Source organism: Equus quagga, chromosome 12 (assembly GCF_021613505.1).
Source record: "Equus quagga isolate Etosha38 chromosome 12, UCLA_HA_Equagga_1.0, whole genome shotgun sequence".
In the NCBI taxonomy this organism is placed as follows: domain Eukaryota; kingdom Metazoa; phylum Chordata; class Mammalia; order Perissodactyla; family Equidae; genus Equus; species Equus quagga.
In genome coordinates, this window is record NC_060278.1 from 50,548,044 (window position 1) to 50,620,132 (window position 72,089).

Below are 72,089 nucleotides of genomic sequence, written 5' to 3' on the forward strand. Positions count from 1 at the left end.
AGTCTCAGTGAGCTTGGGCTCTATATCAAATTACCATAGACTGGCTTAAACCAGAAACATTTATTTCTCACAGTTCTAGAGGATGGGAAGTGTAAGATGAAGGTGCTGGCAGATTTGGTTCCTGGTTTCTAGACGACTATTTTCTTGCTACATCTTCACATTTCTTCTTTTTTTAAAAAAACTGAATTATTTAATAGAGGTATTAGAAAGTACTTGAAACATAAATGTCCAGAGAATTATTATAATTTCCAAGGTACAGAAGCCTCTCTATGCCCACCCCCTTCACAAAAGCTTAGGGATAATCAATGTCGTTTCACTTAAACTTATCTATGCTGTTGCCTATTACTGTAGTTTATTCGTTTTCTTTGTTGTCAAGTATCTCACTCTGTGAACATAGTACCATTTAATTATCCCCTCAGCTTTTAATGGACCTGTGAGATGACTCGATTTTTGCCTAAAATTAATAATGCTACCATGTAAGTCCTCAGGACCCGTATGCATTTCTCTAGGTTATATATCTGGGGTAAGATTGCTTTATCATAAATTATCAGCATTTTAACCCCACTACAAAATGTCAAACTGCTTTCTAAAGTTGTTCTGTTTCTAAATTTTGCATTCTTCACATTGTAAATCTACCTTAAAACAAAGTCTCTCCTATCCCGGCATGCCTGTGATAATGATTTCTCCACCAATGGGGTTTAACTGCTGGCAGATGATAATCTTCCGCTTGTTAATGACAATCACCTGTTGAGAATTTATTTCTCATCACGCTTTTGCAACTTGTTTGTCTTGGCTGGTCTAGTCTGGGCACAGAGGCACTTGGCTCCAACCTGCGTATTGAGTTCAGATCTCTCATAGCTGTCTCTCAGATCTGAGACAGGGTCTTCTCAGAGGTCAAGAAGACAATCCAACTACATAAGTGCGTTTGAAGCCTCTGTTTGTTTCACATCCATCAATATTAAATTGACCAAAACAAGTAATACAGTCAAACTGAAAGTCAAGAGGTAAGGAAGTGCACTCTGCCACCATGAAGCCATGGCAAGTCTTTAGATGTATAATCCTTCCTATGGAGTGAAAAATCAGGATCAATAATTCAGTCAACCACATCTGGAACATAAGCTAGAAAGAAAACATTGCCATTCATTTATTTCTAACCAATTATTGTACTTTCACAATCATAATTTTTTAATTCATTTTTTAAAATCTTGGAACTCACACCCAGCAAATCAATCTGCTTATTGAACAATGAATTGGGAAGCACAACTACAAGCTTTCACTTACACAAACAAAATTTTCTCTCCAGTTGAACCAAGCAAGACTTTTAGACAATGCAAATTTAATTTGGAAACTTTAGAAAACACATTTATCTAAATTGGACAGTGACAAATTTCAAGATTCATGGAAAAAAATCAAGCGACTTGCATTATTACCCAACTTATAAATATTCTATTTACAGTTCCTAAAAACATAAATGTATTATTTTGACATGTGTAGTTTTAGCATAATTACCATATTCCAACTTAGATATACAAAAAGTCATTTGTATAAAACCACAAAATACACTAATATATAATATTAATACTTTTCTTTAATCTCTCTTCCAATTTCTCAATTATTTTGCAATTGTTAAAATTTACTCTTCTTTGAAAAAAAGTTATTTATTTCAGCAACGATACCTCATATGTAATTTGGATGAATATAGGTAAAATATTCAAATAATATTAACATGAACTTTAGCAAATTAATTATACCAATGATCTATGGTTGCATAAAACTTAGAAATGAGATGAGGAAATTAATTGTACAGACAGGCACATTGAATAGTTGATTGTCTTAATATTAGCCACCTACCTTACTCTGGCACTCATTAATTTATAGAAGAATTTTGTAGATTCCAATTGTTTTTCTCTACTGATTATAGGGTTATATAGTGGTTAGTTAGGCTTGTTTGAGTATTTTTTTAATAAAGATTGGTTTCAAGACAGAACTAACTAAAGAATCTCAAATAGAATGTCAAGTCTCTAGTAACTATTTTTTTAAGAAAAGCTAAAAAAGTTATCTATTGTATCTGTACCAAAGCCGTTTTTTTAGCTATGACACTTCCATAAAAATTGTGTGACTTTAACAATATCCATCTTCTTAAGAACATATTGGATTATTATTATAACTTTTGTTGTTGTTGATGCTCTGACTGGGTCTGTCTGGTATACTATAATTATTTGTAGGAATATATTTGCTGAATATAGAAATGTTTAAACCGTTTTGCCTTCCTGAATGAAGGCAAAAAAGCACCTTTGAAAATATATGGCCTGAAGATTTACACACACACTTACAAACCTAAACATACATATTTACACAAATATATATAAGCAGAGAGGAAAGAAAAAGGGAACATTCGATTTTTCACAATTTCCTATGAGCTTTGCATGAAACTAAGATAATATGGATACAATTTTTTGTATTCATCCACAAAATAGAATGAATCAAAAGGTCACAATTTTTTATTTTATTAACCAAAAACCAAGATGAAATCTTGAATAAAATAGCTGGCGAATAAAACTCATAAGATCATTTCAAAAAAGTACAGTTGAAAAAAGTCACATAAGTAAAACAAGCACAAGACAACAAATGCATGAATAAATACCAAGTAAAATTATTATTTGAGATATATATTTTAGAGTATGATTATGTATATAGAAAACTCTTTTTAGAAAGATTTTAATTAATGAGTCAACTTTTTTTATTAAGACAATTTTTTTTAGAAAAGTTTTTGGTTGATGTCAAATTTGAGGAGAAAGTGTAGAGCTTTCCCATATATTTCCTGCCTTCACATATGCATCAACTTTCCTCTTATCAATATCCCCCACCACAGTGGTAAGTTTCTTACAGTTGATGAAGCTACATTGACACATTATAATCACTCAGAGTCCACAGTTTACACTATGTTTCACTTTAGGTATGGTATGTTCCAAATGGATGAGGATATGTAACCATCATTATGGTAGCATACAGAGTATTTTCATTGCATTAAAAATGTTCTGTGCTCCTCCTATTCATTCCACCAATCCCCCAACCCATGGGAACCACCAGTCTTTTTACTGTCTCCATAGTTTTGCCTTTTCCAGAATGTCATATAGTTGGAATCATCCAGTATGTAGCATTTTCAGATTGGCTTCTTTCACTTGGTCATATGCATTGAAGTTTCCTCTGTGTTTTTTCATGGTTTGATAGCTCTTTTATTTTTAGCACTGATTAACATTCCACTGTGTGGATGTACCACGATTTACTTATCTATTCACCTACTCAGGGCATATTGGTTGCTTCCAAATTTTGTCAGTTATGAACAAAGCCACTATAAACATTCATGCGCAGGTTTTTCCATGAACTTACATTTTCGGCTCCTTTGGGAAATTACCAAGGACCACAATTTCTGGAACTTATGGTGAGAGTACGTTTAATTGTGTAAAGAACTGCCGACCTGTCTTGGTTATACCATTTGTGCAATCCTATCAGCAACACAAGTGAGTCCCTGTTGCTCTATATCCTCGCCAGCATTTGGTATTGTCAATGTTCTGGGTGTCTTTTTTCTCTCAACAATTTAAATATTTCACCTCATTCCATTCTTATTTGCATAGTTTCTGAGGAGAAGTCAAGTGTAATTCCTACCTTTGCTCCTCTATCACTGGTACAAAGTCGAGTTTTGGGGTTTATTTTGATATGCCGTCTTTCAGGATTTTTTCCTTTATCTTTGATTTTCTGTAGTTTGAAAACAGTATGGCTTGGTGTGGGGGTTTTGGCGTTCATTCTGCTTGGTGTTCTCTGATCCCACTGGATCTGTGGTTTGGTATCTGAAACTCATTTGGGGAAATTCTCAGTCATTATTCTTTCAAATATTTCTCGTTTTTTCTCTTTGTTCTCCTTCTGGTATTCCCATTGCGTGTATGTTATACTTTCATAGATGTCTCACAGGCTTTGGATATTTTGTTTGATTATTTCAGTTTGTTCTCTTTACTTTTTGATTTTTGAGGATTCTTGATACATCCTCTAGCTGAGAGTGTCTTTCCTCAGCCATGGAAAATTGACTCATAAGCCAATCAAAGGTATTCTTCACTTCTGTTACAGTATTTTTTATCCCTAGCATTTCTTTTTGAGTCTTTCTCCGAATTTCCATCTGTCTGCTTATGTTGCCCATCTGTTCTTGTATGCTGTCTACTTTATCCATTAGAACCCTTAGCATATTAATTGCAGTTATTTTAAATTCTCAGTCTGTTAATCCAGCACCCTTGCTATGTCTGGTTCTGTTACTTTCTCTGTTCCTTCAAATGTTGGGTTTTTGCCTTGTAATTTTTTCTTGTTAGTCAGACATGACGTACTGGGTAAAAGGAACTTTCGTAAACAGGCTTTAGTAATGTGGTGATGAGATGTGGGGATGAGGAAGAATTTTGTAGTCCTATGATGAAGTGTCAATCTTTTAGTGAGCCTATGCCCCTGCACCGTGTACCTCACAAGAGTTTCTCAGTTTCTTGCTCTCCCTTAGAGGGTGGCTAAAGTGGGCTGAATTTGGGTATTTCCCTGTTCCCATGTGATACGCTATTGCTGACTGGAGTTGTGTATTTCCATCCCCCAGGTCAGTTAGGCTCTGATAATACTTCAGCAGGTCAGGCCCTGTTTAACTAGTTCTTCCTAAGAGGGGGCCTTTTTAAGAAGAACAGAGTGCTTTGGCATATTTAAAAAATGTCCTTTTTCCCCTCTCCCTGCCAAAAACACAAGGGGACTTTTCTCAGATGTTTATTGTGAGAAACTATTTGAGCTCCTGGAAGCAAATCTCACAAAACTCTTGGGAGCTATCCTCTAACAGGTCCCCCTGGGCTTTTTAACTCTCAGCCTTATCTGCATTGAGCTTCCAGCACTTTGTCAATTACGTTTCAGGTTTTCCTACCGTGAACCTGGTTCCAGTGGTAGTTTCTGCTCTGGTGAACTGTGACTCCCTGTATTTGTCTGTCTGTCTCTCCAATCCTGGGGACAGCAGTTTGCCATGTGTCTTTCCCTCTCTTACAGATCCTAGAAGAGTTGTTGATTTTTCTGTCTGTTCAGCTTTTTACTTGTTGTCAGGATAGAGTGGTGACTTCCAAGCTCCTTATACGTGGAACCATAAAGAAAGAGTTTTATTTGTGAAAGTATTTTATGACTAGAACCATTTCATAAATCCAACTTTTAAAAAGAAGCAAATTAATCACTTGGGAAAAGATAAATATTTCAAAATCACATCAAGATATACAAGAAATTATATGTATGACATTTTTTGCCTTCCTGGAAAGAAATGAATTACATCATGCTGGGTTATATTTCTTAATACTTAATTGGTGGATATTCATCTTTATCCTACAGTGAAATTGATCTTCCCGGTGCTGTATTTGTCATAGTAGATTCAGAAAAGTAAGTCTCAATTTTTTACTATTTTCTTGAACAAACAAGCATATGCATGTATTTTCTGTTTGAAGGACTGAAAGATTTCACATGAAATTAACAGGTCCTGGTGTATTTTCGAGGGGTAAGTCTTTGTTATGTTTCTCAATCTTTTCCAACAAATATTCCCTATAGTAAGTTTAGGTCCTTTACAAAAAAATAGTTTAATAATTAAGTAGTTTAAAAAACGGAAATGTTTCATTCCTACCTATGTCTGAAGCGAGTATTGGTCTGAGAGTAAGTCTGACGTCCTTAATAGCTTTTTGCCAGGCTTCCTCTGGTCATTATCCCAGTCAGTAGGTAACAGTGTCCTCGCTACAACTCTAGTATCATGATTGAGGAAGAAATTGCACACATAGTTATCAATCTATTTAAGTTGTATGGCCATTCTTGAACCAAATATGATGTATGATGTTGTAGTTGTAAAGATATATCCACCAATTCTCTATTTCTTCCCTGAAGAGACAGTGCTTAATTTTGCTTCCCTTGTGGGTTACACTTAGTGAGTGACTATTGACTAGAATGCAGCAGAAGTCATGGGATATCAGTTGCGAAATCAGGTTATGAAATGACTGAAGCTTCCATGCTGAGAACACTATTTTGTTATCTCTCTCTAATTACTTGCTCTGGAGAAAGTCCACTGTCATGTCAAGACAGCACTGGGGAATGGGAAGCCACCAGGGGAATAAGCTTCTATCTAATTGATCCCCTGTTGAACTTTGAGTTGATAGCAGCCCCATGCAATAGCTTGAGTACAGCTTTATGACAGACCCTGAGCCAGAACCACCCAGTTAAGCAGCTCCCATATTTCTGAACCCCCCAAAATGTGGAATAACATTTTTTTTTTATCTTAAGCTGCTAAATTCAGGGTCATTTGTTACACAGCAATAGGCAATTGATGCCTGTTTAATTAGGGGTTTTGTGCTACTTAACAAAAGCCTAAAAAATGTGAGTGGCTTAGGAAACGGAGAGTGGACTTCGAGGAGAGTGTTAGTGAATATTTAAAGTGCCTTCAATACACTGTTCATAGAATCTTGGATTTTGAGGATGCTACAGGTGAAACTTGTAAGAAAATGTAGAAAATTTTCTTGAAATACTAAAGCTGAGGATGTGACTGTAAATATTTCAGTATTATCTAAAAAAGAATAAAGATGGTACCTCAGAGTACCATTCAGTAACAAAAGTACCCACCAAAGAGATTTAGGGTGTGCCTCTCAGATTCTCTCCATAACACAATGGGGCTTCTAGGAAGATCAAGGGCATGTCCCCTCACTCATGTTAGCAGGAATCCAAGGTCCAGAAGGGTATATCTCTAGAAGGGGCTTATCTCACTGTGCTCATAGAGTGAAACTCAATTAGATTTTTAAGACTCACAAATTTCATAAAATAATTATCTCTGTAGAAACATTGCCAGCTTGAACTAAGACATACAAAGATCATATAAAATAAAAAAAAACAAGAATCACAGAGAAATATTTCCAGGCTTTGAAAACTAATCAAAGGACTTCCAACATTGTTGGGGATCAGTGACCCCTTTTTGTCTCCCATCTTCTCGCTGTTTGAACTGGAATGTCTTCTCAACCATTGTGTGCTGGGTGTAATGGGGGGCAGATAAATTGCGTCTTTGCTTTCAAAGATCAGCAGAGGTACTTAAAGAATCTTGTCTAAACCTGACTTGATTTAAATGATGAGATCCTAGACTTTGAAAAGGTTTTATACTGAGATGAGAATTTTGTGGCGTTTGGGGAAAAAAATGAATGCATTTTGCCTGTGAGAGAAATGTAAAAAATTTATGACCGAAGAAAAGACTCAAGTCATTTTATTTTAATTTTTTTTATTGTGGTCAAAATAGTTTATAACACTGTGAAATTTCAGTTGTACATTAATATTTGTCAAACACCATACAAATGTGCCCCTGCACACCTTGTGCCCACCCTCCGCCACTTCCTCCTGTTAACCACTAAGTTTTTCTCTTTGTCCATAAATTTGTTTATAGTCCACACAGGAGTGAAATCATATGGTGTTTGTCCTTCTCTGCCTGGCTTGTTTTGCTTAACATGATGCCCTCAAGGTCCATTCATGTGGCTGCGAATGGGATGAATATGTCCTTTTTGTGGCTGAGTAGCATATACATATCCCACATCTTCTTTATCCAATCATCAATTGGTGGGGATGGGTACTTGGGTTGCTTCCACATCTTGGCTATTGAGAATAATGCTGCAATGAACATAGGGGTGCATAAGTCTCTTTGTATTGTTGATTTCAAATTCTTTGGATAAATACCCAGTAGTGGGATAGCTGGGTCATATGGTAAATCTGTTTTTAACTTTTTGAGAAATCTCTATACTGTTTTCCAAAGTGGCTGCACCAGTTTGCATTCCCATCAGCAGTGGATGAGGGCTGCCTTTTCTCCACAACCTCTCCAACATTTATTATTTTTCGTCTTGGTGACTATAGCCATTCAAACAGGCATAGGATGATATCTAAGTGTAGTTTTGATCTGCATTTCCCTGATGATTAGCGATGTTGAGCATCTTTTCATGTGGCTATTGGCTATCTGTATATCTTCTTTGGAAAAAATGTCTTTTCATATCCTCTGCCCACTTTTTCATTGGGTTGTTTATTTTTTTTGTAGTTCAGTTGTGTGAGTTCTTTATGTATTACGAAGATTAACCCCTTGTCAGATATATGATTTACAGATATTTTCTCCCAGTTGGCGGGTTGTTTTTTCATTTTGATCTTGGTTTCCTTTGCCTTCCAGAAGCTCTTTAGTCTGATGAAGTCTCAATTGTTTATTTTTTCTTTTGTTTCCCTTGTCTGAGTGGACATCATATTTATAAAGATCCTTTTAAGGCTGATGTCAAAGAGTGTACTGCCTATATTTTCTTCCCGAAGTTTTATGGTTTCAAGTCTTACCTTCAAGTCTTTGACCCATTTTGAGTCTATTTTTGTGTATGGAGAAAGATAATGATCTACTTTCATTCTCTTGCATGTGGCTCTCCAGTTTTCCCAGCACCATTTATTGAAGAGGCTTTCCTTTCTCCATTCTATGTTCTTGATTCCTTTGTTGAAGATTAGCTGTCAGTAGATGTGCGGTTTTATTTCTGGGCTTTCAATTCTGTTCCATTGATTTGTGTGTCTGTTTTTGTAGCAGTAGCATGCTGTTTTGATTACCATAGCTTTGTAATATGTTTTAAAGTCAGAGACTGCAATGCCACCAGCTTTGTTCTTGTTTCTCAGAATTGCTTTGGCTGTTCGGGGCCTTTTGTTGTCCCACATGAATTTTAGTATTCTTTGTTCTATTTCTGTAAAGAATGTCATTGGGATTCTTATTGGGATTGCATTGAATCTGTAGATTACTTTAGATAGTATGGACATTTTAACCATGTTTATTCTTCTAATCCATGTACATGGAATATCTTTCCATTTCTGTATGTCTTTATTGATTTCTTTCAGTAATGTCTTATAGTTTGCCTTGTACAGGTCTTTCACCTCCTTGGTTAAATTTATTCCTAGATATTTTACTCTTTCTGTTGCGATTGTAAGTGGGATTGTATTCTTGAGTTTTTGTTCTGTTACTTCATTATTAGAATATAGAAATGCGATTGATTTTTGTAAGTTCACTTTGTATCCTGCAACTTTGCTGTAGATGTTGATTATTTCTAATAGCTTTCTGATGGGCCCTTTAGGGTTTTCTATATACAAAATCATGTCATCTGCAAAGAGCAAGAGTTTCACTTCTTCAGTGTCTATTTGGATTCCTTCAGTGCCTATTTGGATTCCTTTTATTTCTTTTTCCTGCCTAATTGCTCTGGCCAAAACCTCCAGTACTATGTTGCATAAGAGTGGTGAGAGTTGGCATCCTTGTCTTGTTCCTGTTCTCAGCAGGATGGCTTTCACTTTTTCCCCATTGAACATGATGTTGGCAGTGGGTTTGTCATATATGGCCTTTATTATGTTGATGTATTTTTCTTCTATACCCACTTTATTGAGAGTTTTTATCATGAATGGATGTTAGATCTTGTCAAATGCTTTCTCTGCATCCATGGAGATGATCATGTAGTTTTTCTTCCTCCTTTTGTTAATGTGGCATATCACACTGACTCATTTGTGGATGTTGAACCATCCATGTGCCCCTGGTATAAATCCCTCTTGATCACGGTGTATGATCTTTTTAATGTATTGCTGTATTTGGTTTGCCAATATTTTGTTGAGGATTTTTGCATCTATGTTCATCAGCAACATTGGCCTGTAATTTTCCTTCCTTGTGCTGTCCTTATCTGGTTTTGGGATCAGGGTGATGTTGGCCTTTTAGAATGTGTTAGAAATATTTCTGTCTTCTACAATTTTTTGGAATAGTTTGAGAAGAATATGTAATACATTGTGTTTGAATGTTTGGTAGAATTTTCCAGAGAAGCAATCTGGTCCTGGACTTTCATTTTTGTGGAGTTTTTGATAACTGTTTCAATCTCTTCACTTGTGATTGGTCTATTCAGATTCTGTATTTCTTCTTGATTCAGTTTTGGGAGATTGTAAGAGTCTAAGAATTTATCCATTTCTTCTAGATTGTCCAGTTTGTTGCTGTATAGATTTTCATAATATTCTCTTATAATCTTTTTATTTTTACAGTATCCATTGTAATTTCTCCTCTTTCATTTCTAATTTTATTTATTTGAGCCTTCTCTCTTTTCTTCTGAGTGAGTCTGGCTAAGGATTTGTCAATTTTGTTTATCCTCTGAAAGAACCAGCTCTGTATTTCATTGATCCTTTTTACAGTCTTTTTTGTTTCACTTTCACTTATTTCTTCTCTAACTTTTATTATTTCCCTCCTTCTGCTGAGTTTGGCCTTTGTTTGTTCTTCTTTTTCTAATTTTACCAGGTGTAGTTTAAGATTGTTTATTTGAGCATTTTCTTGTTTGTTAACGTGGGCCTGTATTGCTATAAATTTCCCACTTAGGATCACTTTTGCTGCATCCCAGAAGAGTTGGTATGGTGTCTTTTCATTCTCGTTTGTCTCCAAATATTTTTGTGATTTCTCCTTTTGTTTCTTGGATAATCCATTTGTTGTTCAGTAGCATGTAGTTTGGTCTCCACATTTTTGTTCCTTTTCCAGCTTTTCTATTGTAGTTGATTTCTAGTTTCATGGCAATATGGTTGGAAACGATAGTAGATGTGATTTCAATCTTCTTAAATTTATTAAGATTTGCCTTATTTCCCAATATAGGTCTACCCTTAGGAATGTTTCATTGAGATTGTTGCCTGAGAAGAATGTGTATTCTGCTATTTTTGGATGGAGTGCTATATACATATCTATTAAGTTCATCTGCTCGAGATTTTCTTTTAAGTCCACTATCTCCTTGTTGACTTTTTGTCTGGATGATCTATCCATTGGTGTAAGTGGGGTGTTGAGGTTCTCCACTATTAGTATGTTGTCGTTGATAGCTCCTTTTCAGTTTGTTAATAGTTGCTTTATGGACTTTGATACCCCTGTGTTGGACGCATACATGTTTATAAGTGTTACGTCTTCTTGATAGAGAGTCCCTTTTATCATTATATACTGCACCTCCATATCTCTGTTTACCAGTTTTATCTTGAAGTCTACTTTGTCTGATATAAGTATGGCAATACCTGCTTTGTTTTGTTTGCCATGAGCTTGGAGTATTGTCTTCCATCCCTACACTCTGAGCCTATGTTTGTCTCTAGAGCTGAGATGTGTTTCATGAAGGCAGCATATTGTTGAGTCTTGTTCTTAATCCATCTTGACACTCTATGTCTTTTGATTGAAGAATTCAATCTATTTACATGTAGAGTGATTATTGCTATATGAGGGCTTAATACTGCCATATTATTGAATGCTTCCGGTTCTCCTGCATGTCCTTTGTTTCTCATCCTGTGTATTTCAGACTACCAATTGATTAGGTAGTTTTCTCTGTTGGTTTTCTTCATTTTCTCCTTGTTTATCATAAATATCTCTGTTCTAATTATTAGTGGTTACCCTTAGGTTCATAGAAAAAATCTTATAGCTGAGATAGTCCATTTTCTGATAGCCTCTTATGTACTTAGATTAAAATAATTCCATCCCTTTCTTCTTCCCCTTATAAGTTATTTTTGTCATATCTTTTTCCATCTTGTGTTGTGAGTTTGTGATTAAAATGATGAGATTGTTGTTTTGCTGTTTTCCTTTTCTTTATCCTTGATGTTAAAGTTAAGTGTTTACTAACCTGATCTGATAGTGATCTACCATTTTCTGATTATTGCCTACCTATTCATCTCCTTGCCAAGGGCTTTGTAGCCCATTTCCTATTTTTTTTCCTGGTATGAGGGCCTTCTTAGGATTTCTTGAGGTCTTGTGGCAATGAAATCACTTAGCTTTTATTTATCTGGGAAAGTTGTTATTTCTCTGTCATACATGAAGGAGATTTTCTCTCAGTAGAGCATTATTGGCTGAAAGATTTTGTCTTCAGGATTTTGAATATGTCATCCCGCTCTCTCCTAGCCTGTAAGGTTTCTGCTGAGAAATCTGCTAAAAGCTTGATAGGGGTTTATTTGTAAGTTATTTTCTTCTGCCTTGCTGCCCTTAGCATATTTTCTTTGTCCTTGACTTTTGCCAGTTTCACTACTATATGCCTTGGATGGGTCGTTTTACATTGACAAAGTTAGGAGATCTGGAGGCCTCTTTCACATGGATTTCCAGCTTCCTCCCCAGGTTTGGGAAGTTCTCAGTTATTATTTCTTTGAACAAACTTTCTGCTCCATTCTCCTTCTCTTCCCTCTCTTAAATACCTGTAATCCTTATGTTGCATTTCCTGATTGAGTCAGATATTTCTCTGAGAGCTTCGTCATTTCTTTTTAGTCTTAGTTCTTTCTTCTCCTCCTTCTGAAGCATTTCTGTAGTACTATCCTCTAACTGGCTGATTCTCTCTTCCATATTGTCAGCTCTGTTGTTTAGGGAATCCAGATTTTTCTTTATTTCATCCATTGTGGTTTTCATCTCCAGCAATTCTGATTGATTCTTCTTTATGGTTTCAATGTCCTTTCTGAAGGAGCTCCTGAATTCATTAATTTGTCTTTCTGTGTTTTGTTGTAACTCGTTGAGGTTTTTTATGATAGCTGGTTTGAATTCTTTGTTATTTATTATGGATTTCTCTGGCTTTAGGGTTGCTTCTAGGTACTTCTCACTGTCCTTCTTGTCTGGAGCTTTAATATACCTACTCATACCACTGATGGAATGGATTTTTGCTTCTTCACAGTGCTTTTATCTGGTCACAGCTGCCATGTACTGCCACTCCGTGAGGATCAGGCACTGTGTATTCTGGGCCCCGCAAAAGAAGTGGCTCCTCAGCTCCAGCCACTGACTTCTTTTTCCTCTGAGCAACTGATCGATGGCAGATCTGGAGCACTGGGCAGGAGGAAGGGTACTCTCCTTCCCCAGTGCTTTCCCAAGCCCAAGCTTGTCTCTCTGTATGGAGCTCTGGATGATTCTTGGCTGTGCACTTTCCCTTTCTTTGCTGCTGCTTCCAAGCTCTCTGTACCTTCCTCAAGGCAATCCTGGGGCTGAGGTACTTGGTGGGGAGAGGGCACCTCCCTCCCCTGCACACTTTCCTTGTCACCATTGCCATACTCTCCATACCATGCTCCAAACGACTCTGGGGCTGGGGTGCTGAGTGTGGACTGGGCATCTCTCCTCACCTGCACCCTTTCTCTGCTGCCACTACCATGCTCACCACAGCATGCTCTGGCTGATTCTGGAGCTGGAGTACCAGGTGGGAATGGGGCACCCTTTTCACCTGCGCACTTCCCACTGCTGCAGCCTGTCTCTCTCCACGCAGCTCCTGCAGATCAGCTTCCACTTCCTCTGGAGGGTCCAGCCCCACCACCACCTCCAGGTGTATGACTGCATGGGTCTCTCAGATGTCTTTTGTGATGTGTATATGTCCTATCTTGGTGTATAAAAATGTTTTTGGTTGTGTCTTAGAGAGGAGAGTCCAAGGGAATAGCTCACTCCACCATGAAGCTGACGTCACTCCTCTAGTGGTTTTAAGCATGTGTCTAGATATTATTTTATAGCTCTCTTTTCAACTTAATTTCACTCCCCAAGAGTATAGGCTGAACTTAGTGATTTGGTTCTAACGAATGGAATATAGAATAATGAAAAAGATTCATTTCAGATATTGGACACATCACTAGCTCTTGTGAAGCCATCTGCTGTGTTGTGAGGCAGCTTTGGAGAGAGAGCAGCAGCTGTCTGGTGAGGGGAAAACTGAGGCAGCCTATGGAGGGTCTCACGTGGTAAGTAACCAATGCCTCCTTATAACAATCATATGGGTGAATTTTGAAGGAAATCTTTTGAAGTCTTCCAACAGCCCTGTGAGTCTGCAAGTGGATTCACCTCCAGCCAAGCTTTGATTTGCCTGCATGATCAGCCAACAGAGTGATGTGGGGACTTTGATCCAGAATCACCTAGATACAATCATTCTTTCATTCCTCATGAGGGGGAAAATTTATTATTTTAAGCCACACATTTGGAATAATTTGTTACACAGCTATAGATAACAAACGTGTGTGATATTTGTTTTCAAAAATTATATAGTCAACGTATTTCCCCAGTCAATATATTTCCAAAACCCAATAAGCAATTCTTAACATTAAAGTCTCTCTCCTAAAATGCCTCATGTGGTTTCTGTTTTCAAAGTGGATCCTGACTACTATAGTGCATTGTTTCTCCCATATGGCTCAAGGTCAAAGCATCTCAGAGTGACAGTGTTGAGTTGAAATGTAAGCACTACGGCCAAAGAGCCTTTGTACTTAACGAGTAATCTCTTTTGTTATGAGTTGTTATAGGTGATTTTCAAAAAATTATAATTTTTAGATATTCTGTATTTAAAAAATAATCTCTTTTAGATTTGAGAGAAATCAGATTCATAAGAAGCAGAAATTGTACCCAATATCTTGTGTTCCTAATAATTTTGAAGATACAAGCACTTGTGAGTTAAAGGTAAAATAGGAATAAATCAGGAATAGCCAGCTCAGCCTCCCCACTCCTCTCTGGCCACATTAATGTGTGCTGTGACCTAGCATTTACATATGAGGTTGACAAATGATATTTTACCCAAAAGGGAAACATTTCATTTGAGAAACCTCTCCCAATTTATACTCTGATAGTTATGTTATTTAATGATATTTTGCAAAAAGTCAACATGTAAATCTATAGATCCCAAATTTGTTTATCATAAGAGTTCTAGAGAGAATTGGCACATTCCATTAAAAATATTCCATAGTTAAGGAACTCCTTCACTTTTAAGTATCACTAATGTGTTTATTGTGAGGTCTGTCAGTAGCAAGTCATTAAGAGAGTTTTACTGGATCACTTTTTCCTTGGTCTGTCTCCAAGCAAAAGGAAAAAATATACTTCAGGTCCAGTGTTAACCCTTTCCTTCTCTAACTGATAGTTGCTTAGAAGTTTTGTTGTTTTTGTGGTAGGTATACTTTTATAATTTCAATTACAATTTCAAATTCAATGGAATTTGGAGTTATTAGACTTTCATTACAAATTCACTCTTGTTTTGTTCAATTATAGTCTGAGAATTTAATCTGTGTTCATTCAAACTGTTGCTTTAAATTGTTGATATTTTCGAGTCTTTCCTCATTAACCATTGCAAGATATTTTTAATTTTGAAATAAGTATAATACACACATATATGTGTGTATATATGTGTGTGTATACATACGTAACATATACACACATAATATATACAGTTAGTGGTAAGAAAATAAGGAACTCAGATGGATTTAGACAGAATATTGATCATGGCACAGAAGAAAACATGCAATTCATGTTTTTTATGTTCACATTAGATTCCTTTGTCCCCTACTCCTCATGGAAATAATGCAGACTGTGTGTAGGCAGATGCTGAGCACATGGTGACCTGTGTCTAGCTGAGGAACACTCAGCTTAGGAACCCCAATCTTACCAGGGACTGCTGAAAAACCTGTACACACTTTGCCCATGAAAAATTCTTTCATCTTCTTTTTTGAAGAAGACTAGCCTTGAGCTAACATCCATGGTCAATCCTCCTATTTTTGCTGAGGAAGATTGGCCCTGAGCTAATATCTGTGCCCATCTTCCTCTACTTTATCTATGGGACTCCTGCCACAGCATGGCTTGCCAAGTGGTGAATTGGTCTGCACTCAGGATCTGAACTAACAAACCACAGGCCACTGAAGCAGAGTGCTTGAACTTAACTGCTATGCCACAAGGCCAGCCCCAAAAACATTTTATCTTTTTTCCATGGAATACAAGCAAACTTCCTCTAGGAGAAGGATGGAGAATTGATCTGGAATATCTCCATGTATAAATAAGTCTGTTCACTGATCCACACGGAGGCATTATCTCTAGCTTTTAAGAGTATCAACGCCTAGAATTCAAGCGTCAAAGAAGAGGAGAATGATCTCCCAGCAGAGATACAGGATTATGATATACATCGTGGAAAAGTGATATGAGGCATTTCCTGTCTTCTTCTGGACCATCCCTTACCTGAACATTTCCCTGATAATACAGCAGTGTGCTTTATATAATAATCAAAGTAAATTTTCCTTTCTTTTAAGAGCATATGTTGGGCATCAGTTTCATCCTAGACTTCATATTAAATAATATTAGAATCATAGAAAGAATAATAAGGTTTCTCAGTCAAAGGATAGTAAAAAGAAAATCTTCATGTGTATCTACTTATCTCCTTGCTTAAGCAATTTGTTAAATAAAACCACTCGGTGAATGGCTAGCTTTGATATAGAGAGGAAGTACTTCACTGTTGAAAATGATAATTGGAAATCAACTTGCTGGCTTCCTAGGAATTTACTTATGTAGCTTCTGTGTTTTACCAGTGAAATTTCATTATCTCTGTTATAGAATAACCCAGATAACAACATAATTTATGTTGGACACATAATATCTGTGGTCCAGACTTTATAATTCTAGCATTTTCTTCCAAAGGCAATAAAATATTAAAGTAAAATATGCAAATATATGCAGAGTGCTACACATCTATGACATCCTCTAGCTACAGTGTACTCTTGTACTTCCTGAAACACAAATCCCATATGTGACTAAATACCAGCCACATTTCTGACTTGGTTAAGAGAAATCTGAATTGCATGATCTAGCGCACACATGACATAGTTGATATTCCCTGAATAAAAAATCAAAAGCATAGTGAATTAAAGTGTAATGTAACTGAGGGAAATCACATTAAGAACGCATTGGACTAACAACAGCATTAGGACATTTACTAAAAAATACAAAACTAAAGCACACATTCACATCTTGTGTTCCCTTCTGTACATTTTTTTTCCCCTTTCCTTTGCCATTAAATTTCTGGAAAGAAACTAAAAATGTTTCTGCTTTACTTGAATAAATTTGGAAATTTCTTAATTCTAAAATTCTTAATTCTAAAACTATTCTTGAATGATGCATTACCTGTTTGATTATTAACTATTTTCAAATTATGTAAGACATTTACTTGTACTAGCTTAGAAAATTAAATCATTGAGAGCAGTGATGGAGCCTAAAAAGGAGGCACTGCGCACATTCTTCTTTTCCTTTTCTCTCTAAGGTCTGTGGCAGATACTAGCTACTGCTAGTAAACTCTAGTAAATTTTCCCTGTCCCATGTTGAATAAGGTCATTTCTATAAGTGTTGGCGTAATGTCTGGCATATACTAAAAACGTTAATATCAATATTAATTTATTTTCTCCTCGTTGCCTCTGCTGCCTCTCAAGAATGTGGAATCTAGTGGGGTTTTTTTCCATGTATGCATAAACTATAATGGATTAGAGATGTCCATATGCAAATATTATTCGACTTCTTTTGTATGGGACTTGTGACTCTTCAGATAGCGTTAAGTACTTTTTCCAAACACCTTTGAAAATATATCATAAAATGTATAATTTTATTCTTGCAAACACTGTTTCATCATTGTCGTATGAGTTTTAACAGAAATATGTATTTAAAAAGTGAAAATACTTTTAGCAAGAAATATCAGAGATTTTGAATACTATTAAAAATATTTCAATTCCTCTGAGAATGAGCAGATTTTAAAAATTAGAATTATGATCCTTATTCTTTTAATAATAATCCATCAAGACCAGAGTTGAGCAATAGATTTGCATGTCATAACTTAATACATTGCCTGATTTTTATTATGATAAACTCCTGGCTGTGGTTTCCACTGCTTTGCCTCTGAGGTAAGATTTTATGTGCATATTTGTTTACATAATCCTATGCCTGTCTCCTGGCTAATGTGAAATGTCCTGGAAGCTTTGGGTAGACATGAGGGGTGGCGTGTTTTTCTCTTGTGTTCTTAGCAAAACTTGGGGGAGGAATGTTCCATAGTCAAAAAGGAACAGCTCCAGAAGTTGTTTTTCGAAATGGATACACACTGAAATTCTAGGAGTAATTGAGGTACATCCATGAAATAGGCATCTCTTGTTGTATTAGTGACCCCACATTGTGTAAATTTTGAATTTAGCAAAGACAACTCCTTAGTCTCCCTAGTATTGTTCTACTTTCCAGCTCCCTCCCAGTGTCTCCACAATCTCTAGAAATAAAAAATATGAAATCATAAGCAAAATTGCCTTCCTGCATGTATTACGATAAAGTTCTCAGAGGCTCTTCTTGCAAAGAATCACTGGACTGGAATCTACTTCCCAATGCAGTCCCCTACAGAAGGATTGTTATCCTCACTGAAGGCTGATACGAGAGAAATATAATTGACAACAACCACCGAAGACTGCATTTAATATCAGGCAGAATTCTTGGTTACGAGAACTGGAAACTGACTCTAGATATCTAAAGCAAGATAATGTAGTTTATTAACAAGGATATTGAGACATCCTGGAATTTATCATGACTAATGAGGCCAAGTTTTTAAATCAGAATCTGTAGTTCCAAAAATCACAACAGCTTTTAAGTAGGATCAGAGTGATCCAAACCCTGTCACCACTGCTGTAGGACACAGCTGCTACTTGACCCAGCTACCAGTACCACTGAACACCCTTTGAGCTTTAAAAATGAATTACTGGTTCCTTTTTTTATTTCACACCTTTATTAAAGTACAGCTGACATTAAAAACACGGCACATATTTAATGTATAGAGTTTGATGAGTTTGGGCATGTGCATAGACCTGTGATACCACCACTGAAGTTGAGATATTAAACACACTCATCATGTCCAAAAGTTTGTTTATGTCTCTTTGTGTTTGTTTTGTGAAAAGACCACTTGACGTGAGATCCACCCTCTTAAATTTTTAAGTGTACAATACCACATTGCTGTACAGCTGACTTCGAGAACCTATTCATCTTGTGTAACAGTAACTTCATTCCCATTGAACAACTCCTCGCCTCCCTTCTTCCATCCCAACAACCACCATTCTATTATGTCTTTGATTATTTTAGATAACTCTTTCTTTATTTTTGTGTCACTCATTTCAAACATAAGCTCAATGCTCCTCAGTTCTATTTTATAGATGAGGAACTTAGGAAACAAGACATAAAGGTACTTTCTGAATTCACACAGCTAAAAGTGTAAGGGCAAGAGTTGCAAGGCGAGATTCTGGTTCCAGAATTCACCTTCCTAAAAACTGCATGGTAAGTATTGAATTGCACTGAACATTAAATGTTCTGTTATCAGTAAAAAATGTTTTCAATGTGTGACTTTTACTAATTGGATATGAATAGGCATTGCACACATCAAAAAGTAAAAATTTTCTCTTTGTAAAATATATCCCAAGGACTGACTGCAACAAATTGTCTAGAGATCAGTAACCTCCGGATTCCAATGATCCACTCAAGATTACTTAAAAATTTTGGGATTGAGATGCAAGAAATAGTTTAGCAAGTATTTCAAGAGGTAGCAACAAATATAAATCTTGAAAACATAAAATTTCCTTTTGTTACTTAGCAGGTCAAAATTGAAATAAAAACAAAAATTACTTTTATTACTCTAAAATAAACTGACAGCAAAGTTGCTAAGATAGTTTATGATAATTCATCAATAATAGCTTTGTTTAAAAATTGTTTTAGAAAACTATTTTGATAAAATCTGCTTGTCTTGCTTCCAATAATTTATATGTAATATACATTATAAGATTAGAGTATTAACATGCAAGATCATTCAAGTAGCCTGAGTAATCTCCTTAACTACCCATTTTCAAATTCATGTGATCATAATTGGCAACTTTGTCTTTCTTTTGCTTATCTTATTATTTTTCTTGAAAAGAGCAATACAGATTCAGAAGAATGAACTCACATACACAGGCACAGAAAGATTTACGACAGATAAGACCTTGGAGACAAACCTACAGGTGTGAGTGTGTAATTTTTTCTTCAACACCATATGTGCTAAAGAGTCTCCTGCAGGAACCAAACCTCCCAGTTTGTTAAAAACATATTTTTTCTTGGAGAGGTAACATTTGGGCAAAGTGACACCTTGTATTTAGAAAACTGGAACAAAATAACATAAATATCAAGATCTCTGTAATGTAGGTTAAGAAAAACCTTTGAACAAAGGTTTTCTTGTAGGTATTTCAATAGATTCGATTTCACATATGTTCACAACTGGTATTGTAGTCATTGTAATAGTATAGTGCCTGCACCCTCAAGATTTTGAACTTCTCAAAATGCAAAAATTGTCAATTTTATATCTTTTACCAGACTATCTGAAGCATCAGAAAGACAGAGTGGCAAAGATGGTATGGTTTTTAATGCAATTATTGCTATATATATTTAACTGATCAAATGATGCATTAGTGCAATTTTGTAAAACTGATCTCTCTTTTTCTCTGTCCATCTCTCTCTCCAGTTCCATCTCCATTTCTTGTCCTTTTTAAAAATTATTACCCCTAAGTCTACTTCCTGGAATAGGACAAGGATTCTTTTTGTTATGGAAGTTTCCCTTCATTGAACAAATTTCATGTAAAAATCTGGAATATATTCAGCAGCTATTGAAATTATTAAAGTTAATGGAAAATTTTTGTACCCTAGCTATAAATTTGTCTCAATCTTAGAAAGTTTTTTCTCCTTGCCTTTCCAAAGCCTTATCAATACTTTCTTCAACCGCAGTTCTGTCCTTTTCCAATTTTCCATGGACTTGACTCAGGGAGAGCCACAGACAGTGTTCAAGAGTGGCTCTCCAGGGAAAGTTTGCCATTTCTACCACCAAAATGTATCTTGAATTTGACCAATTTTGTCCATGAGTACTCATCTAATCTTAATTAAAACAGTATTATTGCTTAGCTTACCAATACTAAATTTTCCAGTATCTGGAGTCATATTTCTAAAATCTAAAACAAAAGAAGTCAACAGCCAACTTAAAACATTCTATTATTGCCCTCCTTACCGTGGCCTAAGAGGTCCTGTAGGATTTGGCAGTTGTCCGCGGTCTCAATCTTACTTTATAGCGCTCAGTTCTTTACTCATTATAATATAGGCACACTGAGATTATTTTTGAACCCTGAAACTGCTGAGTTTTTCCTCTTCAAGTGCCTTTAAACTTCTGTTCTTTATTCTTTCAATTCCCTTCTGTTCATCAATGATTGTATGTTTCACCTTAAATTCATGTTCTCAGAAAGGGTTTCCCTGATAACTCTATCTGTTGGCTTTTGTCTTAATATCCACCATATAAACATATTTGACAAGAATTATTCAGCTCTTCTTATTTGTGTATTGGCACGTATATTTTTTGACTCCTCTTACTGGAAATAAGTATCTTGAGAGTGAGACTGCTGTCTCATTCACAAATATATTTCATTGTTTAAACGTTCTTGGCATATACAACATTGTTAATAAACTTTTTGACTGATTGTTGAGAAACACAAAGAGAGTTTAGGATCATTAATTAGTTCACAACTAAGGGAACAAGATTAGGAAGATATGTGACTTGGCCGGGGTCACAGAGTTAGAAAGGTGAACATTAATTGCAAACCCCATTTGTTGTAATTCTAGAGGTCAAAGGTATGACTAAAAAGTCACAGATTCCATCACCTGAAAATACAATGACTCTTATAAGAATTACAAAAGAATACTATGGGATTTAGTTACTGATCTGATCATGAATACTTAATAAATAAATTTAAAATAATATGAGAAAATATTTTAAAAATTAAAAGTTTATACATATAAATCTTGATAGTATGACAAATAAGACAAATACATTTGAGGGGAATAAATATCACGTCCTCTATGTAAAAGAAACTGCATGAGTGTAGAGGACCGTACAGTATGACAAAAAGTTCATTTATTCATTTGTGAGAATAAAGAATTAGGAATTTTAATTGATAGTGTAGTAATTTTAATATGCTTGATTTATATCATTGCTTATTTTCGCTGCTTAAACAATTTTTCATTAACGCTTGCTCATATAACCATTTTTCTCTCTACTCCTTGTTCTTTTAATTTTTCCTTTATATATTTTGAGACTAGGTTGCTAGAGTACATGTGCTTATGAGCAATGCATTTTGATTTGTTGTTAGTTTGTGTTTTTTTCAATCTGTATAATGTTTTTCATTTCTGTTTACCTGATGTCTGTTTTTACTATTTTATTTAAAAAAATTTGGACAATTTTCTTTGAATTTTACCCTGTTTACACATGCATACAGCATATTAAAGGATTTATTTCTTGTTTTGCACAAAGTGAGAGACTTTAATTTTTTTTCCTTAGGATGATTTTCCTTGAGCTAATATTTGTGCCAATCGTCCTCTATTTTGTATGTGGATCACCTCCACAACATGGCTGCTGACGAGTGGTGTATATCTGTACCCAGGAACTGAACCTGGGCCACTGAAGTGGAGCACACTGAACTTAACCACTAGACCACAGGACTTGCCCCCAACACACACCAATTATAAGTGTACATAGTCTAGTTGCCTATTACTAACATATAGAAATACACTTAATATTTCCGTAATGCCCTTGCATCTGGAGACCTTGCTAAACTCATTGATCTTCCTGTAATCTCATTGTAGATTCGGAAGGATCCTTTTTAGATAGACCATCATCATAACTGCAAAAAATATATTTCTTTTGTTTTCCAATCTGCGTGCAACTTTTTTCCTTTTCTTGACCTTACCACACTGCTGCAATTCGGACTAAACATGCTAAAAGCAGACATCCATGGCATGTTCCAGACTAAAGGGGAAAAACTTTCAATTAAGTATGAATGTTGACTACTTTTGCTTTTGTTTTATTTTTGCCAGTACACTCAAATGCTTTTTCTGTATTTATTAAGAAAAAAATTTTCTTAGTCTGTTAATGTGGTTTCCTATTATTGCTGTAACAAATTACCTCAAACCAATGTTAAGACAAAAATTTTGTGTTAAAAAAACACAAATTTGTTTTCCTACAGTCCTGGAGGTTAGAATCTGAACTGGACCTCACTGGGCTAAAATCGATGTGTTGGCAGGCCTTTGTTCCTGCTGGAGGCCCTAGGGGTGAATCTGTTTCTATCTTTCCAGTTTCTAAAGACTGCCTTCATCACCATGGCTCATGGCCCCTTCCTCCGTCTTCAAAGCCAGCAAAGACTGGTTGAGTCTTTCTCACGCTGTGTTACTCTGACACTCCTGTTCTGTAATCAAATCTCCCTTACCTCCCTCTTATAGGGACACTTGTAATTAAATTTAGAGACCACTTGGATAATTCAGGATTATCTTCCCATTTCATGATGCTTAACTTAATCACATCTCAAAGTCTGTTTGACCACGGAAGTTAACATATGCCCAGGTTCCAGGGATTCAGACACTGACATTTTGGTGGGAAATTATTCAGCCTATGAGATATGGTTAAACAGTTGTTCTTTTGTTTTGTTTTTTCCTCATATGATAAACCAACCTTGAATTCCTGGGAAAAATACAATTTGGTCATTATACATTATACATCTTGCATGTTGCTGGATTTGATATGCTGTAAAATCAAATGAAGGGCATTTGCATCTCTGTTCATGGAGGATATTAGTCTACAGTTTCTTGTATTTTAATGACTCTCTGTGGTTTTGGTATTAGGATGATGCTATCCTTGTAAAATGAGGTAGGAAATACTCCATATTCTTCTAATTTCTCGAGTAGCTTATGTAGAAGAGGTATTATTTCTTTATGTGCATTTGCCAGAATTCAGCACCATATAAAAAGTATAAGACAACATGACCAAGTATGATTTATAGCAGGAATGCAGAATTCAGTCAATATTCAAAATTAAGTCAATCAATGACATTCACTTTATTAGACAGAAAGAGAAAAACCTTTAGACGCAGTAAAATCACTTGAAAAATTCAACACCTGTTTATAATAACCATAGACATAGCAAATTCGAAATAAAAAAGAACATTCTCAACAGGCGAATGGGTAAATATATTGCTGTATATTATACAACAGAATAAATCTATTGCTTCTTACAACCTTGATTATTCTCAAAAGCACTATGTTGAGCGTGAAAAGATTGACATATAAAGAACATACGCTGCATAATTTTATCTATGTGAAGTTGATGGGTAAGCAAGATCTAATAGAAATAAGAAACGTGTTTGCCTCTGAAACTCACTTTAAGGGAGAACAAGGAAACTTTCTGAGAGGAAGCACATGCTCTATATCTCTATCATATCTTTGGTCGCAGACTTGTTTAAATTTGTCGAAATATCGAATTTTACACTTACAGTCTGTACCTTTGTACACAAATTTACCTTAATAAAACAGATAAACACAGAAATGAGTTAACAAATAAAAAATAACACCAATTATCTGTGTGAAATGGTTTCCTATTTACCCGCATGTTGGGAATAATGCAGATTAAATTTTGAACAGTTTTTGTAACATGACTTGATATTTCTCATGTGTATGCATTTGTAAGTTAGCTTCTTAAAATATAATTAAAGGATGAAATAAATCTATTTTGTATAGATCACCGATAACCCTTTTTGTTTTAGAGATATTAAGAAGGGAAAGTAGATCTAATAAGAACATTTTATTCCCATTTTCTCAAATACACAGCTCTGCTATAAATAGGTTTCCACAGAAACACCTACTGCATATCAAAGTTTGAGCCAAGAAAATCTCAGATGTACTTTTTTTATCCAACTGAAACTTTGTGATTGAAGAGTTTTCTTTCATCATCTTTTTAATATTCCTTTAATTTACCCAATTCCTCTGAATCTTCACCAAAAGTCTCTGTCTCTGAGAAGACTTCTCAGTGTTCAGTTCTCTCTTTTTTTTTTTTTTTTTAAAGGAGCTGATGCTTTTTTTTTTTTTTATTTTTTTAAAGACTTTATATTTTTCCTTTTTCTCCCCAAAGCCCCCCGGTACATAGTTGTGTATTCTTCGTTGTGGGTTCCTCTAGTTGTGGCATGTGGGACGCTGCCTCAGCGTGGTCTGACGAGCAGTGCCATGTCCGCGCCCAGGATTCGAACCGTCGAAACACTGGGCCGCCTGCAGCGGAGCGCGCGAACTTAACCACTCGGCCACGGGGCCAGCCCCCAGTGTTCAGTTCTCTTAAACCTTAGTTTCCAGTCTCTTAACTTCTGACCTCGACTAAATCTTTAAAAAAGACTTTTAACTACAGTGTCAATTAATCCTGTAGTATATTACCGTAAAAGTATTGTAAGCCGAAACTGAATTGTACTAAAAGTATTTCTATATAAGTTGATGCTTCCTGTTGCTATTTCAAACATTTGGATATTGTTGTTAATTTGTTGAAGGAGAACATAGTTATGTTTATGACTTCTTATCTAAGTTTTACTTTTTTATTCATAAGCTATTATATGGGTTAATGACAAGTAATTCAATATGTTCTACCTGACAATATAAAATGGAATAAAGATTACTAACCACACAATTTTACCAATTAGAAACTTGAAAATAACATAAGCATCTTCCCCACTAGTTCCCAAAACCAGTTTGCCACAAAAATTGCCTAATTCTTTTTTTTAATTTTTTTTTAAATTTTTATTTTTTTCGGATGTACATCATATTTCAAATTCTGTATACATTACATCCTGTTCACCACCCGAACACTAATTACAGTGCATCCCCTCACATGTGACCCTAATCACCCCTTTTGCCCACCCCCTCCCCCCCTTCCCCAATGGTAACCACCAGTCCAATCTCTAATGCTATGTGGGTTTTTTTTGTCGTTTATATCTTCTACTTATGAGTGAGATAATATGGTATTTTACTTTCTCCCTCTGACTTATTTCACTCAGCATAATACCCTCAAGGTCCATCCATGTTGTCACAAATTGCCAGATTTCATTCTTTCTTATGGTTGAGTAGTAGTCCATTGTGTATGAATACCACATCTTCTTTATCCATTCGTCCCTTGATGGGCACCTAGTTGCTTCCAAGTCTTGGCTGTTGTGTATAATGCCGCAATGAACATAGGGGTGCAAGTATCTTTATGCCTTTGTGTTTTCAAGTTCTTTGGATAAATACCCAGCAGTGGAATAGCTGGATCATATGGTAGGTCTATCCTTAATTTTCTGAGGATACTCCAAACTGCTTTCCATAGTGGCTGCACCAGTTTGCCCTGCCACCAGCAGTGAACAAGGGTTCCCTTCTCTCCACACCCTCTCCAAAATTTGTTGTTTCCTGTCTTGTTAATTATAGCCATTCTGACTGGAGTGAGGTGATACCTCATTGTAGTTTTGATTTGCATTTCCCTGATAGCTAATGATGTTGAGCATCGTTTCATATGCCTGTTGGCCATCTGTATATCTTCTTGGGAGAAATCTCTGTTCAGATCTTTTGCCCATTTTCTAATTGGATTGTTGGTTTTGTTGTTGTTGAGCTGTATTAGTTCTTTGCATATTTTGGATATTAACCCCTTATCTGATGTGTGGTTTGCAAATATCTTCTCCCAATATAAATAATAAAGGATTACAGTCAAGTTGCGGGATACAAAATCAATGTACAAAAATCGGTTGCGTTTCTATACACTAACAATGAAATAGCAGAAAGAGAAATTAAGAATACAATCCCATTTACAATTGCAACAAAAAGAATAAAATACCTAGGAATATACTTAACAAAAGAGGTGAAAGACCTGTACACTGAAAACTATAAGACACTGTTGAAAGAAATCGAAGACACAAAGAAATGGAAAGATATTCCATGCTCTTGGGTTGGAAGAATTAACATTGTTAAAATGTCGATACTTCCTAAAGCAATCTATAGATTCAACACAATCCCTATCAAAGTTCCAACAACATTTTTTACAGAAATAGAACAAAGAATCCTAAAATTTATATGGAACAACAAAAGACCCTGAATAGTCAAAGGATTCCTGAGAAAAAAGAACAAAGCTGGAGGTGTCACACTCCCCGATTTCAAATTATACTACAAAGCCATAGTAACCAAAACAGCATGGTACTGGCACAAAAACAGACACACAGAACAATGGAACAAAATTGAGAGCCCAGAAGTAAACCCACACGTTTATGGACTGCTAATATTTGACAAGGGAGCCAAGAGCATACGATGGAGAAAGGAGAGTCTCTTCAATAAATGGTGTTGGGTAAGCCACATGCAAAAGAATGAAAGTAGACCATTCCCTTACACCATGCACAAAAATCAACTCAAAATGGATTAAAGACTTGAATGTAAGACCCGAAACCGTGAGACTTCTAGAAGAAAACATAGGCAGTACGCTCTATGACATTGATCTGAGCAGCATATTTTCAAGTCCCATGTCTGACCGGGCAAGGGAAACAAAAGAAAAAATGAACAAATGGCACTACATCAAACTAAAAAGCTTCTGCACAGCAAAGGAAATCATCAACAAAATGAAAAATTGCCTAATTCTATTTCCCATATCTTTCTAATAGTCATCGTCTCATTTAGATACAGTCTGTATCCAGCGATGTCTTTCTTTGGGTTTGCTCTTTTCTGATCAAACCCTCAGTTTTTATATTTCTCTCATAGTCTTCCACTGTACAACAGATTTCCCTACATCCTCAAAGTCTTCAGTGATTCTTTCTTATTTTTCTCTCCTTAACTTAATCACTTTCCTCCTAATTTTCTCAAATGATAACTAGGAACTAATAATCTTGTAGAGCTAGAACACACTGTAACATGCCTTACTGTTATAACAACAGTAGGTATGGAAATAGTCTGCTGGCAACTAGTAGATGCTGATAACAGAAATGAAGGCCTAACAAGTCAGGTTTTTCAGGCTGTAATTGTTTGCTACTGTGAAAGTGTCAGACTGATAACTTGATAATTGAAGAAAAGAAATTAACCCAGTGATTTGTGTGCTATGTCAAAAGTTTAAAAATATAATTTATGTATAGCTGGCTTTGCCTGGAAAACATCAAACATAGAACTTTAAAATATGTATGTATATAATTTATATTGTTTATAGTCTTTATTTAGAAATTAATAGACTATCTAACTAGTACTGTTGTGCTACTCTATCTACAGCACTCCATTTTGACTACTTTATACTTAATAGCAAACATAGTACCTTGAATTGCAATGAAATAATTGCTATTGCGCATTCTCATAGCTATAATCTTGTGTAGTCATTTATTAGTTGGATAAGTACAAAAATTATAAAATAGGTATTTCCAACTCTGTTTAGTCTATCAATATAATCCAACTGTATAAAGCAATTCAGAAAAGAGGGAGGGAGAGAGAGAGAGTACACCAGATGTATGTTCTAGAGAGGAAATAAAAATGATGCACTTACCTACCCCATAGTACCCGCCATCTCCCATCCTTGGCCCTTTTTTTGGTTATTGCTCCATGGAAGACAGTGGGAGTAGTGGCAGTCAGTCCAAACAGCATCTAAAAGAGAAGTAGAGTCCACCAGTCTCTGGATGAAAGTTCCATCTTGCTTTCTCTAAGCCATTGTTCTCAAACTGAGCCTCCCCTTGAAGTTGCTTAGTAAGCAAACAAACAAAAAAATACGGTTGTCCAGTCCAGTTCCAGAACCATGAAATCACCAATATTACTGGTGATGATATATTGATCATTTTAAAGCTCGCAAATTATTCTACTGTGCATCCAGGATGAGACCACTGGTCTCAAACATCCTTCTCTCTCTCCTCCTACCCTTCAGGACACCTGCTGCTGAGGGCCCCTCTTCACTGATGCATGTACATCTGAAGCAGGCTCACCTCAAATGCATTGATTCTTTTTTCTTCAAAGGCCTAATCATTAGACTAGAAGTTTAATTACCCTTAGCTCAGTTACTACATCCATCTTATGCAGATAGAGTTTGATAATTGTGAGGAAACAAACGTTCTTTTAGCCAAGTCATGATGGCCTGTAGGAAACTGTTTCTGATCTATTGCATATTTTAAAACAAAACATGCACACTATTTAATATTACTCATATCATTGCTTTCTCTTCCAAGCCCTCAAGGGAAGGAAATCATAATATAGTCTGTCAAAACTCCTTTCGGTAAGACTGATAATGGTGTTAACTTTTCCTCATCTTTCAGGGTGAAATAACCACAAATAAATCATTAAGAAGTTTACATAAAACCATTTCTCATTTAGAATAGGAATGGTATTAATCATAATCACCAATATAGTAAATCCACACTAAATTATAGAATATTTTAAGAATATTTTTAATAAGCAAAATAGCACCATTCTGTTAATATTGCCTGTTAAAATAATATATCTGATATCTTACTTTATCAAGTAATTGAAGTTACCAAATGCATTCGTGTGGTGATATTAAGATTATTACAAACCTTGTTTATTCCTCACAATTATGTTTTCATTATAATTATTTTCTGTATAATTTTTTTCTCATAATTCCAATTAATTTCTCCATATTCTTCCAGATATTAAGGAAACACATTTGACAGCCTTCTCTATGCTAGGCTCTGCAGTATAAGAGTGCTTTTCCCATGAGGATAGTGGTGGGTTCAGCCAGGTAAGGTAAAATGCTATTTTGTAATTTGGTAAGTGTATTAAAAGAGAAAATGGTTAATGTGTTATGACAAGACAGGGTGAGAGTTCTTAGAAAGGCTGAGGATGTTGAGAAGGCTGACCTGCTGGGCTGACCTTGAGCCAACTCTGAAAGGATGAGTAGGCATTTGGGCTAGCAGTTTATAATGTGGACTGTTTTTTACAATCTGAGAAAGCAACTATTATGGAAATATCTATTAGGATTATAGCAAAGAGAAGAGTCTTTGCTATAAACTTAATAAATTTATAAATTTAATAACATTAATTATTTATATTAATTTGCATTTTATATGATTTATATAATTTATAAATTAATAATTTATAGATTTATTAATGTAAATGTAATTAATTTACAGAAAACATTAATACATTTCTTATATAGAATAGAGTATTTAGAAATGAATCTACACTAAAATGTTTTAGCTTAATTCTAGTACAATAAGCTTTTAATGAGTATCAACTACGTATCAGAGACTGTAATTAAAATTTGGGGATTCAGAAAATGACCTTTGAAGATCACAAATTGAAGGAGATAGAAAGGAAATAGTATTTTTGAACTCCTAGTATCTACCATACACTTTAAAAATAACATCTTTTATATTCATAACAATTTTCTAATGTGGGCGATTAAATCAGTTTTACGGACATGGCAGTAGAGCATACGTAAGTTAGACGTCGACCAAACAACAGGGTATGTGTGAAACCTTAATTTAAGACAAAATCTTTCAACTCCAAAGCAGATTTTGCTCTTCCTTATTTCTAAATTCACTAAGGATGCTGAAAATAACAGACCCTTTCACACAACCTGTGACTTTCAGTTAAGAATAGACATTTCTCTTACATGCTTTGCACTTTTAAATGGTACTTACTAGAAAAAAGGATAGATGCTATGTTGCCTGTGAAATTTCATTTTCACTTTTGTCCAGGCTGAAAGAAGACAGAGGAGGGTCTAATCGCAAGAGTGACAGAGCAGAGGCGGGAGAAACGTGATGAGAATTAATTTCATCAAGAGATTGTAAGTGGTATAATATTTTGACGATTATCATAGCAATTTCCAAAGCAGCCCTAAGTGCCCTTTTATGAAAACATATTTGAGTGACAGATTAGAGAGGATCTTCACCTCCAAGAGAGGATGCCAGAGGAAATTGCATTAGGAGACAACTTCTAGGTGGACATATGCAGAACTAAGTAAGCCTCAGACTGAAATTGTCTTTCGTAAGTCTACCATTACATAAAATTTGCACACACGCAAACTAAAGAAGACTGTGGCTTTTTAGGATTCACTCTCTTTGGTAAAATTTAAGAGCTAGAGTTCCTAGGGGCTAATGGATACCTCTATAGAAGTGATCCTTATTGTGTAAAATGATATCTTCTCACACAAGTAGAAAACCAATGAAAGGAAACATTAAAATGCTGAATGTACACAGCTCTGATTGGTGGAATGAAAGATGATTTTAATTTCTTTTTAAAATTTTTCTGTACTGCTCAGAACCTTGTCTGCTCATTTTTTTGTTGTTGGTAATACAATTCACCACTATAATAACAGCTGCAAAGAAGTCTCAAGCTGCACTCCTCCGGACTGTAACAAGCTAGAGCAGACCACATGGATATTCTAGGAGAGATGTTTCATTCCCACATGAATTTGAACATGTTTTTCTTTATCTTTAGAAACCTGTTTTCCTCCACTAAGCTAACTCCTCTTTGTCCATCAAAATATGTGTATTGGTACTTTGCACTTTTCTGTAGAAGTTTTCCCAGAAACATTTTTCCCCAAGTCTTCCCTCTCTCCTTATCATGCGCTATCCTGCAGCACTAATCATCCCTCGTCTTAGTGCATCATGCCAGCTCTGATCTTCGCACCTTCAACTTTGTCTAGAACAATGTGCCATCTCTTATTCCTTAGCTAGACAAACTGTTCCAATCACACAAATCTCAGTGTAGATATTACTGTACTTCCCTTGCTGACTCACCACTTCTGTCTTAGTTGCTTCTGCCATGTGTCCCCTCATTATATTGCCCTTCTGGTCAGAGCACTTACTATATTTTGATAAAATTGACTTTTTTAAAGTAAATGTCTCCCCTACTAGATTTGAATTCCGTGAGACATTGTATATAATATAATTTTGGAAGGAAATTTATTGGTAATAATCATTAAGAAGCAAATGGGATAATTAAGAGACTGGAAGGTCCCATTCTATCAATACAGATAAAGTAAAATATCAAATTGATAAAATACTTATTGCTCAATTCAATGTCTTCCAATATCCTCAACTTTCTTGCCTCACTTGACCTGCTTCCCCAATTGCCCTCCAAAATTCAAGCTCTGAATCATCCAACACTCTTCTCCATTTCTATTCCTAGAATTCAGTGAACTTCTAGTGTAAAACTACATATTCAGGTACTTTATACAATTACTTTTGTGAGTTCCACCTCAGTTGATATACCAAGACTGCACAACAACCTTCTATATGTTTCCAGTCTTTTCAATGATCTCTGGAAATATTCAAAGATTTCACCAGCCCAGCTCTCATATCAATGTCAGCAAATGATCTTGATTTGTGCTTCAGAGGAAAATGTAAATCAGCAAATTTTCTCAAATTATTTTTACTACTCTTAGAAAGAAATGAACCTCCCTGTCGTAGCTTCCTTTCACACTCTATCAAAGGAGAGATCCTCTTCCCTCCATCCCATGGTAATCCTCATATTACCTCATGTATCCTTGAGACCAGATCCTATCAAGTAGGCTCCCTCTGTCTCCCAGATCTTACTTTTTTTTGAGGAAGATTAACCCTGAGCTAACATCGACCACAATCCTTCTCTTTTTGATGAAGAAGATTGGCCCTGAGCTACCACCTGTTCTCATCTTCCTCTACATTATATGTGGGATGCCTGCCACAGCATGGCATGATAAGTGGTGCACAGGTCCATGCCTGGGATCCAAACTGGCGAACCCTGGGTCACCAAAGCGGAGTGCAAGAACTTAACCGCTGTGCCACTGGGCCAACCAGATCTCTCAGATCTTAATCTCATTTTCTTCTGTATATTTCTGATAAACATTGAATCTCATATCTTCAGTCTGAAACATTAAAATTCTTAAAACAAAACAACCTCTTTGCTCTAACTTTCTCCTTTTATCATCTTATACTGCTTCTCTTGATGTGTTAGTACTGCTTGCAGTCTTTACTTACAAGCTATTTTTTTCTCATTTTATGCTTATGCCTCAACTTCTCAAATAAATTCTCTGCACCCATCTCTCCAATGAAGGAGCTAAGGTCATCGGTAACAACCTAGCTATCAAAAGGAATGGTTTTGTTTGTTGTGACATCATCTCGTCATGTTGACCATGTATTTATCTAATAAAATGTCATCCTATGGCTTCTTTGAGCATTCTCCTTGTGTACCCCTTACTTCTATGAAAATGTTTTCCCATTTGCTTTCATGGCTTCACCTTTCTCCGCTCACCTTAAATATTGGTGATGACTCTCCATTGTTTGTTCCTGTCTTTGTACTCCATGTTGGTCCATGGCTAATTAAGAATCTGAATATGCCCTTTTTTATCTGTTTTTCATTGTTAGTAACAACAATTTCAGGTGATAGAACTTTTTTAAATGATGAAAAAGAAAACTGAAGTCTGGCAATTTTGAGAGAAAGAGAGAGACTCTCCAAGTGATAGTTCCCAAGAAAAGATTAAAAGGCATTTGTCGGTAGATTAACACAGATCTTGGTTCTAAAAGCGAACCAGCTCAGCTACTTATTAGCAATAGAAATGGGGGTAAGTCATTTAAGTTTGGTAAACAAGTTTGTTTTTTAAAATGAGAACAATGCTTACATTATAGAATAAGAATGTCATAAATGGAACAAAATATATGGGACAATTTACTCAGGGCATGGAATGTAGAGAGTGCTTGATAAAATACAGCGATTACTATTACAATTATATTTGTTGTTCTTGTTTTTATGTCTATCGTTTATCTGAAGGCGTATATGTTCTTAACTGGATAAGAGGGAGATTCAACCTTAAACTTCAGAGAGGCAGGGATAAAAAAGAATGAATGAATGAGATGAATTAATTTATTCAAAAATATATATTGAGCCTACACGATACATTACATCAAGTACTATTATTGAGTTAAAGGATAAAACTTTATAATATATGTATTTTTAATAAGCAATTATTGAAAATGTTCTGTGAGAGTCACCACACCAGAATATGAATGTAGAGTAATTTTTTTAAAAGATCTTTTCTGTAGTTAACAATCTAGTCCAGGAAGGAATCATTAAATCCGACAGTAAATGCAAAAAATTATAATATGAAAATATGCTCAAGTCTCTGGTGTAAAATAATTGACTGCTAAGAGAGAGGGAAAAAATATAAGCACTAACTGACCAGAAAAGCCATTTTTAAGAAAGTTATATTTAAGCTGTTATATGAAAGAAAAATAAGAGAAACGTAGGTGATAAGTGGGAAGAATATTTCAGGCAGAAGAAATTGGATGTTCAGATGCCTTGAGGTCAGAACAAGAGCTCACAGTTAAGAGACAGAAAGAGAGCTGGTACAGGTGGAGCCTGGAGAGTTAAAGGCTCAGAACTGATTTTAGAGATACAGACTGAAGCAACTCATTCACGATGTTATAGCCAAGGCTATAAAATGTAAACGGTTCTGAGGAGTGGAGTGACATGAATCATTTATTTACCAAATATTTATTGCGTGTTTATATATGCCAGACATTTTCTAGGAACTGAATACAAAATTCTCTGTTCCAAGAAGTTAATTGAGTAAATATTCAAATTACTCAGTCATTTGGGTGTGACAAGCTCATAATGAGCAATATGGAAAAAAGGTACAAGGAAGATAGAGTTCCAATGGGATAGAAGAGTGGGTTTGGGGACACTGCAGTTTTAAATGGGGAAGTGAGAGAGTAATATATAATATATTTTTGTTATATACATTTATTCTGTTTTTGCTGTTAAAAAATTTTAAACCTAGTGATTTTTAAGGAAATATACTATGCTCGCTAAATTATGTCCTGTGCTTTCTGCTCATTTCAACCCCTCCCCAGACACAAACACACATATTTTATCCTTTAGATTAAGCCACTGCCAAAAATTCCTTTTGCTTGGAAGAATTTTTTGTGATATAATCTTCCCACTTTTCTTGTTTTCAAATGCAATGTATGTTAGGATCTCCCCATTTCAGAACACATATTTCTTTCTCATTGTTTTCTACTACCATCTGAGAATTCTACCATATTAATGAGTTTTATTAAACCAGTTTCATACTGATAAAATTTGAATCATGCTATTTTTAAAAATATTTCAAATAAAATTGTGAGATGAAGTCTTTACACACATCTTAGGAAAGTTATGTATTGTCTATTTAAGAAATAGAATTGAGGGGTAACATGGTTTATATTGCAGAAAATCAATTCTGATAATTAACTCCAAACAGCTCTCCCAAATGGCAGCATCAATTACATATTAACCAACAGTTAATGTGAGGATGCTGCCTTCTTGCTCTCACCAACACATTATCACTTTCTGATAATCACTTTCTTTTCATAATTTTCCAATGTGACTGAAATAGTGTCTCATCATTGTTTTCACTTCCATTTATTGGATTATGATTGAGGTTAATTTTTCTTTCATTGTTACTGGTCAGTTGTGTTCTATTTCTGATCTTTATTTTCTTTGCTATATTGCCATATGTGTTTGATTATGAAGGATATCAGCCTTTTTTTAGATGTGTTGAAAATATTTTCATCCTTTTTGCTTATTTATGGTATCTTCCATTAAACAGACATTTTAGTTTGGGGATAGTCTAAATAATCCATATTTTTCCTTCATGGCTTCTTGGCTTTAGAATCTGATGGGTTTTGTTTAGAAAGATCTTTGCATTCCGAGTTTACAAAACATTCATATACTGTTTCTTGTCACATGGTTTAACTTTTCATATTTCAGTCATTTTTCCTGAGGAACTTGGTCTGAGTTTTAAAAACTAGTAAAGAGGTATTCTTAGTTTTTCACCAAATGCTAATCAGTTATTGCAAAAGTTTTGTTAAATAGCCTATCCATTTATTAGTAATTTAAAATGCTTACAATTTTTATCACATGAAAAACCTCAAATGTAACTACATTAATATTTTAGAATTATACCATATTGCGTGTACCTGCCTGACTATTCTTCCCTACTCGTATTTAATACATGTAGCTTTATGATAGTTCTTTTAGGATCAGGTAGGGCCAAACCCCTCTTGCCCTCTTTTTTTTTTTTTAAGAGTAGTTCAGATCTTTTTTGCATGTTTCATTGTAGGCATTTTTTTTCAGATCAAATAAATGATACTTTTGTTATTTTTATTAGAAAGTTGCTGAACGGATATACTGCAGAATGAATAAACATCTTAATGATATTTTCTGTTTATTCACAAAAACTGTTGATATTTATGTTTGTTAAATTTTGTTTTATCTTTTTATTGCTATTGTAAACAGAATCTATTCTGACATTTTATGTTATTTTCTTAAAGTAAGGCTCTTAAGATGTGTATATTGATTTTACAGACAGACACTATATTCAATGCTTTATTTTCCTAGAAGTGACTACATACCTCCTTATTTCTCAGTTATTAATAAGCTGCAAAATGATAACTATAGTTTTAGAAGTAGCCATTTAAGTTTAAAGAAAATAATTGACGTCTTATATCCTCAATGTTCAGAAACTCGCTAAATTCTGAAGAAACCAAAAAAGTTACCCATCTAATCTGAGCTAACTCTAAAATAAATTGATTATCTCATCATATTTAATCTATATGTATTTAGAAATCAAATAAGAATATTTCAATTTCATATACGAAATTTCTGGAAAATTCAACTGAATAACTCAAATAACGCACAGCCCTATACCTTGAATTTTATTTTCAAATTTGATAAGAGGTTTGAGCTGATCTTCTCCTCCTCCATGTGTTTTTCTTCTTTTTTTTAATATTGTTGGACAGAGTTCATTCTATGGGGTGTCACTCTAAATCTACATACATTATGGACACTAAAATGTGGCTGATCTTAGAATCTTGCAAATTAAGCCTCTTGTGAGTCTTATTACCATTAAACAAAAGTTATATAGTCAAATAACCTGGCTACTAATTAATGTGCATCTAGAAATTTCCTGTTGGAGAAGGATTTAGAGCCCAGATCACTGACTTGATAAGTTGAAGATACTGAGACACAAATTTGTTGGATGTCTTGCCCAAGGTAACATGGCAAATCTAAAGTTGATTAGGTTTTAATAAAAACTTGATATAATCCCAAGAAAAAGAATTTTATAATTTTAATTTATTCAAACACTGTTGTAATTTAAAGTATTTTGATTACATTTTGGTGTTCAAAAAAGCATGCTTTTTAAAAATACAGTTTGTGTAAGAATGTTGTTAGAGTGATTACTACAAGTAATGATTTCTGAAATGATAAAAATAACTCTGTCAAAGGGTTATTGTAATTTTTATATGAACACTGATAAATAAAATGCCTTTCAATTCTTGTATAGTGTTTCCCAACAGATTCCAAGTTACATTCATGCTGTGTTCCAGACTATAGAAATTGGAATTAATGTGGAAATGTGTACGTGAAGCATTGTAATGTTTCTTCCAAGATTATAGGAACATTCATTTCTTTTACGTTTATCATCTGAATCAAATACAATGGAGAGCATTTTGCCAAGGTGTCCTTTTGTCAGTTTAATTCTCATTTTCCTGAAGGCATGTCTTAATAATAACAAAACACTCTTTCTGTCTTATTTGTGGTATATCTTTCAATTTTCTAATTAGTTTTCTGGTGTTACAGAGAAATAGCAGAAAATTTATGTAAGACAAACATTTGTTGCCATTGTTTGGAAACAAATCATCTGTATAATTTTCAAACCACAAAGCTGGATAATGCCTACAGTTTTGACACTTTTGAATTATTCTTAAGGTTATAAGCATATCAAATAGTGCTGATATAGGTAAAGATATTTATATTAGTGTTTAGATATAAATATATACTTATATTTACATGTACTTCTATATGTAGCTTATTTCAAGGAGATATTTCCTAAACTTTTGTCCAATTGATTAATTGATTGCTGTTTCTTAGATTTGTTTCTCAATACGTTGCTTTGATGTTTTTAATTTCTTGTTTTTAAAGTACATAGAAATTTGAATACTGTTTAACCTCGTATATTGCCGTGTTTATAGGTGGTTTAATATTTGTAAGGACTGAAGGCAACATGACCCTTTTCTTGTGGTAAGAACACAACATGAGATCTACCTTCTTACAAGATTCTTTTAGTTCCAGTACTCTGCTTCAGCGGCTTGGGGTTCACAGGTTTGGATCTCAGGTGTGGAGCTACACACAACTCATCAAGCCATGCTGTGGCAGTGTCCCCCATACAAAAAAAAAGAAAAAACAAATAGAGGAGGATTGACACAGATGTTAGCTCAGCAACAATCTTCCTCAGGCAAAAAGAAGAAGATTGGTGATCGATGTTAGCTCTGGGCCACTCTTCCTGACCAAAAAACAGAGATTTATTTAACAGCTTTGTTGAGGTATAATTGATATGCTAAATGCAATAAGCCAGTCACAGATGGACAAATACTGCAGAATTTCACTTATCTGATGTTTTTAAAATAGTCAGGGGCCGGCCTGGTGGCACAGTGGTTAAGTTCACACGTTCCACTTCTAGGCGGCCTGCAGTTTGCCGGTTCAGATCCCGGGTGTGGACCTACACATGACTTGGCACGCCATTCTGTGGTAGGCATCCCACATATAAAGTAGAGGAAGATGGGCACGATGTTAGCTCAGGGTCAGGCTTCCTCAGCAAAAAGAGGAGGACTGGCAATAGTTAGCTCAGGGCTAATCTTCCTCAAAAAACAAATGAAAATAAAAAAAATAAAATAGTCAGACTCATAGAAACAGAGCGTACCAGGAGTTGAGGTGAGGGGAGAAATGGGGAGTTGTTGTTCAACAGGTATAAAGTTTCAGGTATGCACGATGAACAACTTCCAGAGGTCTCCTGTGCATTGGCCTATAGTTAACAATTCAGTACTGTACACCCAAAAGTTTGGTAAAAGTGTAAGTCTCATATTGAGTGTTCTTACCACTCACTCACACACACACACACAGGTGCATGCAACCAAAGAAGCAGGAGGAAACTTCTGGAAGTGATGAATATGCTTTTTGCCTTGAATGTGGTGATGGTTTCATAGATGTATGCATATCTCCAAATTCATCAAATTATATACATTAAATATATAAAAATTGAACTATGATATGATCCAACAATCTCACCTCTGGGTATATATCCAAAAGAATTGAAATCATGATCTTGAAGAGATATCTGCACTCCTATGTCCATTGCAGCATTATTCACAATAGCCAAGATATGCAAACAATTGAAATGTCTACTGATGGATGAATGGATAAAGAAAATGTGGTATAGACATAGAAAAGAATATTATTCAGCCTAAAAAGAAACGAAATCCTATCATATGTGACAAGATGGATGAACCAGTAAGACATTATGCTAAGTGAAATAAGCCTCTTAAATTTTTAAGTTATGATACAGTATCTTTAACCATAGTTACAATGTTGTATAGTGGATCTCTAGAGCTTACCCATCTTGTATAATTGAAATTTTATACCCTTTAATTATTATCCCTCTTTAAGATTCAGTAAGATTCATAAAATTTGAGATATGATAGGTATTATAGGGAAAACAGAGTACAACAAATTCAGAGGAAATTTGTAAAAGCAATAAATAGCTCTGGAGTGGAAAACCAAATCCAGGTCTTAAGCTCTAAATGGGAAGGGGCACCAGTTGTTAAGCTCACCATGAACTACCATGTAGTGCACCAGTGCCTGGGCATAAAGCAGGCAGAAATAACATGATGGTCAAGACATTGGATTCTGCAGCCTGACTGCCTGTGTGAGCATGGATTTTTAAAAACTGCACTGTGCTTCAGTTTATTCATCTTTACAATGGAAACAATATTTGATAGTCTTGTGAAGATTAATTTAGTTTATATATATAATGCTCTTTGGATCATGACTAGTCCATTGTAAGTTCTCATAAGATGTTAGCCCAGGGTGTGCACTGAATAAATGAGTCTAACTTCAAGCCAAGTGGTGTTTCCACCAAACTACACATGGCCATGCAGTAAATATTTAAGCTTTCAAAAAATATATTAGTTGTGGGGTTAGTCTGGTTAAGTTCTTGCACTCTGCTTTGGTGACTTGGGGTTCATGGGTTTGGAACTTGGGTGCGGAACTACATACCACTCATCAAGCCATGCTGTGGTGGCGTCCCACATAAAAATAGAGGAAGATTGCCACAGATGTTAGCTCAGGGCCAATCTTCCTCAACAACAACAACAAAAATTCTAAAAAAATAGTGTATATACACACACACACACACACACACACACATATATATATATATATATTAGCTGTTTTGCAAGGCTACCATCTCCTACAGTGATCAGCCTAGGATCCTCAGTCAAAAAATTTCAGGGGATAGTTAGTTTTTATTAATACAATGAACAGCCTGCAGATGAAATAGGAACACGGGTTCAAGAGGTACCCATTCAAGATGTTCAAGTTCTAAAAGTTACTGTGCCTATCCATGGACATGGGCCCTCCAATTCAGCCCATAATTGTAGCTGGAAAACAGCAGAGTTTCTCAAACAGAAATGACAATAAATTAGTGTAGAATATCAAAATAAACGTAGCCAAGGAATATTTGCAGTCAGACATGCTTTATGTAAACTCAGCTAATTCTCCCCAGCTTCATGATATAATTCACCCAATTCGATTGAGATTAGACAGGCTAGAATTAATCACTAATAAAGTCCTGAGTGGCGTCATGAGCATTTTCTCAAGATTTTCTATCAATCTGACTTGGTTTCTTTCCCTGTTCTCTCACTAACTGTGGTGTCTTGAAGTATTTATTTTTGCCTTTCTGAAATTAAATTCTCCATCTATGAAAGGAGTTCTAATGTTTACTTCAGCATTGTGAGGATGAAAGAGAATATACATGTAAATCCTGTACATCAGTGCCTGACACAATGAGTGCCAATAAAGTATAGCTGAGTAGATCAGTGATTTAGGCATGGTTAGATCTGATTTATCAATACTTGTTAGTGACCTCCAATTATAGATTAAATATCTCTTTCACATTCTTCCAATTGCTGAAAATTTTCATAATATTACAACTATGTTCCAGTGATATCTCTCATCAGATTACATATACCCCTGGGCTGGCTTTAAATTGTTATTAAATTTTAAAAGTTACTTTAGCTTAACTGAAACCATATCAAATCATTGGCTAAAAATAGGATACATCAAGAATTGGAGTCTAGGAATAAGAGATATTTCAGTAAAAATGCCCATATTTCATGGCAATAAGTTTACAGATTGTACATAAATACTATGTATTTATTTGTATTTATACATAATATGTACACCTGTCTAATTTGAGGAGGATTATCCTAAATTCAATACTGTTCGTTTAACAGTGCGCTGGCTTTGTTTTCTAAAAAAAAAACATTTTTGGGGTAAAAACAATTTATGATAGGTCTATAGGCAGAATTTTAGATTCAATTATTTACTACATAATGTACTGTGTTACCCATGGCTTAACAGTCAAACTTCTAAGTTGCTTTAAAGAGGTTGTGCAGTCACGCATGTTTGGAGAGAAGAGCAAGTTGACTTGACTCATTGGCCAAGGCACACAGTTTATTACAGGAATTGTAAAGAAGATTGATGATAGTGTTGTAAATCTGTTATGATGAAAACAGTTGGCTATGGTTTCTTAGTGCTTTTAACAGTCTGGTGTAGGATTTTAAAGGTAAAATAAGATGTCTTGATGGTTTAGAGCTATGATTCAAATAACACAATTGTGGAGTGAGCGAAAGTCTCTTCTGTTCTATTTGCTTTGGGCTGAGAAAGCTTCTTGAACACTCAATGACTCTAGAAAAATTTATATAGCTGCTCATTTCTTTACCTGAAGCAAAGTGGGAAAGGATCAAGACTCTTGGTTTTGGCCTGTCTCATCTGTGGATGCCACACTTCTCTGGGTTAGACTGACTCTAATTAGAGGCTTAGTGTCAATATCTGACTGAAAAATTAAGATAAGCTATTAAAAAAACCCAGTGAATCTTTATTTTTTAAAGAATAGCATTAATAAAATTCTCCAAGTATTATACAAGGAAGTATCCAGACTCCACCCCCACTACTTTGCTTTGCTGCCAAAAGTGGAATCTTCATTAGACTACAGAGTACATACAGCTCCCTTGGTAAAGGGGGTGGACAGTAGGCCATTTCTTCTACAAAGCGGGTGGCATTTTGACTCCTTCTCTTCGTCTTCCTGGAGAAGAAATTGTGAATCCACAGTGATATCCAATTATAATGTTCCTTAACCTTTTGGGGGGATACTAGTAAATAACTTTCTCTACAGTTCACGTATAGAAACTTTTATCAAGAGAACCATTAAGCAGAATTTTCTGAACAAAAACGCATTCATAAGAGAATATGTAAATTGTACATTTTCTCCTCCGTGTTAACACACGGAGGAGAAAATTTTTTTTTTTTTGGAAAGGATATAGAAAAATGAACACATGTACATAAAATATATGTATATATATCTGTTATATAGATCTTCAAGGGCCCTTGTTTTGTGCCCCAGGTTAGCTATTATTTCTTTGACATCCCTGTTCCATCAGAAGGGAGGCCTACAATCACACCTTGTACACACCATGGCAACCACTTGGGCAGGTTTCCAAGCATATGTATTTCTTTTATTCCTTTGTATTTTATCATTGCTTTTATTATCCCAGAAGCGTTTGTGTGTCTATGTGTGTGTTTGTGTGCTGTGTCTATGTTTGGGATCTTTCTTAACACCCATAAACTTGTTGAGAGACTAAGATATTCTAACTATAAAAAATAAAAATAGTTAAATGGGATTTTAATTTGAAATGGTGCCTCTAGCCACTAAATTAGTCTTCGGGGCAACCTCAAGAGGCAGATAATTATTTTACAACCAGGAAGTTGAGGCACAGAGCGGTTTAGTAGTGTACACACAGTCCCGCAGGTAATGAAGGGTGGCACCCAGGTAGAAGGAAGGCCAGCTCTTAGCCATTAGGCAGAGCAGACCAGCTTTCCTTCCCTGTTCTTTCAAGGTTGTGATGAAAATGAGGACAGTTCTGACCCTTAACTATGCATCACCTTACAACCCGTAAATTCACCTCCTATTTTCCCTTTCAACAAGCAAATTCCAGAAAAAATTACAAGAGAAAAATTTGGGAAATAGGCTTGGAGGTCTAGGTCACAGCCTGCTTAGTGACATGGCTCACAAATATGTCTGAACAATTAAAACGGAATGTATGGCATCTTTTGTATGGTGAAAACTTTTAAAATCTACTCTCTTAGCAACTTTCAAACATACAACAGTGATGGGTCTGTTAACTCAACTTATTGTAGTAATTATTTTATAATCATTTTGTAATATATACACATCAAATTATGTTGTATACCTAAAAATTATACAATATTATATTTCAATTAAATCTCAATAAGGCTGGAAAAAAATTAAAAAATAAAAAAGATATCAGCAAACACTAATTACACTTATTTATAATATTCATATAGCTCTTTATGGCAATCTTTCAGTAGCCCATGTATTTAATGCAAGCCACAATATTTTGTATTAAAGTTATAAATTGAAAAAAATGGAACGTACAAAATTCAGGAGGAAGAAAATCACTTAAAATCATCAAATGACTGAAACATAAAAATGGTGTGATTGCCATAGTAATACATTCTATTTTATTTTGAGTAGATAACCTTAGTAACTCTCAGATAGAAATTGTTTAAAATGATGAAAATAGACATGCAGATAATTGCTCTATGAATTAGAAAAATTCTTCTTTTTGATGCTTAAATGCTGTGTTGTCATGATATGGTACACTAACATCAAGATTTAGGCACCCAACATGTATCTCTTAGGAAACTTTATAAAGATCATTTGCAAAATTGTGTGAAGTAAACTGAACAAGTAAGAAGATGAAACTAAGAAAAGATTTGCTCCATTTAATCCTCACTTACAGACATTTGAACATTGGCTATTTATGCACTAGTTTATTACAATGGTGCTATATTAAAATTTCTGTAATATATTCCTATTATCTTTGCACTTGACAGCCCAAGTGCAAAAATTCACATTGATTTATAGTTGCCCATTAGCCTATATATTTTAACTGAAAATGTGTTCATTATACATAAAGGTGTTCTTAAACTTTATGTCTCTATGGATCAGGAAATATAGTTCTCGATATTAAGTCCTCTCTACACATCAAATTTGAGTTAATTTCTGAGTTGAAAATATTTGGCAATTAATTGAAGCAGCAAAAATATATGAAATATGAATAGGGGTTTGCTTATTGATCTTGATCTTAAAGAACTACAGAGTTAATTTGGATATTTTTCTCTGCTGTCTTCATGAAGCTCTCGATGGGACTTTCTTCCTACTACCTATTGCATTTCCTTTCTTGCTAATTTGTTCAACAGATATCAGATGCTTATTATAATAATAATACCTGCCATTTATCAAGCTCTTCCCCATGTCTTACCCTTTCAAATTTTCATGGAAAAGTGTGAGATTAATAAAGCAGGTTTTTGTAAGTAGGAGAACAAGGAAACAAAATATTATCAAATATCAGGCTGCTTATTGTCAAGTAGTTTTTACTTTTAAAATATTAACAAGAAAAACAATAACGCTAGCATCTACCATTGGTGAGCTCCTACTGTGTGTAAGGTACTTGAAAGATATTATCTTATGGGGCTGGCCCGGTGGTGCAGCTGTTAAGTTCGCACGTTCTGCTTCTCGGAGGCCCGGGGTTCGCTGGTTCGGATCCCGGGTGCGGACATGGCACGGCTTGGCAGCCATGCTGTGGTAGGCGTCCCACGTATAACCTAGAGGAAGATGGGCATGGATGTTGGCTCAGGGCCGGGCTTCCTCAGCAAAAAGAGGAGGACTGGCAGTAGTTAGCTGAGGGCTAATCTTCCTCCAAAAAAACAAAAAAAAAACAAACAAACAAACAAAAAAAGATATTATCTTAAATCATCACCTCGGCTATGGAAGTTAGTGTTGTTACATGTGATTTTCTGACCTCAAGAGGTCAAGTTCCTTGTCAAAGATCCAATAACTAATAAGTATCAGAATCAGGCAAATATCTCTATCATGTAATCACTCAGACCTATATTTTTTCCCATTGTACCATGATAAATCTCATTTAATTGTTATTATATTTGTTTTCTCCCCAAAGCCCGAGTACATAGTTGTATATCTTAGTTGTAGGTCACTCTAGTTCCTCTATCTGGGATGCCACCACAGCATGGCTTGATGAGTGGTGCTATGTCCACACCCAGGATCTGAACCAGTGAACCCTGGTCCTTCTAAGTAGAGTATACAAACTTAAACACTTAGCCAAGGGGCCAGCCCTTCATTTAATTATCTTTATTTATTTACTTATTTATTTTTTGCTGAAGAAGGCTAGCCCTGAGCTAACATCTGTTGCCAACTTTCCTCTCTTTTTGCTGGAGGAAGATTAGTCCGGAGTTAACATCTGTGCCAATCTTCCTCCACTTTTTATGTGGGTCGTTGCCACAACGTGGGCCACAAGTGGTGTAGGTCTGTGCCTGGGAACTGAACCCAGGCCACTGAAGCAGAGCACACCAAGTTTAACCACTTGGCCATGGGGTCGACCTGAGGATCACTTTTATTAGCCATTTCTCATTAGGTATGAGTAGCATCAACGGATCTAAAATGTATGATGCAAATGGAAGAAAAATGATGGTGATATATAATGTGTTTTGAAAAAACACTAGTTTAATCTAATTTCCTGTTTTTGCAGATCATTACCAGGGCTTTAGAATGTGTAGAATCGCAATCATACTTCTGGATCAAATGAGTTTCTCCAACTACCATACACTGAGGGCTCTGAATTCCACAAGCCCAGTGTTAAGTATTCCCATCTTTGCTCCCTTCCTGTCCCATAACTTCCTGAGGTTTATGTCCTCACATGGGCCATGCAACACCATTTTTCCAGCCTTGTTTGAATTTTTGCCTTTAAGCAAAGAAATTGTCTTCTCAGAGCCTAGATACCTCATCTTTTCGTATTTGATATTGCTCTCAATATTTCACTTGAGGACGTTAAGTCTTTGCAGAACATTTAAAGGCATGAGTGGCTCCGGTTTTTAAAAGATCATGAAAGCTGAGAGAAATGTACGAGGTCAATATTTAAGTTATAAAGAAAAAGAAGGAGTAAATATAAAACTCAAAGAAGAGAGTAGCATGATTCGCAGGTAGACCTAGTAGATATTTATATTAAAATATAATTTGGTAATGTGCAAAAATGCTAACATTGCTTTGGGCAGTATGTTTAAACTGAGATGGGAGTAAAATTGCCTCATGTATCAGAAACTGCAAGCAATTCTGTTTACGTGGACGATAAGGTTCAAGAGAAAGGATAGAGTCATAGAACACAAGAAAAAGTTAAAGCTATCATTGTTATTTAACCTTGTAAAACACGCATGAGTGTACACACACACACACACACACACACACACACAAGCATGTTTGCTCTCTTCAAATACTTTGCTCTCTCCAAACACAGACTGCTTCTCAGTAATTCTCCAGAATATATAACAAAAGCCAATGAGTCTAAACCAGAAAATCAAAGAGGCACACTATAAGAATTTTCTAATAAGTTTAGCTACTGAAAAATAATGCTAAAATATTCACTCCAACTAATGTTGAAGTTAAAATATGTCCTGTAAATCAACAAGAAAAGGTAGAATGAACTATCTTGAAATATTGAGATATTGTGGAGTATTTCACTAAATAATGTCTCAATTTCATAATTATATCCCTTCATATTGACAGAGAAAGCAATACGAGAGCACCTGAAATCAATTATACATGCAAAGATCAATCTAATATACTGAATTTTTTAAAAGGTCTTTGCGTTTTTCTTTTATATTCCAGTGGATCAGATTTCTCTGAAGTGCAAGATTTTGAAGCTTGGTAGTCTGGCTATCATACCTTGCTTATTAGAGAAAAAACAATCTTTTGAAATGTTTTCATACTTAGTCTGTAAAAACTGTCAGGATAAAGAAATTATTATGGAGGCAAAGTATTAAAAAAGCAATTAGAAAGTGACATGCTATAAATAAAAATGCAAGCTTTTATGACAGTGTCAAATTTAATATTCATATAATATGCCAGTTTAGAAAAATGTTGTCAAAATGTGATATCCAGTTTCTTTCTCTTTGATGAAGTTGTCTTGTGAATTACTTGAGATGAATATGCGTAAAGATATTTTTATCTTATTTATACATATATTTCTTTACTCTTAATTCCTGTCAGTGAATTAAAGGCCACACTTTCTTACATTGTAATATGTCCAAGCTGCGGACATTCATTCCAATCCTAAACATTGCATTCCAGAAGAAAGAGTTTAGTGTACTCAAATCTTTAATATATATCATGCAAATTTATTAGATTATGATTTAGACATCATATGCTTTAATTTCAGGATCTGAAATAATGTAAAATTCACTTAAAAGTGATTTTAGTCTGGCTTTTCTGTGATATATTTTACACCAGAGAGAAAAACATAAATCTTTGAGTTAAATAAAAGTATTCCATACAAATCTGCCCAAGCACGAAAGGGTGTTCAAGTGACTTTTATTTTGGCCTAGAAAGCTATTTAATACAAACACACTGCTTGTGTTTGCTAGACATTAATAAAAATTCATTTTATGTTTATTCATTCTAACCAAACCAATTTCCAACCTTTTACAAAATAACTGAGTTATTAGTACTTTCCCGGAGCTCAGTAATTTTTTGTTCCTTAAGCGTATATTCATTACTGGGCCAAGATTGCTTTATCTAGACCCAAAGTTGCCTCTGGCTGTCCTGAATTCTGTACATCTCTTTCAAGGGTGTGGCAGGTACAATTTTCAAGTTGACAGGAACAAGAGAATCCTAAAGATTTCAATGTTTATAAGCTTGAGAAATCCATTTATTTACCACATACGTAACAAGTGTTTATTGTCTGCCTATTTTTGCCAATTCCTGAGCTCAGTCTGGGTACAAGCACAGATATGTTAGTGGTCCTACTCCCCAAACATGATGGCTTAACCATATTTGTTTATTGGCAGTATGTGGATATTTTCATAAGATCTATTCTGAAATTATATATTTTATGTAAGAATTGGCAAATTAATTACTTGAAAGTATTTAAAAATTTATTTTATCTTCATTTATATGAAATAAATATGTTTCAAATGTTTTTTCCTCTCCTTAAAGTATAAACGCGGTTTATGAGTGGCATTTGTATACTCAGCATTTCTGAACTTCAAAGAAAATGCTGAGGTGTAGCAGAATTTCTAGCTACACTTTGTTTTTGCTCTAAGGTCACTTAGGTTTCAATGATTAAAAATGCTCAAGGATGCACTTCATATTCATCTTGGGAGGAGCGTAGACTGACTGACCTCTGCTGAAATTAAATGTAATTCAAAATGCTGTATCATTCCTAAAAGAAGCGTTATTAAAAATGTTCATCCTCAAATTATTTTTCATCTCATTACTTTTACATGTATTTCTTGTTTCGATTTAATATATTTTGTCCTATGAAAATAACATTCATAAATGTATTCAAACCGAAAATATTTCCATAACAGCAACAAGAAAACATCATAGCCTCAATCCATATAGTTCTTTCTCTAAGATTTAAAACATCCTTTGGTGATAGCTTTTCTAATCTGCAAAATATACCTGAAAACATTGCATTATTTTACTGATAAGGTTATTTCGCCAGTCACAGAGCAAGAAGAAGCAGAGTTTTATTTTAATATATTCTAACATACACTCTTCCTCCCAAGTTATATGTTCTTCCATAAAGTCCAAATCTAGTAAAAACATGTCCCAAGAATGTGTTTGAAAAGAAAAATATTCTTTTGACCTTTGCTACCTATTAACTAAAGTACAACGAAGCTAAACCTGGACTCCTGAATGTTCTAAGGTAGTAAGAAAAAAAAAAATCATGATTTAGTGGGAGAAATGCCTGCCAACTCAGACCAGAGCTGGTTTCTAGACTTTCTTGGAAGCATTAAGATGAAGTGAATTTTCTTGCTACTTCATTCATGTTTTTTATTGAGCTCTGTAGAGAGAAAATTTTAACATGATCCTGATGCTCTGAAGGTCGTAATCTCGAACGTCTGCATCTGGAGGATGTTGGCAAACAGGTGCTGAAATGTTTTCATATTTTACTTTGACAAAAATATAAACTATCCAGTGTTACTGTTATCGTTTTTAGGGTCTGATGGAATATTTTTGCCTACGTATTTGAAGGGGGTACTGTGTCAAGAGAAAATATGTGTGACATCTGAGTTCAGACAAAGAAAACGTCTGTGCACTATTAACAAGCTATGTTGGACAAAAAATGTCACTGAATAGCTGATTGACTGCGCGAGTCAATCGGAACATCAGCTCTTGCTGTGAACGAAAGGACTTGTGAAGCCAGGCAGTGTTTGTTTTAGTGAAAACTCAGCATGATTCTGCGATACCTTCGTGAAGCTTCTGAACATCTTTCTTAATCTCTGTTTATTTATAAAGTGGGTACAGAACTATAAAATCCATCGTTTTAATGTACTAATTGTGTAAGTTTATTGATATTAAATACTAATATTTCCCAAGAAAGAGGAACACGAATGTCCATGCAAAGACTCATGCAAGAATATTCAAAGTAGATTTATTTAGAATCTCCCCAAACCAGAAACTGCCCAATAGCTCGTCAATCGGCTAATGGATAAATAACTTGGAGTGTAGGCATAAAATGCAATACCAATTCAGCAATAAAAAGAATGAATTATTTGTTTGCAGAACAACATGGCTGAATCTCAAAATAATTATGATGAGTGAAAAAAAACAGATTCAAAAAGAGCGTTCATAATGTGTGATTTCTTCATCTAAAATTCTAGAAAATGCCAGCTAATCTATAGTCACAGGAAGCAGTTCAGTTGTTGCCTCAGGAGCGGGAGAATGTAAGGAGGAACAGATAAGAAAGGGCAAGAGGAAACTTCCTGACTGTGGGGATAGCTTTATGGGTATATACATATCAAAACATATTAATTTTTTAAATATGTGCAGTTCATTTTATGTCAGCTCTACCTCAATAGAGCTGAAAAGAAAATTGAATTCTGTATGCCCTTGATCGTAATTGCAAATCCCCAAAGGGCCAGCAGTCCTGGAAAAAGAGCTTTTTGCCTTTATTTCTAATAGTACCGGATTAGTAACATGATTTTAATATGTATAATTTTGGACATTTTCAGAATTTATAGTCCTAGAAAAAAATTGAGTGGATTTCCTTCTATGTGTACGTTATTCTTAAAAAACCAACACTCTAGGGGCCAGCCTCGTGGCGTAGTTGTTAAGTTTTCATGCTCCATTTCGGCAGCCTGGGGTTGCTAGTTCAGATCCCAGGCACAGACGTGGACACCTCTGATCAAGCCATGCTGTGACAGCATCCCCCATATAAAATAGAGGAAGATGGGCACGGATGTTAGCTCAGGGCCAATCTTCCTCAGTAAAAAGAAGAGTATTGGTGGAGGATGTTAGTTCAAGGCTAATCTTCCTCAAAAATCAATCAATCAATCAACACTCTATCCATATTGTAAGTACAGAGCATATAAGTATGTGAGAAGCATGGAGCTATATATATATATATATATATACACACACACATATATATATGCATATATATATTTAGAGACCTATATATGCATGTGCACAACATAAGTACAATTCTTTTAATAAGTGCATAATGATACGTAAGCCAGCGAGTTTTAGTAAAGTTGCATTTCTAACAATCAAAATTATAATTATATTTATCCCTAGAGACAGGCATGTCTTTTCTTCTGTCAGGCCATCGATGGGGGCAGGTTGGGTCAATCTAGTCTGCAGGAATCCTGGGCATGGGCTTTGCTATTGCTTTAGTTACATTGTGCACCAAAGTCGTCTTCACCTCTTGGTGGGCTGCTCCTGCTTCATGCTTGTTTGAGATCCGAGCGCCTTCACCTCTCCTACTGTGCTCTGATTTCAGCCAACTCTTCCTACCTTCCACCCGATGTCTCTCTCAGCCCTCCTTCCCCTCCTCCAGTGGTGGACTGCACTTGGCTAGTACTCCCTACAAGCAAGGATGCAGAGGTGCAGAGGTGAGGGTTTGAAGTGCCAGCAGAGCAGGGGTAGGGAGAGTCTTCCATCCTCCTACTCACCATCTGTCTCTGGCAGACCCTGCATACCTGGAACTCAAGGGTGAGGCTCGCTCAGCTCTGGGCCCTTCCCCAGCAACCACATTGGCCTTGTACTCAACGCAGAATCCCATGAAGGGCTGCCTCTTTGCATCTCCTCTAGCAGTGGAGGAGCTCTGCTCCCTGCTCAGCACTGGGGCTGGTGTGGGCGGTTTCCTGCTGGCCCCATGGGCCAGATCACCTCTGCCTTGTGCTCAGTGCAGACTCCCGGTTGTGCGGTTGCTGGCTCTTCCCATAACGTCTGTCTCCTACTCTATGAGGGATCAGGGTGCAAGAAGAAGTGCTACCCCTCCCCACAATTCAGATGATGGCTCAATTGTTCTCATGCAGGACAGATTTCTTTCCCTTCCACTGCTTGACCTTCTACCTCTGGCAGGCTCTCTGCCTGCCTGCGCCAACCCAGGGGGTTCTCTTGCTCCATCTCTAGTCTTTCTTCTGAAAACTAGGTAGAACTCCATGGAAAAAAGTTGGTGGACGGTATGGCTTCTCTTATGTCTGCAGTGCCAGGGTTTTTCACATCAACCCACAGTCAGCCTTAAAATATTTGTCAAATTCTCATGTGTCATCTTCTTACCCACTTCTCAGGTCACTGTGATCTCCTACTCTTCTGGCAAAGGTTTGACAATATGTGTGTCCCATGTCTTCTAAGTATCTCTTCCAAGTTTTTAGATTTTAGTTATTTTTCCTTGCAACTTCAATTCTAATGGGCTCAGAATTATGGTTTCGTAGACTATCTGGCATGTTAGGGTGAGTGTGGCATTCTTCGGCAACTTTCTACATACTAAGCAGAAGCAGAAGTGTCCAGATGCTGTACTGACTTTGATTTATTATCTTGGCTGGAGAAGGTGACAAGTTTCACACGTGTCCATACAACTTTCTCCAACATAATCTCTTATAGCCTATCCACATCCCATAGAAGAATTGTGGCATCTGCTCTGTACATGTATCCCAGTTATTCATTTTGGGATCAAGTGTATGACCCTCGGGGTATCTGCAGACTCAGTGAACCCAACGTGAACTGAACTGGGGCCCAGACTCAACCTATTACTTTCTTTCGTATATGCTACTCTAACAGTAGGACCATGATGACACTTCTGGTTCCCTGGTACCAATGTCATTTGAGCCCTTTGTCCAACTGTCTTTGGGACATTTTCATGTTTCCCTTTCCTTGGTGTATGTTTGCCCAAATAAATGGCTGTAGTTTCCTTTGTAGACTGTGGGAATCATTACTGTGGATACTTACTGTGATGTTGCAAGATTCTTCCTTCTGGGGACTCAGCCACTCATTCACACAAGGAATTTCAGATCCATAAGTTGGATACTGAGTCAGGAATCATGACTTTACAAAGGGAGAACAATCTGGAATGGGGGGGTGGGAGTGGATAACAGCACTCGGTTTTTCTCACCATCCATCACTGATATCTTTTGATTTTACAGGTAGGTACTTCCCCTGTCATTTTTTTATCTGTTTGTTGGCCCCAGGAATAGAGTGTTGTAGTCGACACTTTATAGCTTTCTGCAAAGATCCCATTGCTGCCCCTCAAACCTGCACACATACTGATAATTATGTCAAACTGACTTCTGCTAGTTAAGTGCCACCTCCTGCCATCCATCATTTTGGATACTATCATTGGCATTTATTAGAAAGCCCAGTTCTATAACAATATCTCCAACATCAACCCTGACCCACAGTGGAGAGCACAGTATAAGTACAGAGTGGTGCTGGTCACCACGTCATTGCTCATCAAGTTTGTAAATTAGGTATCTTCTCAGGCCTCCTGTGGAACAGAAGCTGTTGTCTTTTCCGGTCTTACATAGTTTCTTTCCTCCAGCACTCCCAATTCTCTGAAAATTTTAATCCCTTCTTCCTCCACTTACATCTAATATTCTGGCATTTCTCTCTCTTGTGGTGTGAGCCATCGCTTCTTCTATGCTTCTAGAAAGCCATCCTTAGCCATCCTTATAGCATGTTTGCACCATGTCCTGAGATCTTTGCTAGAGTGCTAAATTCTTTATCTTAGAAGAGAATTCCAAAATCCATAAACTCTCCCTATTGAAAGCGTAACTTTCATCATCTTGCGTAAGCACACTCAGGATTCAGTTCCGTGTGTGTCTGCTTTCCCAGATCTTGCCATTACATACCGGCTACATCCTACAGTTCCTTTGACATGCAATTACTTCTCCTCTTTTCAGATCTACTATGCCTATAGCTGGGGTGTGTTGTGACTTAACCATAGTTATTGGTTAAGTGATAAGTAGTAGTTAATGGCTTAGATTTTGCAAGGAGACACCTCTGCGTCCTCTTCAGATAAGGGTGAATGTGAAGGAACAGGCAATTTCTGCGGGCTCAGGAGGTCCCACTGGATTCTGAGAATTTCACATTTTCAAGCACCTCAATCTAGAGGTTCTCATTCAATATCTCAGAATCCCGTTCTTTCCCAGTCAAGGCTCTGGTTTGGAATAGGAGAGCTGCCTTAGTTGGAAGCTTAGATACTCTTCCATGTAAGTCCTGGGTGTGGTTCCCTGGGCCTTAGCTTCCTCTGTCCTGCTAAGGCAGGAAATACATGCACCAAGGAAACTCTCTGACTCTGCCACTTCGTCTTTATTTTCAATTAATCAAGGTCAGCTTTTAGTTATCTTTTTCAGAGTTTAATCCAAATTATGCATTCCTCATTCAGTTCCATTTAATTTATAGCTAATACTTCCCCTGTCTTTCTCAAACGGTTGATATATCATAGCTGCTAATGCATTCTCTCCTACCATTGTCGTTCACCAACTATGAAAGGTAAAATGACGCTGTTACATGGGGCCAGAGGCTCTCTGTGGCCACCCACTGCCAGTCATAGGTCATAAGGTCTTTACTGCCAAGTGAAGAATCTCATTCCAGTTTCTGCTGATTCAAGCCACTTCTGGAAATGTCTGCAGACTTGGTTCCTAGGAGAGTAAATTCTGAGACTGAGATTAGCATGCAAGAGATTTATTAGCAAGTGCTCGAGAGCAACACTGTGGAAGGAAGGGAAAAAAGATTGGGCCAAAGTTGAGCTGCAATTCAGACACAGTAGAGGCCTCACTGTCTCTATAGGAATTCTAAAGTTGAGTAGACGCTTTAGAATTGTCCCACAGTTGGGCACAGAGGCTGGGCATTTGTACCCAACATGGATCAATCATTGGAAATGGGCAGTACTTTGAGCAAGGCAGCTCTCTTCAGCTGGGGAAAATCCTTTCAATTGTTGATGGATGAAGGCTTTCTGCCAGGGAGACGATCCTTCATTCCTGGTGGGGAATCAGTATGATCCACCCTAGCATCCACTACAGGGCCCTTAGAAGCCACCAAAATAACCTCTCAAATAATGTAGGACATGATTGTTCAATAATTCAGCAGGCTGGTAGAGTCTTGAAATTCAATTACATTAATACTTTTATCTGCAGTCTACTGTACTCTTTTAAAATGAAATTCAGAACTTTAAAAGTTGGAACTTTGCCAAGTGAAAAGTGATTACTTTACCTCCAAGCCATTTCAATTTATTTTTTGTTAAATCCTCTGGAGGATACGATTCTTTTATATCCTAACGAATCACTATCGAGAGAGTAAAGTTAATAAGAGAATGAAAAGAGTAGGTTCCTAATTCCAGAAAGGCATTTTACTGAAGTCTATTGTTTTCTACAAATTCACTGGAAGTGTGCACACACACACATACACAGAATCAGGTAGAATGTAAGAACATGTCAGGAAAGAGTTGCCTGCAAGTTCTCTAGAATTCATCTTATATCAATAGTCTGTGAGACTCCTCTCCTATGTAATGTGCCAATTGGGATTTATCATATTCTATCTTATGCCTGATTTCAAGGCCACAACTAAAAATCCCCAGTAATAATCCTTGTCAATGTTTTTTTTTTTGATAATGTAACTTTTGCTAGATTTACTTATAATTTTTACATGTGTACATATAAGTGAGATTGGTCTGTATCCTGGGTTTTTTTAAATTATCTTCATCAAGTTTGGGCAATTAAGATAGCTTCCATCACAAATAAGTTACGGAGTGTTCATACTTCTTTAATCTAGAATAGTTTTACGTATCCTTAGATGTTAGATAGAATTAGGCTGCAGAACCATCAATTTCTGGTAACTTTTTAAAATGTTTCCAATCTTTTCTAAGGAAATTGGTCTATTCAAATAGAATCTGTCTTCTGGTCACATTTTAAATTATAATTTTATGGGAAATCATACATTTCCTCTAATATTCCAAATTTGTTATATGTAGAAGTATCATAGAATTCTTTTCATCTTTTATCTGTCTATAGCTGTGTGTTTTTTGCATTCTTAATTTTCTTCACTTTTATATCTGTTTTTACTTTAAAAATCTCATAAGAGATTAGCTTCTGGATATTTTCAAAATAGTCTACTTTTATATTTATCTATCCATTCCTCTGCTCTTTTTCTTCCATTTTATTAATTCCTGCTTTTATATTTATTAATTTCTTTATCTACACCATATTAGCTTATGCTGTGTTTTTCCTAACATTTAACATATAGTAAATACATTCATAGTAAGCATGTTTTATGTAATAATGAAGACAGAGAAGATAATAAAGAATTACTTTTTTGCCTAGTACAAGATCAATATTGATATTTTTCCATTTGGGGAAAAATTTCATTTTTTTCAATTATGTATGTAAAAGAAGTTTAATACAACCTCATTCTTTCTTCACATACACACACGCACACAGGTACACAAACAAACACGCAAATACCATCCTTATTTTAAATAATAGCTTTATTTTTCCATTTTGTCTTATGTTTTGGTATGCTAGATATGACTAATTATGAAACAAGTATGTCTATACGTGTTGCTTTTATAATTTTTAATGGCTAGAGAAATGAATGTGTATGGTTTTCCAGATTTAAAGTTCATGTTCAGTTTTCAATATTACAAATAAAAACTTTCTAACACTGAAGTTTAGCAGTTTAACAGAAATTTTTTCTATACACATATATGAAATCATATCTTTTTAAAAAGACTATTCCATTTATTTAATTTGGTTAGTATTATATTAACTTAATGGATGAAATGCACTTAAACTTTTGTTCCTTTTGCAACCTATTTATTAGATTACTAGTTTTATTTACCACATAACAAAATATATTTATAGATATAAGACATATAATTAATTGCGAGTAAATAAAATGCATTTTTATAATATAATATATATGACTATATGGAAGATTAAAAATCATTTTCACATGTCATATAATGTATTACATATAACATTTTTATAATAATTTGCTTAATATTAATTTACTCATATTTGGATATATATGCACGTTACATGTATTCATTTCTTAAATAGTATATATTCACATTTGTATATATTTTAAAGAAAAACATAAACATATCACATACTAATATCATGCATATACATGTATAGTTTAAATTGATATTATATTTGTATTTGTGTAGTTTAAATTCATATTATATCAACATAATATATATAAACACTTCAATATCTTAATTGCCAACACTTACTAACTTCAGAAACCGAAACTTCCCTGTAAGTACCTCCTTTATGTACTCTGAAATATAAAAAATAAGAAAAGGAAAATGATGAATTGTGACAAAGCGTCCATTTAAATAACTTGCTTTATATACTCATGGATAGGTATTTTGTTGGCGCTTCACTGTAAGCAAGTAATTAAGTTTCACAGTAATCTTGTTGTGAGCAATAGAATAAATGGATGTATGGGAACCAAAATTATTCTTCCTCAATTATAATAAAATTCTTTGCATCAGTGCAACTTGCGTCATTTAAGTGTTAAAATCTAATTCCTTGAAGTACTCTATTGTAATCGTTCATAAAAAAGGAGTGTCATTTTGGCATGCTGAGCTAAAGGGGAATGCAGACATGAAAAGTGGAACAGATGAGAACTGGATTTTCCTCCCACTGCTGTTATTGTAAAGTAAATAGGCTAGCTTAATGCCTTGAAGCTGTTGATGACGTTTTTTCCAAGTACTTGAACATTAAATATTTGTCTGGCAATACCTTAAGGAATATTTTTAAATGCAATGAACTCTTAAAAGATCATCATAAAAATCATTCGTAATTAGGTTTAGGAAACCAATTTAAGCATCTGTGTAAATCACATTTGATGCAACGCTATGTCGAATGCATGGTCAGGTAAGTCTTAGGAAATAATGTATATGTATCATGTTCCTACACAGCATACATAACCACTAAGTATTAAAATTGGTTTTTATAAAAAGGTGAATATTTGCTATTGGAAGTGTCTCAGGATTTAAGTTAAACACTAATAATTATGAGAGATGGCTATATGATTTGACATCATTACAAATAACAAGGGGATCATTGTCCTTGCCATTTAAAAATTATGAGCAATAAAGGAAAAATCCATTAGATAAAGCCTAGGATTACAATATTATATCATATAAACATGATACTTCAATATTGTTATATTGTTATGATATTGAGGAGAACACTGTGTTCCCCCAGAGCTTTCTAGGGTACCAAGGTAACAAAGAGTATGAAGGCCAATGGGTCTCAGGGAACCTCAGGAATTTTGTTGATATTATGATGTCTTCTTGCACAATGAGGAAATTAAAGGAATGTTCCAAGAGCACTGACAATGTTTTCTAGTCTCCTATCTACCATGGCAGGAGGCAAGTGTTACTGGAAAAGATAAAATGATCAAAGTAGTATAGCTTTTCCAAAACAAGAAATGTTTGTCCTTGGAAGTTAGATTGAGTTTTATTATGTCCTTTTGTGGGCTATTAGTATTTGATAACTTCTATCACTGTATAGCACTATATATTAGTAGATATGTGTGTGTGGACACATATATACACCCCAAAGTAATCCTAAGACGTATTGTTATTATCATTATATTTTAAAACAAGAAACTGACAGTGAGAGATATTGGGAAACTCTGATTTTACTGATATATGTCAATTTTATTCGTTAGTATCTCTCAATTCCATAAAAGCTCAGTGCAAAACATTCTAGTTTCCTATCACTTCTTGTACATTCTGCCTATTTTATTCCTCTTTCTCTCTTTTATTTAGAATTTCCTTTTTATTATCTTTAATCATTTTTTCTTTTTTTTAAAAAATCTGTTTCATAAAAGAGGGTAGAAGAATGGCTCCTTTAGATCTATGGACAATTGTCAATTCACTTTGAGTGTGTTGGTGGGTGTGGCTTTGCCTTATACACATATGTGTGTGTCTGTCTACATCATTCTTCCTACCAATATAGACAATATCAATTTAATTTAAAAGCATAAAATTGTTTTCTAAATATGTACTAGCTCATCCAAAATGTTCAAATGCTTCAAAACTGAAATTCATCTCAACACTGAAGTTGCAAATATTTAATTAATGCTTACTAAATGTCAGATTCCATGCTTGGTACTTAAAATGTAAACAAAAGTGAAAAGTGAATACACTGGCATACCTTCCTTCAAGGAGCCTAGAATGTAATATTAGATCAAAGGTAACACGAAATACAAGATTAGCTTCACGAGACATAAATTAACAATAAATTATAGAAGCCAAATGGAAAATAAAATTTTAATCTATATGATGTAAAGAATACTTCCCAGAAGATGTATATTTTGAGCTGGATTTTGGATAACGGATCAAGTTTTGATAGGTGGAAATTGTTCAAAGAATGATTCCCTCATTTTATGATTGGTAATAAGAAGAAAAGATACATTAAATATGTGATCACATATTCAACAAATATATTAATCCAATTTGGGTGGAGATAATAAGGGCAAGGGATGATTTTTTATGAAAAAACAATCTGACCAATGATAAAAGTCATCTTTCGAGACTTAAATCAGGAATGCCTGGCTTTTCTATATGAAACATTATCATTTCCCTTTGGTCCTGACATATGTGCGTGCCTCTCAACATGAAGTGAATTAGCTTATCAATTACTGAACATAACAGCCAAGGCATAGACATTATGGAGGTAGGAGAGAGACATTGCCCACTATGAGAATCATCAGTTAAATTATGAACTCACAGTCCTCCTTCACTTGCTTCTGTATCTAGATAGCAAACAGCCCAAAGTAGATAGGTTCAAATTAGATGTTATTGTCAGCATGAAACTGGTTCATCTGGAAGGAACACTTTTTATCTCCTGGATGCTATGACCTCTGTGTGGCACTACTATTAGCCACTTCTTTATAAGTCACGGAGAAAATAAATACTTTAGTGCTGGTTGGGGGCTTTCAGGTGCTTAGTTTATCCTCTTTCTCATACCATTTTTATGCTCCTCACAGTAGTGAAGCATAAAACACACATCAGTGAGAGTAGTTAAGTTGATCAATAAAGGATGGTGAGAAAATAAGCCACAGAACGAAGCCAGAGGCTGAAGAAATGAGTGTACGTGTTTGAAATGCAGAGTTAGATGAATATGTTTCCTTTGAGAATAATCAGTTCACTTGGTTGTAAGTAGATGAGAAAAAACAAAATACTTGCATTCTCAGGTGCTGTGAGTCTAATGTTCTACCACATTCTACACACATATCCTAACTTGCATTCATCAGGGAGGTTTTCTGGAGAGCGTCAAGTCCATATAAAAGTGCAATACAGGAAAAAAAAATTCCCTGAAGGCATACAAAATTAAGCAAGGTACTGGAAATTTGACATCAGTTTTTTAATCAATACCATTAGTGTAGAATGGAAAAAGTAAATATTACCCTACAGTAGAAAAAAAGGAAAAATATTTATTTTACCATGTTCTCCTTTTTCTCCTCTCATCTTAGACCTTGACAGGCAAAATCACATGTCAATAGAAAGCAATATGTCTTTAAGATTTGGGAAACACATTGTACATGGGATGCACTTCTGTTTCTGCAGGGCTAGGAAAGGAAAGGAATGACAGGGATCAATTAGAATGGTCCTAGAGGAAGAGAAATTAAAGCCCAATAGATTGCAGCGGGCTTGTTCTGAGTTCTAGGTTTAAGGGGAAAAGAGTTAAAGGTACAATATTAGTCAGGGTTTTTTTTAAATACAAGCGACAATAACACAACTTAAATGGCTTAACCAAAAGAAGCTCTTTGTTGGCTCCCATTAGTGGTTGATTCAAGGGCCGATCCTGACATAATGCCATTGACATCTAGGAGTTCAACAATGTCTTCAACACTCTGTCTTATTTCTGTCCCTCTCCTGTTCCTGCTTTGATCTGTGTTTATTTCATTCCCAGACAGGCTCTCTGCAAATGGTATGAAAGGCAGATCATTAAATGTTTGAGACTTACACTCTTCTTCCAGTTAGGAATTCAACATATGGGGTGGAGTAGGTTGTGTGTGGTTGGTATGGTACCAGTCGAGTGTTTATATCATCCATTCCTTATCTTTCTGTGCCCAAGTGGATGGAGCAATCCACTTTTTCACCCTGGGTCATATTTTGTTCCTGTGGAGAGTATGGTAGGGATATTTGATGTTGAACCCTACTGTAATTGAACATAGTGGAAGAGGTGCTGGTCCTAAAGCAAAACTACCAAAAGAACAGATGGACACTACTTGCAACTTCTTCATTTTTATCTTTTGAGGAATATCCAACATTGTTCACCAGGATTGATCCATAGAAAAGGGATTGAGAAGCAGGTTTGCAAGAAAGAAAACTTGAATGGGACCTTGAGAATCAATATAAAATAGATGGGTTAAAGCAAGAAAAGGAACTGGAAACAAAGTCATTATAAAATTAAACATTTTGAAGTGATAGCATATCTTCAGAGACTTAGAAAGTTGTACATTTTGCTACATTCTTTTAATATGTTGGAAAATAAACACATTTCTATTTAATACTGGCAAGGATAGGTAGTAATCCCCACTTTAAACAATTTTAGATAAGAAAACAATTTTTAATTTTGGATTTATAGGGAGAAAATTGATTACATTTTAGAATCATTTGGGTTTATTTTTTTCCAGTACTCAAAATGTAATTTTGCAATGTATAAATAGTGCAATATTGGGTGTTCTGTTTGAATTAAAAATGAGCATCCAGGTCCATTTGTATGGGTAAGACAAAGTAAAAAAATTTGCAACACAAAAATTCACTGTTTGTACGAATAACGAGTAAACTATGTTTTAAAGTTAAGAATAGATACTATTAGTGATATAAGTTCTAACATATCACCATATACTACAATAATTCCGTTTTCTCCATGATTAGGACACATTGTTTATTTTCATCTAGTTTTAGGTAGTCCATTTTTCACATCTTATTGTTTTGAAAATATTTACTTAAACTAAAATCTTCCCCTTGTAATTCCAGCTATATCTTCAGTCTGTCCAGTAGTCCTACAGAATGATACAGAAAAAGCCTAAAAACTTCATTGTCTCCTAGGTAATTGAAGAAAGTCGATATTTTCTCCTAAAATCTTTATTTTTGTAGAGTAAAGGTCTTCACGGTCTTTCAAGTCTCCCTCTTTCTTGTTATTTTTTTTTTCAACACCAAGGTTTTCAGATCCTTCATTATTCTGGACACATAAAATAGATTTTAAATGTGCTGCTCAGAACTGAACTCAACACTCCGCATCGGGCCTGATTGTGAAAACTCTGACATGATATTTACACCCTCGTGTTCAATTAATATTTTATGCAACATGTTTTATTAATGTTTAAATCTTTTCCATCCGTTGTCTTAAGAAGAGCTTGGAATCTTCAACTTTTCCTAGGCCCTTTAAGAAAAATATATATATATATATATGAATAGTCATTAACTTACATCAAAAATAGTTTCAAAAGAAAGAATCATCATATTGTTCGATGGTTGCACCCACATTCCAATTTCAACCTACTCAACATCCATTTATGGAGTGTGCAGTTGACAGGGACAGTATCATGTTTTACAAATGGCTATAAGAGGACAACCTCTTGTTGTGCTTTCCCACTTGCTCTATGAACCTGGGTGATGTCTTTCCTGTTAGTGACTCACATGTTGCATGTGTCCTTGCCTGAGTCCACTCCTTCTTGGGCCTTTTTCCCTTATGTTTGCCTCACTGCTTTTTGCTGTCATTATATTCTGTAGCAACTATATTCTGTCTCCAGCAAGCATCCTCATATGGATGTTATTTTCTGAAACGTGATTTCTGTTCTTGTACCTTATGGAATTTGGTTTGCACCCTCTTCAGTAAGGCCTGCTATTTCTCTTTCTCCTGCATACTTGTGGGTTTAGGAGCAAGAGGAGCATTCTCTCTGCTGTCCATTGTTGATTCCAAATAATCATACAGCTACTATTGACCATCAAACCTTCTTCCTTTGGAAGAGGTAATATTTGCCTATGTGTCACCTCTCCCAAACGTAAGCAAGTATTTGGGATTTCTAACTTTCTTAAGGACTCTAGCGTCTAGTTCATGATCTTCCTTGTAAAATACCTGTTATTAATACTGGTGATTTCAATGTAAATGTTGAAAATATGTTCACTCTTTTTCCTCCCTGCTCCTTGCCTTATCAACACCAAAAATCTTGTTCTGCATCCTAGGGTTGTCATCCTTTAGGATGAATCCATCATATATTACTAGTAACTGGAAATTATTTACTTTCAATATTTCACACCAAAAATTAGCTTTCTAATTATTTTTTTAGCTTTCTTAGAAACATCTTTATTATAGGTATTCTTAAACTTTCTCTATGTGCATTACAGACTGGGTATACATTTCTTTTTCTTTCTTTTTCTTTTTTTTGAGAGGAAGATCAGCCCGGAGCTAACATCTGTTGACAATCTTGCTCTTTTGCTTGAGGAAGATTGTCACTGAGCTAACGTCTATGCTAAACTTCCTCTATCTTATCTGGGATGTCGCCACAGCAAGGCTTGACGAGTGGTGCTAGGTCCCTGCCTGGGATCCAAACCTATGAACCCAGGGCCGCCAACATAGAACGTGTGAACTTAAGCACTATGCCTCTGGGCCAGCTCCTACATTTCTTTTTCCATTGAAATACATTTGACATATAACACTGTGTAAATTTAAGTTGTTCAACATGTTAATTTGACATATTTATATATTGTAATATGATTTTCATTGTAGTAATAATTAGCACCTTTATCACATTACATAATCATTTCCTTTTAATGGTTGGAATAATTAGGTTCTTGTCTCTTAGCAAGTAATGGTTATAATACAATATTGTTGTTTATATTCAGTATACTGTGTATTAGATTGTTAATGCTTATTTACTACCCATTATAAGTTTGTACCCTTAAACAACATCTGTTCTATCCCCTCACTCCCCATCATCTGGTAACCACCATTTTGTTTCCTGTTTTTATGAGTTTAACTTTTTCAGATTCCACATATAAATGATATCACATGGTAATAGTCTTTGTCTATTTGACTTATCTCACTTAGCACAATGTGCTCAAGGTCCATCCATATTGTCACATATGTGAGGAAGTCCTTCTTTCTCATGGTTGAATAATGTTCTAATATATATATATATGTATGTATGTATGTATAGACTCACACACACACAACCCACATCTTAGCTTTCTAATTTCTAATTCTATCAGTGGCTATCTTTTCTCATATCCTTTTTTAGTTTCACAGCAACTCTATTACACTTTTATAGAGACACCAACTCACATAGCCTTAACCGACACGTAGTCCACTCACTTCTTTGTAGTTCCAGTTGATCATCCATTGCAACTCTAGGATCCCTTTGGTTCACCGGCAATCAAATTTGTAGAAGAAAACTAGTCAATTTCCATTTGGTTCCTGTTTGAATCTAGGCTATGTAAGCTTAGTTACAAAGAATTCAGTGCTGACATACCTATCATTCATGTCCAGTTCTCTGTCTGTTAAAATTACAGTGGCTTTTACAAGACATTTCACTTTTTGTAAGCCCTCTTTTCAGATGATCTTAGCTTCTATTTTACTGAGGTAATTTAGGCCCACAAAACTATCTTAAATTTCTTGCTCTCAAAGTCAGCATTTCTCTGTATCTTCTCTTGTATTCTTCTCTTTCTTTTATGTCTCAAGAAAAAATATTTTTGTCTTTCTTTCTAAGACTGAACTTCATGATAAAATGTCGTGATGGAAAGAACACCATAGTTAAAGTCAAAAGCTCTACTTTCAAACCTGCTATTTCCATTATTTTGAACAAGTCACATTCCTTTCCGGGACATTATATATTTAGTTTAGTACATGTCATTAGTCTCATGGAATTCCCATATTTAGCACTATTACTTTATTGCTTGGTATAGAATTTGGAAAAAATGTATTATACTCTAAATAGCTTTTATTTGAAAGCCTTTTAAATGAAGAGAGTTTTTATAGCTATAGAAGTAATAAATTTAAGAATAACAGCCTTAAAGCATTTTTGTTTAATTGCATTTACCTCTATTATGTCTTAGGAATCTCACCGATTTTTGAGAACGATAAAAAGATCATTAAGCTATCTGACTCAATTCAATATAGTAAACAATCCCATTTAAACAAATCTTTTAAACAATGAAATATTAAATTGTAAAACTTAGGTAACATACATTAATTGGACAATGAATATTCCAAAATGCTGCCAAATCTTTAACACTGTTATTCCATAGAATTTTTTTTGTATGTTATATTCAACCTAGGATTATTTGAAAATTATAAAATTGAGCACTTAGCATACAAATTTCTGTTTTGTCAACTATATGCTATCACTGTGAAAGTGAACTACACAATAGTAATTTCTTAGTAAATATTTGTATTCATTATTCATGTTGACTTGACAACTCTGAATGACACCCTTACAATACCTCAATTCTCGTGTAATTTTCTTTTTCTCAACAGGCAGTTATATTCCATACCCAAACAAAGAGAATTTATTATAGCAAAACACAGGATCGTAACAGCACAATAGTACAATAAAATATGTTGGTGTCAATGAACATTTAAACATACTAATTCAAATGCTATTTAAGTGGTACCTTACAATTTTATGAAAATGATGATCATTGAATGTGAGCAGTCAAAAAGCTTTGAAGCAACTCCTCCTGCTCCTCATGGTATGACGTCACACTGAAGTTAGAAGCAAAATCCTAACTAATTCTTCCTTCCTCTAATGTTCGTCACAGGTTACTTCTTTTTTTTTTTTTTTTTTTTTTTAAAGATTTTATTTTTTTCCTTTTTCTCCCCAAAGCCCCCCGGTACATAGTTGTGTATTCTTCGTTGTGGGCTCTTCTAGTTGTGTCATGTGGGATGCTGCCTCAGCGTGGTCTGATGAGCAGTGCCATGTCCGCGCCCAGGATTCGAACTAACGAAACACTGGGCCGCCTGCAGCGGAGCGCACGAACTTAACCACTCGGCCACGGGGCCAGCCCCCACAGGTTACTTCTTGAAATATCCCCACATTTTCTTTCTTTCTCTTACTCTACTATAATCAGCCATCAACTTTTTTTATCTTTATGCCTTCAACTCATTCTTAATATGTGTTTCTGTTTTCATCTCCCATTGTCCCTGCCTGGGCCTCCCCCAAACTGACACTCAACCCACATATCCACTTACATAAGCTCCGACTCGTGGTCTTAGAAAGAATGATACCCTACTTCCTAGTCTATTCATTGAGAGTCATCTCTGGATGAACTGCTTTCCCCCTGACTCCTCTAGAAGACTTCACTTGTTTTCTCTGGGTCTTCAATGATTTCCCACGGCCTACATTTTTTTCCTCTTTCCAGTAGATGTGAACATCACTACCAATATTGTAAAATATCGATTTTTACATGTACTCTAAAGTGCTCTTAACATGTTCTGTCCCATAAAATCAATATTTAACAATTTACTGCCTCAAGGAGCTGAAATTCCTTAGCATAGCTAAGCATAGTTTAAAAACCCTTCAAATTCTATGTAATCTTAGCAGAATGGTTTCTCATTCACTTTGTAATGCACAACTCTTTAAATTTCTATTGCTTTTTTTCTCTTTCACACTTTTGGTTCCAAGCATTTTTTCCTTTTCCTGTTTTTAAATCTATCCAAGTCCATTTGTATACTTGCATCCCAAATCATGACTTTAAAAGCTTTGCAGACCAGTACAGTTCTTCAGAATAACAGCACTTATTGTCTATGACAATTTTCTAGCAGTAAGTCTTTCTCTGTTTCCTAAATTTTTAATATATTTACCTCATATGATAATATAATTATTGACAATTAAAATCATCATTTGTCCAACAACTAAAATCACAAGATAGAAAATTTTTTGTGTGAGCTTACATCTCATACTTGTTTCAATCTATGACAGAGACTCCATGTACATTACCTTCCTCTCTTTTTCTGCCTTCTCTAGTTTTAACTGAGCATTTTATGACTCTAATTTCTCCTCTTTTTTAACATGTCACACTTTTACATTTTTTTTTCATGATTGCTATACCACTCCCAAGATACTGCAGGTACCTTATAACAGAGTATTCCTAATTCCCCACCCCTGCCCCTGTGATGTGATTGTCATTCATGTCAGTTATCCATCTATTATAATCACCCAATACATTGTCCCTATTATATTTTTGGCCAATAGTTATCTATTAGGTCATTTTATTAAGAATAAGAAAAATAAAACATTTTGCTTTACTTTTTTGTTTATCTAAGAAAGTTTTATTTGCCCTTTACTTTTGAAGGATATTTTTGCTTAATCCAGGATGCTATCTTGGTGATATTTTTCTTTCAATATTTCAAATATTTCACTCCACTCTATTCTTGTTTGCATGGTTTCTGATGAGGAGTTCAGTGTAACTATTATCCTTGTTTTTTCTATAAGTAGGGTCCCTTTTCTTTGGCTTTTTTCAAAATTTTCTTTTTGTGTTTGGCTTTCCAGTTTACCTTGTGAACTTAATTCTCTGATGGATCTAAAAAAGTCATTGATTTTAAATTTGTTCAGATTTTTTCTCACGAGGATGGGAGTGACAACTTCCAAGCACTTTGCATGGAAAAGCTAAAACTCTCTTTGCCTACATTATTGTTCCTTATAAAATTAGTTTATTTTTTTAAAATTAGCAAATATTAATATGGAGTAATAATGCCATAGGAAATAATATTTTATTTAACATGATTTCATTAAGACTTTCATGTAAACATAGTCATTTAGCATGCCATAACCTTTACATATTATTTTTTATTATATGGGTTTCTTTTATATCAAGAAAAGATGTAAATAATGAAAAATTACATTTGCACTTTTATGCAAATCTGATGTCACATAGATTTCCTACATTTATATATACTGTGCATTAATTAAGCCAGAAAAAGGGATAATTTGACAATTGTATTGATTCTCAAGACAGCACTTAAATATTTATAGATTACTTATGTCTCACTTCTAATATATGTTTGAGTAGTACCAAAAAGCCCCACTTAATGTTCTTTGAATACTTCCAGTAAATGTGAATTCTATGATAATTTTCTTTGTCACTAGCCCTCTGGACCTAAATTTTATTTTCATGGATTACCAAGATTGAAAGATGCAATACAGAGTAAAAAGAAATTAACTCATCATATGTATGATATAAAATATCTAGATTCTTTAAATATCTTATGATTATCTGGAGAATTTCTATGGTTATTGTTCCATTTCTAAAATGGAAAATTTTCCACAGCATCCTGTAAATAGGTAAAATTTTGAAAGCATAGATCAGAAGCTGTAGTAATTATACAATCATTGAGCAAAACATAAGGAGTTTCAACTTAGAACAATCTACTCTGGAATGTATCCTATGTATAAGGTGTATTTCCCAAATATTTGTAGCAAATTACACATGATAAAAGATTTATGCCACAATATCTAATGTGGTTCTTAATATACATAGAGGAAATATTTACGAAAATTACATTCTAAGTTGGAGAAGATCAAGGAACATAGAGAGGTAAGATTTTTATACTCAAACTGGTATAAGATCAACCCCAGTAGACTTTGATAAGTTATGTATATATAATGTAAAACCTAAAGCAAACATTTTAAAAAGCTTTATAAATAATACACATGTAAGGAGTATAGATAACTCAAAATGAAAATTTTAAAAAATTCTCAACTAACTCATATGAGGATAAGAAAGAAAATAGAAAAACTGACAAACAGAAAATAAAACCCAAAATGTTAGACTTAATATTTAACATTTAATAACAAAATTAAATGAAAATGGATTAAGTAAACCAAAGTAAAAAGTAGATAACAAATAAACAATGTGATCTAACCATATACTATCTACAAGGAATTTGTGTAAAATATAATGATATAGGAAGGTGAAATTAAAAGGATAGAAAAAGATATACCATATATACATTAATGGAAAGAAAGTAGGAGTGGCTATGTCAATATCAGATGAAGTAGATTTCAGACCAAAGAAAATTACCAGGAATAAAGAGGATATTACGTAATGATAAAAATGATCAATCCACCAAACACAAAGCAATGTTAAATGTGTATGCACCAAACAACAGAGCTGCAAAAGTTATAAAAGAAGAAACAGACATCCACAAATATATTTGGAGACTTCAACATCCTCTCTCAATAAATAATGGAAAAATTTGGCAGAAAATCAGCAAGGATATAGCAAAAATGAAAAACACCATCAACCAACATGATCTAATCAATATTTACTGAACGTTCCTCTCAATGACAGCAGAAGACATGTTCTTTTTAATTGGCTAAGCAACATATATTAAGATAGATCAAACATTATGCCAAAAGAGAAACTTCAACAAATTTAAAATAATTAAAATCATACGGAGTGTACTCTCTGACCACAATGGCCTTATATTAGAAATGAGTATAAAGAGCCATAGCAGGAAAATCTCCAAACATTCAGAAACTAAAAACTACTTCTAAATCGCAATGAGCTAAATAAGAGGTCTCAAGGAAAATAAAAATTACATTTAAAAAATGTAAACACAACATATCAAAATTTGTGAGACTCAGCTAATGCAGTGTTCATGGGAAATTTATAACACTAAATGCGTATATTAGGAAAACTCTCAAGTCAATAATTTCCCATTTTCAGTCAGTAAAAGAAGGGCAAAATAAACCCAAAGCAATCAGATTGAAGGAAATGATAAAGATAGGAGCAGAAATCAATGATATTAAAACAGGAAATAATAGAGAAATTCAATAAACAAAAAACTTGTTCTTGGTAAAGATGAATAAAATTGTCAAACTTCTATGAATGTTGACAAAGCAAAAAGAAAGAAAATGTATTTTGTATTAAGATTTGTATTTGTATTTAATTCTTAGTATTAACAATGAAAGAGAGAATATCACTACAAACCCTGCTGATAAAAAAGGATAGTAAACAGATATTACCAACAATTCTAAACACATAAATTTGACTTAGATGAAGCATACTAATTTTTTGAAAAGTAAAAACTGCTACAACTTACTCAATGTAAGGTAAATAAACTCGAAACGATATAAGAACTAAGGGAATTTAATTTGTAACTATGCACTTCCTGAAAAAGAGATGACCATGTGCAGATGGTTTCACTGGAAAAATCCAACAAATGTTTAAAAAAGAAATAGCTGCAATTCTCCACAATCTTTTCCAGAGAATAAAAAAGGGAGTAGTCCTCAATTCATTCCATGAAATTAGTATTAACCTGATACCAAAATAATGAAAAGATAAGACAAAAAGGAAACCACAAACCTATATGTCTCATAAACATGGATGCCAAGATTCTTAACAAAATATTAATAAATAGAACTCAACAATATATAAAAAGAACTATATTCTATGACCAAGTGAGTTTATTCCAGGCTGTTTCAATATCTGAAAACCAATGTAATACACTATATTAACAGGCTAAAGAAGAAGAAATAAATAATGATAGCAATTGATGTAGAAAAAATTTAAGAATTCATGATAGGCCTGGCCCGGTGGTGCAGCAGTTAAGTTCACACGTTCTGCTTCGGCGGCCCAGGGTTCGCTGGTTTGTATCCTGGGTGTGGACATGGCACCACTTGGCAAGCCATGCTGTGGCAGGCGTCCCACATATAAAGTAGAGGAAGGTGGGCATGGATGTTAGCTCAGGGCCAGTCTTCCTCAGCAAAAAGAGGAGGATTGGCAGCAGCTGTTAGCTCAGGGCTAATCTTCCTCAAAAGAAAAAAGATTTTCATGATAAAAAAGACTATAAGAAAAATAGTAGTAGACAGATATTTCCTCAACTTAACAAAGAACATCTACAAAAGCAAACAAGAGTTACCATATAGTTACTGTTAAGTTTGGTCTTTCTTTCCAAGGCAAATCCTCATGATAGAAAGCCATAATGGAAAGAACATTGTAGTTCAAGTCAGAAGCTCTGCCTTCACACTTGGCATTTCTATTATTTTGGAGGAGGAATGGACACATTGATCAGTGTAATGGAATAGAGAACACAGAAATAATACCTAGGTAAGTACAGCTAACTACTTTTTGACAAAGGTGCAAAACCAACTCAATGCCGAAGGATAATCATTTCAATGAATCATGCTGGAGTAATGTGATATCCACACACACACACACACACACACCCCAACAACAACAACTAGCCTTGACCTAAACCTCACACTTTATACAAAATTAACTATACATGGATTACAGATTTAATATTAAATGTAAACCTATAGTTTAATATAGTCAAAAAAATATTGGTATCTAGGGCCCAGTGAAATGACGTGACACTAAGAGCATGACCCATAAAATTAAAAAATCCATAAGTTGAGCATCATCAAAATTAAAATGTTTTGTTCTGCAAAAGATCCTATTAAGAGGATGACAAGATAACCTACAGACTGGGGGAAAATATTTGCAAGCTATACACCTGACAAAGAAATCATATATGGAACATATAAAGAACTCTCAAAATTCAACTCGTATAAAACCAGACAATCTAATTAGAAAATAGCCATGAGATCTGAAAAGATATTTCCTGGGAGTGGATATATGGATGACAAATAAGCAAATGAGAAGATGTTCAGCATCACTTGCCATTAGAGAAATTAAGATCATAATGAGATATCACTATGTCTACTAGAACAGCTGAAATTAAAAATAATGTCAATACAAAGGATGATGCAAAGGGACTGGATCTCTCATACAGTGCTGATGGGAGTGTAAAAATTACAGCCACTCTGGAAAATACACTGGGCAGTTTCTAAAAAACAACATACACTCCCGTGAGATAGTTGCACTCACTCTCGTGTGTTTATGTCAGAAAAATTAAAGTTTATCTCCACACAAAATTTCTACACAATTATTAGCAGCTATTTTAATAGCCAAGCACTAGAAACAACCAAAATGCCCTTTAATCGGTAAATAGTTTAACTGTGCTACATGCATACGACAGAACAGTACTCAGTGATAAAAAGGAGCAAATTATTGATGTGCACAGCCTGGATGGACCTCAAGGACATCATGCTGAGTGAAAAAAAAAACAATTTCATAAGATCACATACTATGCGATTCAATTTATATAACGTTCTTGAAATGACAAAGTCATAGAGATGGAAAAATGGTTGGTGTTTGCTAGGATTTAAGCACGGTAAGGGGGCAGCGAGTGTGTGACTATGAAGGCTTACCACAAGGCACATCTTTGTAAGGATGAAATGTTGTGTCTCCTGATTGTGATAGTGATTAGACAATTCCGTATGTGTAAATATGCATGGTCATATTCCCATTTTTGATAGTTTACTATAATTAGATAAGACGTAACCATTGGGAGAAACTGGGTGAAGTGCACATGGGAACTTCTGTGTTAATTATACAATTTCCTATGAATATATAATTATTTCAAAATACAAAGCTTTTTTTCTTTTTTTAAGAGTTACTTATACCCTCACCAAACAACATTGACGCTTATCTACTTCAACACGATCTGTGTTCTCTATTAACCATTTGTAATCCTTTTCCGCAAGACTCACGAGGAGCTTGGCGTTAATCTATAGACTGTCTGCAGCCCCAAATATACCACAGCTATTCCAGGAAGAGAGTCCAGGTTGCATTGGCTGAAAGAAACCTGATTCTACCTATTTAGCCAAGAAATTCTTTAACTGAGAATAAAACAAGTAATTAGAGTGTTGGAATATAGGTCTTTAATCCCTTTGACTTTAACTTACAAGGGCAATGGAATTTGGTTTAAGACATTAACTCTTTTAGATGTCCATGTCTTTGAAATTTAACTTGCAAAGACTTAGTCTCTCAACTGCATTTCTCCCTAGGAATTCAATAAAAGGGAAATTACATTCAAATCTGGGGCTCGTCTATGTAGTTGCTGGATCACTCATTGTTTGATCAGAGAAGCAGCAACAGTA